At 37.7% G+C, this 72,089-nt stretch overlaps 1 protein-coding gene across 1 annotated transcript; it reads right to left on the bottom strand.

Annotated features, from left to right (window-relative positions):
* Positions 1–31,488: 31,488 nt before the first annotated feature.
* PI15 (peptidase inhibitor 15) lies at positions 31,489–67,513 on the bottom strand. The gene is made up of 6 exons (XM_061123514.1): positions 67,339–67,513; positions 66,474–66,786; positions 41,832–41,950; positions 40,686–40,818; positions 40,450–40,565; positions 31,489–37,638 (listed from the first exon to the last, which is right to left on the bottom strand). Exons 2-6 carry the CDS (start codon positions 66,744–66,746, stop codon positions 37,503–37,505), a joined length of 777 nt encoding a protein of 258 aa, XP_060979497.1. The 5' UTR covers positions 66,747–66,786; positions 67,339–67,513; the 3' UTR covers positions 31,489–37,502.
* Positions 67,514–72,089: the final 4,576 nt, after the last annotated feature.

Raw genomic sequence — 72,089 nt, 5'->3', positions numbered from 1 at the left:
GAGGTTATTCACATATAAGAAAAAATATGAGTCAGATAAAAAATCTTTGAAATCATGTAAAATTAGTTTTTTAAAACCACTCATGAGAAATTAAAACTAATGTATGTTAGGGTATCATTTTTCTCCTGTCAAATATGCAAATGCTGAAGACTGTTGATAAAAATATTTTGACCAGGATGTGGCTATGGATGTGAACTGGAGACAAATTAAGTATATTTATTAAAGTTTAATTGTACTTCCCCTTGACTGAATAATTTTATTGTCTATGTATTCAACCTATAGATATATGCACAGCATGCATTCATCATTAATTTTAGCATTTTTGCAGTAACAGAAATAAAAAAACAAATGAAACTGTCTACCAACAGGTTATTCTATGTGTATTCATATAAATGTGTACATGCTATATTCATTCAAAGCAATGAATCAGGTGTATGTTTACTGATTTGGAGTGACTTCCAAAGTATGTTGAATGAGAAAAGCAAGACACAGAATAGCATGCACACATCATCACTTGTGCCAGAAATGGACAATGGACATATATACGTATCGTCTACATTGAATGTTTGCAGGAGGATACACAAATAACTGTGGGGAACAGTTGCTGCTGAGGAATTACTTTGTATTGATTGTAATTTGTTTTTAACAGCTGCATAAATTATACGTTTCAACAAAGAAAGAAGGAAAAAAGAGAAAAGAAGGAAGGGTTGCAAAAAGGAAGGAAAAAGGGAGCAATTGGTGGAAGGTGATGAATTTAGTTTTAGACCAGTTAAATATTAGGGAAGCCTGGCGTGCTGCAGTCCATGTGGTCATGAAGAGTCAGACATGACTTGGTGACTGAACAACAACAAAACATTAAATATATGTATTCTGCAGGGCCTCCAGGGACAAATTTCAGTAAGCAGATAGAATTTCAGTCTAGAGGACGAGAAAGGGAGGAACTGGAGTTTAAATTGCTGTGATTCTTCAATGTATAACAGAATGTGGAGGAGTAAGATCATGTTGAGAGAGAGAGGAGAATTACTAAGACAGGAAACAAGAGAAACAATATTTAAAAAGCAGGCAGAGGAAGAGAGCCCAACAAATGTCAGATGAGTGGCCAGAGGAAGGGAAACAACAGAGCAAGCAAGGAAAAAGTTTCAAGAAAAAACACAGATTCTCCCACAGGTTTTAACACCACTGAAAAAGCTCATGATATCTTGGATGGACAATGACTCTAGAACAGAAATTTTGTGTTAAATAAGACAATTTAAAAATATATATATATATATTTAAAAAAGAAAAAAGTCTACAGTATACCTATGCTTATATTCTACAGATGTAAAATACTACATTTTGAATTGGTAAAGTAGACTGTATCCCTGCTTATGAAAATTATTATTAATATTTTTCTGTGAAGGGGACTAACATGGTCCTACAAAAACCTAGAGTTTAATCTCATGGATCAAAAGGAGAATACATATCTGATGTTTGCATATTATACAAAATCAGTAAGCAGCTGTTGAATAAATGTTGAACAAGTACAACATACAAAATGTTAATAGTTTAAAAAATATAATAGATTCTACAACCATAAATTAACCAAGCAGCTATGAAATTGAGAAGTAATCAGTTATGAGTGAGAAAGCTCTGTTTATAGCCTTTATTCTCCCTAATTATAAGCAATGGACTTAAGATTCATGTTAATTTCCCAGCTGTGGTGCAGAGAAGAAGAAAAGGAGGATGAGAGGAGTGAGGGGCTATTTAAACATCACTACCATTGTTACACACACTGTCACACACACACACACATACACAAATATAATTGTATAATTCACAAAGAACAAATAAGGCATAAAAATGAGCACTTTTCTAGTTACTATATTAAAGGTGACTTAAGATGACATTTGGGCTTCCCAGGTGGTGCTAATGGTAAAGAACCCATCTCCCATATATATGCATTAGTATACTGTATTGGTCTTTATCTTTCTGGCTTACTTCACTCTGTATAATGGACTCCAGTTTCATCCATCTCATTAGAACTGATTCAAATGAATTCTTTTTAACAGCTGAGTAATATTCCATGGTGTATATGTACCATAGCTTCCTTATCCATTCGTCTGCTGATGGGCATCTAGGTTGCTTCCATGTCCTGGCTATTATAAACAGTGCTGCGATGAACATTAGGGTGCACGTGTCTCTTTCAGATCTGGTTTCCTCAGTGTGTATGCCCAGGAGTGGGATTGCTGGGTCATATGGCAATTCTATTTCCAGTTTTTTAAGAAATCTCCACACTGTTCTCCATAGCGGCTGTACTAGTTTGCATTCCCACCAACAGTGTAAGAGGGTTCCCTTTTCTCCACACCCTCTCCAGCATTTATTGCTTGTAGACTTTTGGATAGCAGCCATCCTGACTGGCGTGTAACAGTACCTCGTTGTGGTTTTGATTTGCATTTCTCTGATAATGAGTGATGTTGAGCATCTTTTCATGTGTTTGTTAGCCATCTGTATGTCTTCTTTGGAGAAATGTCTGTTTAGTTCTTTGGCCCATTTTTTGATTGGGTCATTTATTTTTCTGGAATTGAGCTGCAGGAGCTGCTTGTATATTTTTTTTTCAATACAGTATACTAATGCATATATATGGAATTTAAAAAGATGGTAATGATAACCCTATATGCAAAACAGAAAAAGAGACACAGATGTACAGAAAGACTTTTAGACTCTGTGGGAGAAGGCGAGGGTGTAATGTTCAGAGAGAACAGCATTGAAACAAGTATACTATCAAGGGTGAAACAGATCACCAGCCCAGGTTGGATGCATGAGACAAGTGCTCAGGGCTGGTGCACTGGGAAGACCCAGAGGGATGGGATGAGGAGGGAGGTGGGAGGGGGGATTGGGATGGGTAACACATGTAAATCTATGGCTGATGCATGTCAATGTATGGCAAAAACCACTACAATAGTGTAAAGTAATTAGCCTCCAACTAATAAAAATAAATGAAAAAAAAAAAAAAAGAACCCATCTCCCATACAGGAGATATAAGAAACTAAGGTTCAACCCCAGGGTTGGGAAGATCCCCTGGAGGAGGGCATGGCAACGACTTCAGTATTCTTGCCTGGAGAATCCCATGGACAGAGGACGTGGTGGGCTACAGTCCATGGGGTCCCAAAGAGTCAGACATGACTAAAGCCACTTAGCATGTAGGCCCTCAAGATGACATTTAAATAATAAGTATCTATTACAAAGTAGAGAAGGCATTTTGAAAGACATTTTGGCTGTTTCTTACAAAAGTAAACACGCTCTGAGCATACAACCCAGTAATCACACTCCTAGATATTTGAAACTTATCCATGTAAGAAGCTACACACGAATGTTTATTTATAGCAGCTTTATTCATAGGTGCCAAAAGTTGGAAGCAAGTAAGAAATTTTTCACTAGGTAACTTTATACTTCTTCTGGCCATGCTGCGTAGTATGTGGGATCTTAATTCTCCAACCAGGGATTGAATTCATGCCCTCTGCATTGGAAGCACAGAGTCTTAACCACTGGACAGCCAAGGAAGTCTCCACTAGGTAACTAAGATGATGTTAACAAGGGCCTGAGAGGTATCTCTGATTATTAAAAAAGGTAGGCATCAAACCAGAATATGTTGAATACTTAGAACCTGACATTACTGTTGAGTCTCTAAGTGTGAAAAAACATATTTGATTTCTACACATTTTTAGGCATTTTAAAGAAATATTTTTTAATTTCTTTATCCATTAGTTTTTTTAAAGACCTTGGTTTTGACAGTTAAGATACCTTACAACTGACTATGTTTCAGGTAATGAAACTGAAAAAGTGAGTGTTAGTCGCTCAGTCGTGTCCAGCTCTTTGTGACCCCGTGGACTGTAGCCTCCAGGCTCTCTGTCCATGGAATTCTCCAGGCAAGAATACTGCAGTGGGTTAACATTCCCTTCTCCAGGGGATCTTCCTGACTCAGGGATCTAACCTGGTCTCCTGCATTGCTGGCAGATTCTTTACTGTCTGAGTCACCACATTTCTCGTGGATGTGTATGCAAATATCTTGTATGAAAATTCTGCTTTTATATACTTGAAAAATCAATGTTTTCATTACTTCATAACCAAAATACACTATGGGTTGCAGATTCAAACAAGGCTGTATGGTCCATTGATAGAGCCCTCCAACAATGCCACTATAAATTAGCCCAATAGTCTACTGGCTTTCTAATTTTAGAAGCCACCTTCTTTTTTTTTTTTTTTAACTGGAGGATAATCACTTTACAATGCTGTGGCAGTCTCTGCCATACATCAATGTGAATCAGTCATAATTGTATACATGTGCATATATATGTATATGTATGTATATATACACATCGTCTCCCACTTGAGCCTCCCACCCCCATCCCACCTCTCTAGGTCATCACAGAGGGCCAGCTGGGCCCCCTGTGTTGTATAGCAACTTCTCACTAGCTATCTATTTTACACATGATAGTGTATATGTGTCAGTTCTACTCTCTCAAATCACCCCACCCTCTCCATCCCCCTCTGTGTCCATAAGTCCTTTCTGTATGTCTGCATTTCTGTTTCTTCTCTGTAAATAGTATCTTCAGTACTGTGTTTCTAGATTCCATATATATGCATAAGTATGTGATATTTGTTTTTCTCTTTCTGACTTAACGTCACTCGGTATAATAGGCTCTAGGTTCATCCACCTCACTACAACTGACTCAAATGTGTTCCTTTTTATGTAGAAGCCACTTTAGCTTTGTTCAATGTTAGAAGAGATCTTGATCTTTGTTCCTTGGATGCAGTTACATGTCAGTAAAGCATGACTTCCTCAGAGGGAAAATGGCTTTTGGCCATAAGATAACTCTTACCAAAGTCTTGATGAGTTAAATGTAAACAAATCAGGAATGTATTATATTTCCCTTGAAATACACAGGGATTTAAAAATTAAGGGAAAAAATCTTGGCAAAATGTGTTAGGAGGATGTGCCAAACCCCAAACATTTGATATTCTCAGAATCCTAACTGCCACCAATAGTGCTGGTCCTTAAGTTTTACACAGTCTGACATTTAGTCATGGAATCTGGTAGAACAGTAGTGAAGATTTGGGGGGAAGTGGGTTACAAACTAATTGCCATTTAGTCTGTAAAACTGTGTTTTTTGTAATCAGCTATTTAACAAAATCTAAATCTACATTCGGAGCAACAGATTTTCATCCTGACCTGGGTTTGCATGCTGCTTCTTCCAGTTAGCAGCTGTTTGACCTTACCACAGAGTGACTTAACATCTCCGTGACTCAAATTTCTTACCTTTAAAATGAGCATAATTATACAATATTGTTGTTTAGTTGCTCAGTAGTGTCCAACTCTTGCAACCCCATGGGCTGTAATATGTTAGGCTCCTCTGTCCATGGGACTTCCCAGGCAGGAATACTGGAGTGAGTTGCCATTTCCTATTCCAGGGGATCTTTCCAACCCAGGTTTTGAACCCACGTCTCCTGCACTGGCAGGCAGATTCTTTACCAGTGAGCAACCAGGAAGCCTGTACAATTTTACCTACATATATAACATATTTAAGAGCCTTGAAACATAAGAAGTATTCAATAAATATTAACAATGATTAGACATCACAACTGCTTTGGTTATTGAAGACTAACCAATTAAAATAACCTTTCTTTCTTAATTCCAGGGTTTTCCCTGGTAGCTCAGATGGTAAAGAGCCTGTCTCCAATGCAGGAGACCTGGTTTCAATCCCTGGGTCAGGAAGATCCCTTGAAGAAGGGAATGGCAACCCACTCCAATATTCTTACCTGGTGAATTCCATGGGCAGAGGAGCCTGGCAGGCTATATACAGTCCATGGGGTCACAAAGAGTCAGATACAATTGAGAGACTAACACTTTTTCTTAATTTCTACTGAAATTGTAGAAATTAAACATCCAGACTTTAGTTATGTGTATGGCTTGAAGCCCTAACCCAGTTTTATTTCTAAATTCTCCAGTTCCTTATCTCCACTATATATTGACACTTTCCTGTGAGGTTGCTCTACCTTCTGTCTGCAGAGGAGGAGATGTAAGCAGTTGGAATCAGGCACTGTTCCTCTGCTGGGCCATCTCATGGTTTACACTATTGCAACAGCTCCATTCCTGGTTTCTTCTAGTATTCTTTCTGGGAGGAGGGGTACCATCACAAAACCCCCTCCTCTCCAATTCTTGACATCACCAATAGAAACATCAATACCAGAAAGAAAGTCAAAATCTCATCTTGAGGTGGTAGCTTTTCCCTGAGATGGTTCTCAAGACTGACCTTTTATCATTCATGCATTGAATCATCAAATATGTATTGAGGATGTAACAAATGGTTTGATCTATTTCAGAAATCACACTTTATGAAACACAGGTAAGTTATTGTATCATTGCCATTCAAAATGTGTGATCTAGTGAGGAGATGGCAAGTGGCAAGTGTTCCCTCAGTCATGTCTGATTCTTTGTGATCCTATGGATGGTAGCCGTCCAGGCTTCTCTGTCCACGGGGTTCTCCAGGCAAGAATACTGGATGGGTTGTCATGCCCTCCTCCAGGGGCTCTTCCTGATCAAGGGATTGAACCCATGTCTCCTGTGTCTCCTGCACTGGCAGGTGGGCTCTTTACCACTGAGCCACCTGGGAAGATGATGGACCCATAAATCTTGATGTCACAGTGCAGACTACCTTTAAAGGTGGACTGAGGAGAACAGACCATAGTGCTGGAGAAGAGGACAGTGGAGGTGAGAGCTTTTTGAAAACTGAAGGGGTCCAGAAAAGCCCTGGAAGACATGAGACTTGAAAGCTAAATCATGTCAAATCAGACAGGTATTAAATGGATTCAGGAAGAAGGCAAGGGCATTCTGAGAGTCCAGAAGGAGCAAGCTGAGAATAAAGTCAGGGAGTTTACATGTGACAGTAATAAGACATAGCTGGAAAGAGTACAGTAAGAAAGTGTACCTTAATGTTTTCTGAGGATGGTCTGCATATGGGGAATATCTATATGTATATATGTATATATATATATATGTGTGTGTGTGTGTGTGTGTGTGTGTATAGGGTTTTCTCAACTGCTCAAGCAGTAAAGAATCTGCCAGGAAAAGAGGAGACACAGGAAATGTGGGTTTGATCTCTGAGTTGGGAAGATCCTCTGGAGGAGGCAATGGCAACCCTCTCCAGTATTCTTGCCTGCAGAATCTCATGGACAGATGAGCTTGGCGGGCTACAATACATGGGGTCCCAAAGAACCAGACATGACTGAGCACACACACATACACACACATACAAAACTTCCTAGTGAAATTGAATGTTCAAGACTCTTAATTTTGATGCTCTGAGAGTCTGATCATTGACATCAACTGTTCAGACATTTGTCACCCAGGGTACAGGGGTATTGTGTACAAACAAAGTCCAAATGACCTACCCGACACACAGTAGTTCCCAAATTCAGCATATACTCCAAATACTGACTCCCTCCTGCTTCTTTCTTCTAAACTTCAAATACAGAGAATTTGCAAAAATGATCCTTGGCCCTTTCACAACTCTGGTCAATTCTTAAAGCCTATGAAGATGAATCTCTCGTTAACTATTTCTTGTAGTTTCTGAAAGTTTGCTGATTTGAGTTAAATTTTTACGGATCTCTTCTCATTAGGACACAATCAAGCCAGAAATTTTGCATTATATGCAATTAAATGAAAAGAGGGAGCAAATGAAAAAGGTGGCTCAGGTCAGTTGGATATTGCCAACATTTCTAGGAGAAAGAATCTACTTTTATTAAAGAAGAAGTGACATATATCAATTGATTAATAAAAATCAGTGACATCAGTTGATTAATAAAAATGCTCTTTAAAATTTTAGTGAGATAAATCAAAGTTGAAGAAATAATTGTTTTCTTAATTTAAACTTTTTTATTTTGTATTGGAGTATAGCCTATTAACAATGTTGTGCTAGTTCCAGATGAACAGCAAAGGGACTCAATGATACATACACATGTATCTATTCTCTCCTGAACTCCCCTTCCATCCTGGCTGCCACATAACATTGAGCCCAGAACCCTGTGCTATGTAGTATGACTTTGTTGATTAGTCATTTTAAATATAGCAGACAGTACATGTTGATCCCAAACTTCCTAATTATCTTTTCTTCCCATTCTTCCACCCTGGCAACCATAGGTTTGTGCTCTAGAAGAAATTTTAACAAAGATTTTTCAAAGGTTTGCAAAAGTCCAAGAAGAATTGTATCACTAATCAAAAGAATGTGTTCTGTTAACTTTGCAAATGCATTTGTACATGCTATTCCTTAGTTCTGGAATGTCCTTCCCTTTAACTGGTAAAGTTCTTATCATTTGCAATTCATTTTATTATCTACGTTTTCTTCTCTGATAGCATGCCTGTCTAGAATTCAGTACAATTCTATGTTCTTATAAAACACTGAGATTTCCTCTGTTAATGATGTTTTAAATCAGAAACATAACAACTGAACTCTGACTTTCTCTGCACCTCTGTTCTTCATCACTCACGGACAGTTTGTCTTGAATTCTGTATGTTTCTTAGCTATGTGATAAGGGAGTCTTATTAGGGCGTCACCAATGTTTCCAGGCAGATATGGAAGTTTTAGGATTGGAAATTATGACCACCATCTTTAGACTGAGATATAGGTTGAGATGCAATATGGTCTTTAAGTAGAGATCACACACTGATTATAAGAGCAATGAATCCGAGGGGAATAAATTGATTAATTCATACATGCATGCAATCAATCCTTCAGCCTTCACTTAGTTACCTATACATTGAGATGTGTCAATAATTAGAATTAAAAGTTATTATAATCACTTAAAAATTATCTAAACATATAATTTAGGAGAGTAGAATTGCCTGCCATTAAAGAATTTGAGAATTTTGGTCAGAATTCTCACGGAAAATCTGAGATCACTGAACAGAGATGAGGCATCTACAATGAAAACATAAAAATAATATTTTAATAATTTGCTCAAGATGAAAAAGAACATTGCTCTTTCAGGCTTCCAGTAGTTTTTCTCACTGGCAGGATTTTTACTAAGAATCTTATAAGTCAGGTTCAATACTTTCCCATAAAAAGAAAGAAACTGACATTTTTTAGTTTTCATTTATTCCCTTCTGAGATTTTTGGCTAAAGTTGAATCATAGAGTATTTAGTTGTTCTTACTATTACTTTTTAAGTAAGGTTATTAGACTATGAAGTCTTACTGAGACTTAAATAGTTAGATCTAAGACATTGAGGCGTTCACCCCATTGATTCAACTACTTAATATTATAATTCCTTTTCCTCCCTAATGATACTGACCATGTCAAATTGGTCCCTGACTAGTGGCTTTCTATCTGGTGTTGGTAGTGCAAACAGAATGAGACCTAGTTGAGTGAAGAAGCAAAAGAAAGCTTTACCCTTAAAAAAAAAAAAGAAAAAACACACTAATTTTTATTAGATACAGTTGCTTTACAGTATTGTTAGTTTCTACTGCACAGTAAAGTGAATCAGCTATATGTATACATGTATCCCCTTTATTTTGGATTTTCTTCCCATTTAGGGTCACCATAGAGCACTGAATGGAGTTGCCTGAGTTATACAGAAGATTCTCAATAGTTATCTGTTTTATGCATGTGTGCTAAGTCATTTCAGTCCTGTCTGACTCTTTGTGACCCTACAGACTATAGCCCACTAGGCTCCTCTGTCCGTGGGATTCTCCAGGCAAGAAAGCTGGGGTGGGTTGCCATGTCCTCCTCAGGGGATTTTCCCAGCCCAGGGATCAAATCTGCATCTTCTGTGGTTCCTGCACTGCAGGCGGATTCTTAACGCTGAGTCACCAAGGAAGCCCCATCTATTTCATCCGTGCTACCAGTCATGTATATCTGTTAATTTCAATCTTCCAATTCATCAAACCCTCCCTCTTTCCCCACTTGGTGTCTCTATGTTTGTTCTGTATATCTGTATCTCTGTTTTGCAAATAAGATCATCTATGTGGAATTCACAATGCTTTCTTCTTGGATTAAAGATTGAAGAAGTGTGACCTTATGTTCTTGAGCAGTAGCCCACAACCTTTTTGGCACCAAGGACCAGTTTCGTGAAAGATGATTGTTCCGCAGACCAGGGTTGTGATGCGGTTCGTTTCGTAATGATTCAAGTGCGCTACATCAATTGTGCACTTTATTTCTATTATTATTATTACATCAGGCTTCACTTGTGGCTCAGTTGGTAAAGAATTCACCTGCAATGTGGTGGGAGACCTGGGTTCACCCCCCCGGTTGGGAAGATTCCCTGAAGGCAATGGCAACCCACTCCAGTACTTTTGCCTGGAGAACGCCATGGACAGAGGAGCAGGACAGGCAGCAGTCCGTGAGATCGCAGAGTTGGACATGACTGTGCGATTAACTTTCTCTTTCACAGCTCCACCTCGGATCAAGTATTAGATCTCACAGGTTGGGGACCCCTGCTCTAGAGCACACACTTCTCGCTCTTCCTGGCGAGGCTGCTTTATACCGTGTCGTGTCATCCCGAGAGGGGACGGAGTTCTCGCGAGACTGGCGCGGCTGTGCTGCTCAAGGCTCCAGATCTCAGTGCTGGTCACATTGCCTCTGCACGTGACCCGCCACTGCTATCTTGAATTGAGTGCCGTGTACAGCGCTTCTGCACACAGCCCGCAAAGCTGAGGTGTTGACGCGGCCATTTCCAACCAGCAGTGCCGGTCTGAAGTGCCGGATTCAAGGCCTCTGCATATGACTCCCAGTGAGCAAGTGACATTCAACTGAGCACAAAGAAAGAAAAAAAAAAAAAGGTTAGACCTTATTTTATTACCCAAATTCTGTTTTTACTCCCAGGGAATTGTTAACAGGCTTTGCTGCTGACACTAACTTTGAAAAATTACTAGAATCTTTTATTTTTTCAAAATTAATTGAGTTTACTAGACTAATTATAAGGTCTACTCTTGATAAAGCAGGCTTCCCAGGTAGCTCAAACGGTAAAGAATCTGCCTGCAGCGTAAGAGAACTGGGTTTGATCCCTGGTTTGGAAGGTCCCCTGAAGGAGGGCATGGCAACCCTCTCCAGTATTCTTGCCTGGAGAATTCCATGGATAGAGGAGCCTGGCGGGCTACAGTCCATAGGGTTGCAGAGTCAGACAAGACTGAGCAACTAACACTTTCACTTCCACTTCCACTTGGCCATTAGCTAGTTTATGTATAATTGATATACATAAGGTTTTGCTAGTGACACTGACTTTGCAAGATTATTAGAAATTTTAATTTTTTTCAAAATTAATTGACAGTTTACTAAACTAATTATAAGGTCTTCTTTTGATAAAACATGAACGTAAATAGTACCATAAACTCTCTTGATTGAAAAACTACTGAAAATATATTCTTTTCTTGTTTGGCTTTTTTTTCTCAGCATAATTATTTTGAAATTCATCCTTGTTATGAATATCATGTATAGCATATAATTTATTTACATAAAACTCTACCAAAATACACACAGAAAGCCAATTATACGTTGCCTGGGAACAAGAAGTTTAGAGGAACCCAGGATAGAGGAGCAGAGGGAACTTTTGGAGCGATGGATGCAGTTGTTCCTTATCTTGATCATGCTGAGTATTTTATAGATGTTGTTGTTCAGTCACTAAGTCATATCTGACTCATTGCAACCCCATGGACTGCAGCACACCAGGCTTGCCTGTCCTTCAGTATCTTGTGAAGTTTGCTCAAATTCATGTCCATCGATTTGGTGATGCCGTCCATCCATCTCATCCTCTGTTGTCCCTTCTCCTTTTGCCTTCAGTCTTTCCCAGCATCAGGGTCTTTTCCAAGGATTGGCTCATAGCATCAAGTGGGCAAAGTATTAGAGCTTCAGTTCCAGCATCAGTCCTTCCAATAAATATTCAGGGTTGATTTCCTTTAAGTGTATTCATATGCTAACTCTTATCTGCCATGTAATTTAAATATATGGTTTATTGTGTGCTAATTACAGCACAAAAAAGCTATTAGAATACTGTTTAAAACATGAAAAAAGTTGTCACACTTTTTTAAGATAAATCGCACCAATACTTCTTACAGTTCAAGTTCACTAAATTCATTAATGGTGATCTTGTTTTTAAAAATTTTGCCTCCTAGAACCTATAAAAACAATAAAATGCAATCGTCAAAATTTTCACTATTATATATGAGCAAACATGCATCCAGATGACAAAACCTCAGTCCAATTTATGGCTCATTTTTGAGCCATACCTACCATCTGAACCAATATGGAAGCCATTGCTAATTGTAGCAATACTTTGGAAAACATTTTTCAAGAACAAGATTTAAATGTTGAATGAAATAATCTAAGTTAAAAAAAAAAATGTGTCCGGTGGCTCTATGTAAAGTAACTATGTCATAATGGTAGTTAAGTACTATTTTTCACTGTTCCTTCTCAGCTGTGATAATGGAATTATCATAGCATATTTAGTATATATTTTAGTTATCTTTTTGGTGTATGTAAACTGGCTCAAACAGTAAAAAATCCGCCTGCAGTGCAGGAGACCCAGGTTTGATCCCTGGGTTGGGAAGATCCCTTGGAGAGGGGAGTGGCAACCCACTCCAGTATTCTTGCCTGGAGAATTCCGTGGACAGAGACGCCTCACAGGTTACAGTCCATGGAGTTGCAAAGAGCTGGACAAGAGTGTGCGACTACTGACACTGCTAAACTTCTATTAGATTCTATCCTTGTAAAGTGCAGGGCGTGGGCGCTCAGTCACTTCATTGTGTCCCATTCTGTGCGACCTGATGTACTGTAGTCTACCAGGCTCCACTGTTCATGGGATTCTCCAGGCAAGAATACTGGAGTGGATTGCTGTTTCCTTCTCCTTTGGATCTTCCCAGCCCAGGGATTGAACCTGCATTTTCTGCAGCTCTTGCATTGCAGAATTCTTAACCACTGAACCATCAAGCAAGTCCCTTATGCTTGCTGTGCGTGTGTGCAGAATTGCTTCAGTCTTGTTCGACTCTTTGCGACCCATGGACCGCAGCCTGCAAGGCTCCTCTGTCCATGGGATTTTCCAAGCAAGAATACTGAAGTGGGTAGCCTTTTCCTTCTCCATGGAAGCTCCCCAATGAGATGAGTGTAGAAACGAGGTGCATTTCCACACTTAGGGAAGAATTTGCATTAATTATAGTCTGACACCATTGATCCCAATTTTTCCTGGGTCAGGAGTAGAAGTTCATTTGACAGTGGATCATATTCTACGTAGTGACTTAGGTCCACTGCAATGTGACATTGAATTTAAGTTCAAGCTGAAGTGTAACAAAGAATTTGAATTTCAAAAAATCAACAAGATCATCAAATATTGAATCAATATAGAGCTATTTGAGAAAAGGCAGATTAAACAGTGTTCTGAGGTTTTTCTGAATGTCTACATTTCTCCAATTTCCCTCAAAGAAGCAAGTATAACATGGATGTTTCTGTTTGAAATTTCTGATGGTCTTGCAGTATTTCAATCTTCACTCAATATATATCAGTATCTATCTGTCTGAAACTTAGTGTCCATTCTCATTAAATTTGCTATCCTGGGGAGGAAATAGACAAAAAAAAAGTTAACTAACAAATTACTAAAATAGTAGTAAATTGTGCTGTGAGGGAAAAATAAGAGCAAATATAGAAAGTAGGCAAAAACAGCTTTAGAAAGCATGGCCAAGAAAGGTCTAGTTGACGAGGTGCTGTTTAAGTGGGGTTCTGAACGATAAATGGTAATTCATGCAAAAGTCTGGGAAAAGAGTTCCAAGCTGAGGAGAATAGGTAAAGAGTTGAGGATGGAAAGTCCTGAAAAAACTTTTTGGACTATTGTTAGTTTAGGGTGTGATATGAGATGGGCAGATCTACCCAAGAAACAGCCAAAACCTCTTGAGAGATTTCTATGGGTCAGACACTTCTTGAAGTCCTTTGTGCATAACATTCTTAATCATCCCAGCAATTCTATGAGGTTGTTATTACCCTCATTTTATAGATAAGGAAACTGAGACACAATGAGGACAAATAGCTTCCCAAAGTCTCAAAGTTAGGTTCAAGGAAGGCTTTTGTCTTTAGAGTCCATGCTGCATACTGTGTGCTAACTTGCTTTAGTCATGTCTGACTCTTGGTGACCGAATGGACTGTAGCCCACCAGGCTCCTCTGTCCATGGGATTCACCAGGCAAGAACACTGGAGTGGGCTGCCATGCACTCCTCCAGGGGATCTTCCGAACCCAGGGATCAAACCTGCATCTCTTATGTCTTCTTTATTGGCTGTGAGGTTCTTTAACCACTAGCACCACTTGGGAGCGCTTTAGGCTATTTTGCATCCTCTATGGTCTGGGGCTTTCAGAAAGCTAATATGAAAATATCATAATCAAGTTTGTTTGGACAGTAATGGGATAGGTCAGAAGAGGATGTGATGGGAAGAACTAAATTCCATAGATGCCTCTCTCTCATATACCTCCCTCCCTTACTTAACTCCCTTCAGGACTGAGAGTAAAAATAATTGGAGCATCAGGGTTAGTCCATTAGTTCACTTGATACAAATACAAAGGGAGATATAAAGCCAGCATACCAATTAAAAGAGAAATACACAGGTATATACAGAAACTGTGAATAAGGCATTTCACATTCTGGTGCTTAGAAGTCCGTCTATTTATTAGTGGTTGCTTGAGCCAAAAAGAGTACAGAATCAACCTGAGAGTTCAATTTTGACTGTATGTATGTGGTTTCACATATTTTTTTCCAATTGATGATAGCTATAGTCATAAAATGGCTAGAGTTCAGAGATGGGACATTTTTCAGAGGGAGAATTAGAAGAACCAATCAGGAACCCAGTCAAAGGGGACCTAAGAGCAAAGGGACAACCCATGAGAATAGATGAGCTCAGATACTAGAGAACTGGACTGCCAAGGTCCTAGACTAATCAGTAGTATTATGGAAGTTAACAGGCTTAAGTTTCTTTATTGTCTTCTTGCCTAGGTAGAAGACCTCAGACTTTGAGTATTAGTCTGTGTGTTAACTGACCAAATCTGAGAATCATGAAGTTTTTAAAGACTAAAGAGCAGTTAACAGTCAGTATAGGGTACCAATGAAGAGGTTAGTCAATGTGTAAACATATTTTGAGACCCACCATGTGCCAGGTAATGGATTACTTCCTTTGTGGGTATCTCCTCAGATAAGCCAGTGGAGGGACAAAGGTATCCTTTAGACTCTTCTTGACTATTCCCCCCACCCCCCACCCCAAACTGGGCTCTTATAAATAGGAAGATAAGTAGGCACAGAAAATACTTTACTTGCAAATAAACTACAACATTGTACACAACCTGTGCTTTCTGTTAGTTAGATACTCCTGAATGGATCTAAGCCAAAATTTTCAGAGTATAGAACAGTGAAAGAACCAAGATACATAAGAGCATTTGATATTGCCAGAACAAGAGCTCATCACGATGTCTCATACATCTTTCTCTTAACTCATCTCAACTCATATTCCAGAAATCTCCAGTCTGTTCTGCTATCACCTTGTCCTGCCGTAGGGGTTGAATCTATGTGGAAAAAAGGACAATACATTCAAGAAGACAGCTTTTCCCACTTATTCTCATAGAGAAAATAAGTGTGGCTGACCCCTCTGGAAACACTGCCCTGATTCTTCTCTATCCACAACATCCAAAGAGGCTATGTTTTGTGCTGTTATAAGCTAAAATTGCCGAAAGTGCCACAAAGATGTCCCTGAGATAGTTGAATGTGCAAAAAGACAGACTATGAGGACAGGATATTATTTGTAGTGTGTGGAAAATCTCATGTATGTACTCCTTAGGAACAATTTGCCAAGACTGACAATAACACCAAATGAAAAATGGAGATTGGGATAATCAAAACAATACTCCACTAAGGGCCTGAGCTTCACTTCAGCATCACATTTAAGCTTGGAAACAGAGCAAATCATTTATGCACTGAAACCCTTTTCCAGTCACTGTTTCAATAAAGTAAATGTCTCCTTAAAGAATACGAAGAGCTCATGGAATTTTAGAGAGTAAATTTTGTCCAGTTTTCCATTGACTGATACAGAAAGTGAGGAAAAGGGGGCTAATATATTAAAATCAAGTGAGCCCACAGACATAGTTGCCATGGGAGGCTGAGGGAAAGTCCCTTGCTCTTTATGTTCTCAAATAATTAAGGGACTACCAATTTGAATGCAGACAAGCATTATATGCGGGGAAAAGAAAGTGCAAACTTTCCCTCTCTAAGCTAGAAGCTGGTTTTCTACCTTTTGAAAAATTACTGAGTATGAACAGGCACTAAGACCTCTGCTCAGGAACCAGCCAAACTGCCGGCCGTGGTTAGTAGAAATGCGTATTTGTTCTGGGAAGCAAAACTAGTGGGAGGAAAAAAGGCAACTTTTAAACAAAATACTAAAAAGAAACAGATCTGAGGAATCTGGTAAAACTGAAAGTTTAAGTCCAAAAAAGATAATAATGACTGAATGGAAAATAATCTTCATACTATCATATTTTAATTTCAAACATTGGAAATTCTTTTATGGTCTAAGATTGCTGCCATTGTAGTGTATAATTGTGTTCCATAGACAGTTGTTTCTTGGGGTTTTTTCTTCTCTTAACCTCAGTTTAACTGATCGCAGCAAAAGAATTAGTTGAGGGAATTTACTTCAAAGATCATTGTTTCGAATGAGAGGCTGTCAATTCATAATGGTCTCCTTTTGGCTTCCAGTGGCAGAAGATCCTGTTATAAAGTAAGGAAGAAAGCTAAGCATAGGCATGAAGTGTCAGTTGCTCAGTTGTGTCCGACTCTTTGCAGCCCCGTGGACTGTAGCCTGCCAGGCTCCTCTGTCCATGGAATTCTTCAGGCAATAATATCAGAGTGGGTGTCATTCCCTTCTTCAGAAGATCTTCCTGGCTGAGGGCTTGAACTCAGGTCTCCCTCATTGCAGACAGATTAACTGTCTCTGCCACCAGGGAAGTCCAAGCACAGGTAGGGCTACTTTCTAATATCAGCAGCTGAGCCCTGCTCACGAGCGTCTGTCTCAGCTACTGATGGGGTCTTACTAATGAACACACTGGCTACGTTTTAGGGGAAATATCAGTGTAAATATGTGTCCACTCATAATCCATGTCCAAAAGTGCCATGTTGTTCTCGTTTTGGAAAATCCAGGTGGGAAAAAGATATATACTATGAATTAAAACTAAAAAGATAGACTTTGTAGCCTGTTGCTCATACCTGATGGTGATTCCTTGGTTGGATGTTTTAAAACACCACGATGTGGTTATATATGTTAAGCATGAATTTTAATTTTTATCTAAAGCTCTCTCAATCCTCTATAGAAACCTCACAGACATTTTTTTTTTGTCAAAGTGAAAACCATAGTTGAAAGCATAATTAAAATTATATCCACATTTTAAAGTGAATTAATGTTTTATAACTTGAAGTAATGGCAATAAGGGCTTCCCTGGTAAAGAATCTGCCTGCAGTGTAGGAGACCCAGGTTCAATCCAAGGGTCTGGAAGATCCGCTGGAAAAGAGAATGGCTACCCACTCCAGTATTCTTGCTAATAGTAATAAAGGTATCTTGTGTGATTTCCTTTCATTGTTTCACGAACTATTTGCTTTATCAAAGTATTTATTTGATATTCATCAATATAAAATGTAATATCTCTAGTGCCTGTGCGCCTGTGCGCCGTGTGTCTTACACTTTGCAATCCTATGGACTGTAGCACACCAGGCTCCTCTGCTCATGGGATTTTCCAGGCAAGAACACTGGACAGGGTTGCCAGTTACTTCTCCATGGAATCTTTCCCACCCAGGGAACGCACCAGAATCTCCTGCATCTCCTGATTGGCGGGTGGAGTGTCTCTAAGGCAAGCCTCAAATTCAACTCTTTCTTTAAGAAAGGGTGAGTCTGAGATAACCGGTAGAAAAATTATATTTCATCATGAAACAACAACAATAAGGTATTCTAGAAAGAATGTTAACCCATTTGGTAGAATGGGAGTAATTATAATAGCTTTTTATTATAAAAATCTTACCTTACACATTTTTTGACTTTAATATTCCCCAACTTTGTCTACCCTTTGCCCAACAGCAGACGTCCAGTTAGTCTTTTGGAATATCAATATAGCATTTAGCCAAAAAAACCTAAAGCCACCTAAATTTTATGCTGTTGTACTTAAATTAGGTATTATTTCCATTTCTATGTTCTTATTGAAATTTGGTTAGTTTCAGCATTTACAGTTGTAGATTGGGCAACTGTTTCTACTCTCAGAATTTTAGAATCAAAAAATATGTTCAAAAGAACTGAAACCAAATTTTAGTTATGTGCTAAAGGTTTTTAAACTGACACAGATGCACTTTAATTATCATATTAAAGTATTGTGTATTGGGATTTTTTTCTCTACCATCAGTCCATGAAAGCTCAAATTACTGGAACATATAGTACTCTTTTAACCAGTGGAGAAAATCTCTCCTTGACAAGACTATTAAAAATTTGATGAGCTCTCTAAAAGGGAAAAGTGTGAACAGTAGAATTACCTACCAATATTGAAATGGAGAATGTAGGCAAGTTTTGGTAATTTCATAAATGTTTTACAAAATTCAAATTGTAAAAATGGAAAATTTAGTTTGACTTAGGAGGAGGAAAGTCAAAATGTAAAAGACATTTTATTCTACAAATAAAATGAGTATGTAAGAAGTTAAATTATACCCAGTGCCTAGTTTCAGGGAAGGATCAAAAACATATCAATGCGTAAGTATTTGATGATTTACTGTCAGATGGTGGATCCAAAAGCAAGATCATTTCTCTTGATGCAGTTTTGGGTGAACACATGCAAAATCCATCTAAGACATAGTTCCTTGGTTTTCTTCACGTGCTTTCACATCTATAATCACTTGCATGTTTTTACTTATGATAATTATTGCTATTATTTATAGCCAGTTATTTGATCTTTATTAGGAATAATGCCATTGTTCAATATTTATCAACTTTCTACTAATTCATTAGTAACCATGTCAAGAAATCTATATACAAAATTGAGTAGTGGTTGAGAACAAGTCTGGAGTTAACTTGTCTGGGGGTTCAAATCCTGGCTTTGCCACTTACTGGCTGAAGATCCCCTTGCTCATGTTGTGTAACTATTGGTTCAAACCCTATTCAGATTATGCAAAGTTACAACTCTGTTTCTAATAGTGTGGTAAAAGACATGCTTTGAAAACCCCTCATACTTGAAATTATTAAAATCCTGCATAGAATATTTATTTGTCTTAATTCATTACTGAGCTGACACAAAAGGAAAAAATATGAGGAATGTTATAATAAAAGAGGAAGCAGGTTGTTTCATAGGGGACTCCACATAAAGCTGGACCCCATAGGTCGGTGTAAGAAAGAAGTGAGAAATGAACCCACCACACAGGAGGGGACAGCTGAAAAACTTGCCTGACTTGATCTTGGCACTAGGTGGTAAGAAAATAAAATCCTCCTTGAGAATTTGTAACCACAACCTAGCCCTTACATGACAAATGTTTCTAGTCCAAATCCACTCTGTCTTTGTGGTCTGAAAAATCTGAATCAAGGAACTTCATTTAAAGTAGTTTCAGATTGGTAGTATCCCTGTGGGACTAACTGGAGTAAAGAAACTCATCTTAGTGGGACTGGGCTTCAGCCCAGGCGTCAATAATCTACAGATAACCTTCCTGGTTGTGTGAGGTGGGGGGAAGGGAAAGAGAGCTTTGGCAACATCACTGCAAAAACAAACCAGTAAGAAATTCAGATATTCGAATGAGCAGGTATAGAGTCTAAGATAACTATATTTAATTTCTTTAAGAAATAAAAGCCTATAAATATATAAATGTAATAAAATGTTATAAACAGTGACTAAGCAATTTTGAATAAAAACCAATTACGTCTTGAAAAACAAAAATACAAAATATATCATCATTTTTTAGTATTATGTCTGTCTTTTTCTAATTGATTTCTGGATATAAAAACTTTCAGAAGTGCATTATAGATTGTTTCTTCCAGTTCATGCTTTGCCTTTTCTTTTTTTAATAATTGAAGTTGATTTACAATATTATATTAGTTTCAGGTATAAAACATAGTGGTTCAATATTTTAGATTATACTCCATTTAAAGTTTTTACAATATAATAGCTGTATTTCCCTATGCTATACAATATATCCCCATAAGTTATATATTTGATACCTAGTAGTTTGTACCCCTAAATCCCCAATAGCTATTTTGCCCCTCCCTCATTTCCTGTCTCCACTGGTAATCACTAGTTGTTCTCCATAAGTCTCTTTCTGTTTTGTTATATATGTGTGTGTTAGTCACTCAGTCATGTCTGACTCTTTGTGACCCCATGGACTGTAGCCCATCGGGCTCCTCTGTCCATGGAATTCTCCAGGCAAGAATACCTGAGTGGGTTGCCATTTCCTTCTCCAGGGGATCTTTCCAATCTAGGGATGGAAGCCCTGTCTCCTGCATTGCCGACAGATTCTTTACCATCTGAGCCATCTTGTTTTGTCTCTATCTATCTATCTATATATGTTTGTTTTATTTTTTAGTTCCCACATATAAATGATAACGTACCATATTTGTCTTCCTTTGTCTGACATTTCACTAAGCATAGTATCTTCCAGGTCCTTCTGTGCTGTTTGTTGCAAGTGGGAAAGTTTCATTCTTTTTTACGGTTGAGTGTTATTCCATATTAAATACATACATATATATTGAATAATAAGATATAATAATTGAATAATAACTGAATAATATGTTATATATTTTTAATATATATTCAATTCTTTATTCATTCATTTATTGATGGACCCTTGGCTTGTTTCCATATCTTGGCTATTATAAATAATGCATTAGGGTGCATGTATCTTTTCAAAGTAGTGTTTTTGCTTTTTTGAGATGTATACCCGGGGTGGAATCACTGGATCATACAGTAGTTCTATTTTTAGCTTTTTGAGGAACTTCCATGGTGGATTCACCAATTTGTTGTACATTGCCATCAATAGTGTACAAAGGTTCCCATTCTCTACATCCTTCCCAACATTTGTTATTTGTAGACTTCTTGCTGATAGCCATCCTGACAGCTGTGAAATGGTATCGCATGGCTTTGATTTTCAGGCCTCTAATCGTTAGTCATGTCGAGCATCTTTTCATGTGCTTTTAGCCATCTGTATGTCTTCCTTGGAAAAGATGTCTATCCAAGCCTTTTGTCCATTTTTTAGTTGGATTGCTTGGTTTTTGATATTGAATTGTATGAGCTATTTATATATTTTTGGTTTTAAACTTTTGATATCATTTGTAAATATTTTCTCCCATTTCATAGGTTGACTTTTCATCTTGTCGGTGATTCCATTGTGATGCAAAATATTTTAAGTTTAATTATGTCCCACTTGTTTAACTTTTATTTCTTTTGCTTTACAAGACAGATCCCAAAAAAATCTGACTGTGGTTTATGTCAGAGTGTTCTGCATATGTTCTCCTCTAGGAGCTTGATAGTTTCAGTCCTTACATTTAGGTCTTTAATCCATTTTGAATTTATTTTCTATGTGGTATGAGGAAATGTTCTAATGCCATTCTTTCATGTGTAGCTGTCCACCTTTTCCAGCACAATTTATAGAAGAGACTGTCTTCGTGTTTTGCCTTTTCATTCTCTTGATGTCATCTTTTGATAAGTAGGTCTTACTTTTAATGAAATTCAGTTTATTAATCTATCATTTTAGGTTTAACATTTATTGTGCCATGTTTAAGAAATGTTTGTCTACCCCAAAGTCGTGAGGGATACTGTCTTAGATTTCCTTCTAGAAAGTTTATTGTTATACTTTCCGCTTATGTATCTGTGAATCTATCTCAAATTAATTTTTGTATAATGTGTAAGGTAGGGTTTAGTATGTTTTCAAATGGATTTCAGTTTGACAAGGAGCCACTTATAGAAAATATCAACCTTTCCCTAGTGAACTACAGTGGTGCCTATGTCATAAATCAGGAACCATACATGTAGGAATTTATTTCTGGACACTCCATTCATTTTGATTTGTGTATCCTTATGCCAAAATCACTCTGACTTTAGAGTAGTTGTAAAATTAGTCCTGAGATTTGGTAACGTATTTCCTCCATGTCATTGCTCTTGCATGCATTCAAGATTTTCTTGAGTATTCTTGATTTTTTTCTTTTTCATATAAATTTTCAATTCAGCTGATAGACTTTCACAGAAAAACACACTGGAACTTTAATAGGGATTGCATTGAATTTGTAGATAAATTTGGAGGGTATCGGCATCTTTAAAACATTAAGTTTTCCAATACATGAAAAAGATATGTACATTTCAATCAATGATTGAATCAAACTTTGTTCAGCATTTGTTTTTTGTATTTTTTTTTTTTTTACAGTAAAGGCCTTACACATGTTTCATTAAATATATAGCTACATACTAGTATTTTGGTACAATTATAAGTAACTTTTTAAAATTGCATTTAGTTTTTGTTGCTAATAAGAAATTCTCACTGGCATTAATATATATTATAATATGTTACATTATACTATAATGGTATTTAATGGTATGTTGTTGTTGTTGTCCTCAATGGTATTTAAATACTACAGTTGAATAGGATCTAGTTGTTTACATTATGAAGTTATATTTTGCCAAAAATCATTAAATTTACTTAAGGGGACCAACTCTTACATTACAATCAATTTCTAAATTTTTACTAAATAAAAATAAACCTGTAGCTGATTCAGCTTTAAAAATACCTCTTAGTAAACATAAAGTATAGCAGGGATCACATATGGTTGTAAGAGCTGAACATTAAGAAGGCAGAATGCCAGGGAATTGATGCCTTTGAACTGTGATACTGGAGAAGATCCCTGAGAGCCCCTTGGACAGCAAGGAGATCAAACCAGTCAATCCTAAGGGAAATCAACCTTGAATACTCAATGGAACGACTGATGCTGTAGCTGAAGCTCCAGTATTTTGGTCATCTGATGTGAACAGATGGCTCATTGGAAAAGTTCCTGATGCTGGGGAAGATTGAGGGCAGAAGGAGAAGAGGGCGTCAGAGGATGAGATGGCTGGATGGCATCACTGATGCAATGGACATGACCTTTGGCAAACTTCGGGAGATGGTGAGGGACAGGGAGGCCCGGTGTGCTGCCGTCCATGGGGTCGCAAAGAGTCAGACATGACTGGGTGACTGAACAACAACACAGCATTGAACCATTTTTAATATTCTCAATTCTATGTCAGTTATTCAAACTCTTAGTGTTTCTCTTCAGCCTTATTCTGAAATATCTTTCAGAAAATTGCCACCCACTTGCCAGTACACCTGAAGAATGAATTAATTGCATTACTTTCTCAAAGATTGGGAAATCGAAAATCATTCACATAGTCTCTGTAACATGCGCTGACTATCACTTCTGTATTTAATATAAGTAATGCAAAGGAAACACTAATTGTTCCTCTGATATAAGTCTTCTAAGTTCCTCTAAGTTCTCAACAGAAGTGTGCTGCTACAGATAGTTACGAGAGTGGCCTCTGTTGGTCACTCATGTACCTGCGGATCTGTGACTACAGCAGAAATCCTGTGGCAGTTGACTTGACCACAGCCTTGCCTAAAAGCATTGACTACTGCATGAGTGAATGCAGAGGTGACCCTAGCATAGACCTTGGAGTAAAATGAAAAGGTTTTTAGAAGGTTTATAAATATACAGCAAGGGAGGGTAGGAGGTAAATGCAACAATAGAAATACAGATCAAGTGCTATTGGTGCTCAATAGAGACAGTACAGGTTTCAACTGTGGGAAACCAAAGATCTCCAAACGAGGTAAAATTAAAGCCATGTGAGAAGAGTTTGTGTTATGAAGGACACACATATAACACATATGCATACACATCCAGACAATGTAAACCACCTAAGACCAGAAAGAAATGTTGGCAAGTGTTGGTTAGGGTATGAGTGATGTCCGTCAGAAAAGTCGTGTAAAACATAGCAGGAGAAAACTGTAAATATAAGCCTTCTCCTCTGCATAAGAGAAGTTAAATGAAGGAAATGTTGTTTGCATTTATTTGATAATAGGCAAGATGCAAAGGAAAGTATTCTAACAAGGGAGTTACATGTCAAGGCTGGCCTCAGAAAGACTCATTTAGTAATAAATGTAATTTTATAAACTCAGTTAAGAACTTCATTATTTCTCAACTGAACCATTGAACATCCCATTCTGTACTCTCCTTGGCCATTCTGTACTTCTCTTCTGGCCTCAGAACCCAAGGATAAGAGTTTTAAAAAATGGAATGAATTATTGTTTTGGATGCAGCAGAAAGGTTGAAGAAAATAAATGCTAGCTATTTTTCAATAACTGTATCACAGAAATCTTCCCCAGGCAGTTTTGTCTGATGAAGAACAACAAACATCATTATTGTATTTCCTCACATTTCACCTCCTCAGTGAGATCTTTCCTGACCATCATATCTAAAGACACCTCCATCCTCTCCCTCCTTCCTCTGTTTATTTTTCTTCATAATAATTATCTCCACTGGGATTTTAATTATGTATTTAGTGGTTTGTTTGTTTTTCCCCTTGTCACTGCAGTGTAAGGTTCTGGTGGGTGGTACTTAGTCTGAAATTTATTTTAATAGTACCTGACATGTAAAATGTGCCTGATAAATATTTGTGGACTAAATGTATTAAAAGACCTCAAGGATTAAGTCTAGGCTTTTCCTGGTGACTCAGATGGTAAAAGAATCTGCCTGCAATGCAGGAGACTTGGGTTCGATCCCTGGGTTGGGAAGGTCCCATGGAGAAGGGACTGACTACTTACTCCAGTATTCTTGCCTGAAGAATTCCATGGACAGAGGAGCCTGGTGGGCTACAATACATGGGGTTGCAAAGAGTTGAACACGACTGCCGTGTGTGTCCTTTCAAGGATTAAGTGGATAACCAGGATCTGAAGTCAGTGAATATAAATGGCAAATTTATGATTCTGAGTAGTGAGGGTCTAAAAAGTGATAAGACAGTGACTATCTGTTGTGTTATCCTGGGCTTGGAAGAAGGACAAAAATACAAGAGAAAGAAAGGATGAATGACAGAACTGGGTCTTAATGAAAATGGTCTCTCTGACTCTGTATGGCCTATTCAAACATAGTAGCCAGAGAAGTCCTTCTGAATGTATCAGATTATAACACTGTCAATGACTTTCCATTTCATTCAGAATAAAAACTAAAGCCCTTGCAATGGTCTGGCCCACCTAACCAGGGATTCCATGACCTCTTTGCCCTCCTTCCAATACTGCTTTCTTTCCTCACTCCACTGAGTCTGTGGACACAGCAGGCCTCAGGGCTCCCTTCTTCTTCTGCCTGGAAACTTTTTACCCAGAGGTCCACATGGTATGTGCCCAGGAATAGATTCCACATGGCTATCTCCCTCAAATCTTTCACATCTTTGCTTAAATGTTACCATAGTTGGGCCTTTCCAGACCCCATATGTGAAACTGAGTCCCCTCCCTTCCCACAGTTTCCATGCCTCATCCTGCCTGCTCTTTTCTCCATAGCATCTATTAACCTCTGATAACATTCCATGTCTTATGTATTTGCTCATTATTGATCTTCCTCTCCAAAATGTAAACTCCGTGAGGCATGAATTTTTATCTTTTGTTCGGTGCATAGCTCCCAAAGAGTATGATACATAGTTGAAAATAAAATATACCATGAAGAAAATGTGTGACTGTGCATAATTACAACAATATACAAGAATGAGCAGCCTATATGGGAGTTTGATGCATCAGTCAGACTTGTATGGGAGTTTGATGCATCAGTCAGACTTGTTTGGTTTTGATTTTCCACTCATGAATGTCTCTATCAATGATTCTTACTTAGTGGTATTACTCCACCCTTACGCCTCCAGGAAGGTGCTTAAGAATGTATACAGGTAATTTGCTTGTCACATTTTGTGGAAACTGGAGAAGATTCTATAAGGCATTTTGTGTTTTGAGGATTCAGGCATGATAAATACCTATTGGGAATGGGAGTCCAGCACAACAAAATATTTTCCCACCCAAATGTCAACATCATTCCTATTGAGAAGCACTACTGAAAAATCATGTTTCCTTATCCATAAAGATAACAAAGGTCTACCTGTTACTATTATGAGGCTGCTTATTAATAACTAGAAAAATATTAAAAATACATAGACATTATATTTTATTTTAGGAATTATTTATAATTTACCTGACAGCATTAATATAAATATTATTTATATCATAATTATACTATATAATATGATTTGTCATTTTGTTTTCTATCTCCAAAAAGGTATCTCATGTTCTTAGACTTTTTTTTCTATGTGTTTAAATTGGTTTACTGTCTTAAGTTCATGAATCCAGTTGAAATAGAATTCTTACTTCCTCTGTGTTATGTGTTCAGCACCTCACTAAAGCTACAGGGAAAAGACCCAGATTTCAACCATAGCAATCAATTCTATTATTTCCTGATTTGATTCAAATGGAATCAGTGAGCAAATGCAGCCCTTCACATACTTCTCAGTTGTTCTTTTTTCCCCCTCTGGCCTATTCTCATTCTTCAGCACAAATGGTGGAGGAAAGGCTGAAGAACTCCTTGCTCTTCTCTCAAAACCTGCATAATTTGCCTCATTCTTCTTCAAATAAAAATGAAGTCTTATCTATTTCTGCAGTGTAGTGGTTGCCACATTCATTTGACATATGAGGGTGAAATCAGGGGCCAACATAAAAATGTCTCTTCAAGCAGTCCATATCTTCAGTTCAGTTCAGTTCAGTTGCTCAGTCATGTCTGACTCTTTGCGACCCCATGAATCGCAGCACACCAGGCCTCCCTATGCCTCACCAACTCCCGGAGATTACTCAAACTCATGTCCATTGAGTGGGTGATGCCATCCAGCCATCTCATCCGCTGTCGTCCCCTTCTCATCTTGCCTCCAATCCCTCCCAGCATCAGGGTCTTTTCCAATGAGTGAACTCTTCTCATGAGGTGGCCAAAGTATTGGAATTTCAGCTTCAGCATCAGTCCTTCCAGTGACACCCAGGACTGATCTCCTTTAGGATGGATGGACTGGTTGGATCTCCTTACAGTCCAAGGGACTCTCAAGAGTCTTCTCCAACACCACAGTTCCAAAGCATCAATTTTTCAGTACTCAACTTTCTTCACAGTCCAACTCTCACATCCATACATGACCACTGGAAAAACCATAGCCTTGACCAGACGTACCTTTGTTGACAAAGTAAAATGTCTCTGCTATTTAATGTGCTGTCTAGCTTGGTCGTAACTTTCCTTCCAAGGAGTAAGCGTCTTTTAATTTCTTGGCTGCAATCACCATCTGCAGGGATGTTGGAGCCCCCCAAAATAAAACCTGACACTGTTTCCACTGTTTCCCCATCTATTTCCCATGAAGTGATGGGACCAGATGCCATGATCTTACTTTTCTGAATGTTGAGCTTTAAGCCAACTTTTTCACTCTCCTCTTTCACTTTCATCAAGAGGCTCTTTAGTCCCTCTTCACTTTCTGTCATAAGGGTGGTGTCATCTGCATACCTGAGGTTATTGATATTTCTCCCAGCAATCTTGATTCCAGCTTCTTCCAGCCCAGTGTTTCTCATGCTGTACTCTGCATAGAAGTTAAATAAGCAGGGTGACAATATACAGCCTTGACGTACTCCTTTTCCTATTTGGAACCAGTCTGTTGTTCCATGTCCAGTTCTAACTGTTGCTTCCTGACATGCATACAGGTTTCTCAAGAGGCAGGTCAGGTGGTCTGGTATTCCCATCTCTTTCAGAATTTTCCACAGTTTATTGTGATCCATACAGTCAAAGGCTTTGGCATAGTCAATGAAGCAGAAACATGTTTTTCTGGAACTCTCTTAGTTTTTCGATGATCCAGAAGATGTTGGCAATTTGATCTCTGGTTCCTCTGCCTTTTCTAAAACCAGCTTGAACATCTGGAAGTTCATGGTTCACATAGTGTTGAAGCCTGGCTTGGAGAATTTTGAGCATTACTTTACTAGCATGTGAGATGAGTGCAATTGTGCGGTAGTTTGAGCATTCTTTGGGATTGCCTTTCTTTGGGATTGGAATGAAAACTGACCTTTTCTAGTCCTGTGGCAACTGACGAGTTTTCCAAATTTGCTGGCATATTGAGTGCAGCACTTTCACAGCATCATCTTTCAGAATTTGAAATAGCTCAACTGGAATTCCATCACCTCCACTAGCTTTGTTCATAGTGATGCTTTCTAAGGCCCACTTGACTTCACATTCCAGGATTGCCAAATTCAGACTTAAATTGAAGAAAGTAGGGAAAACCATTAGACCATTCAGGTATGACCTAAATCAAATCCCTTATGACTATACGGTGGACGTGAGAAATAGATTTAAGGGGCTAGATCTGATAGACAGAGTGCCTGATGAACTATGGATGGGGTTCATGACATTGTACAGGAGACAGGGTTCAAGACCATTCCCATGGAAAAGAAATGCAAAAAGGCAAGATGGTTGTCTGAGGAGGCCTTACAAATAGCTGTGAAAAGAAGAGAAGCAAAAAGCAAAGGAGAAGAGGAAAGATATTTCCATTTGAATTCAGAGTTCCAAAGAATAGCAAGGAGAGATAAGAAAGCCTTCCTCAGCGATCAATGCAAAGAAATAGAGGAAAACAACAGAATGGGAAAGACTAGAGATCTCTTCAAGAAAACTAGAGATACCAAGGGAACATTTCATGCAAAGATGGGCACAAATAAGGACAGAAATGGTATGGACCTAACAGAAGCAGAAGATATTAAGAAGAGGTGGCAAGAATACACAGAAGAACTGTACAAAAAAGATCCATATCTTAAGTTAACCGTTTAGACTGCATGGATCTGTTCCCCAAAAGACATTAATTTAATTCTGATTTTAGCTTCAGATTTTTTTAAGTCATTTAAGAGATAAAATATATTGCTTTTCTGAGACAATGGGGTTGGTTAATTGCTTTTGTGGTAAACTAATAATGTTAGCACATACTTACTAGGGATAGAGAACCCATAGATATTTTGTCATGTTTAAGAACACCATGAAAAAATTATAGTGATGGTTAAAATAATGATTTTTTTTGTTTATTCCTTATCAGGAAGAGTGTGCATGCAGTTCTTTACATAATTACTTCATTTAACCTTTACAACTGCGTTCATTCATTGGTCTGCCTAACAAATATTTATTGGACACTTCCCTAGGGTCTGGACATACATCAATAAATATAGCAATAAACAAGCAAGTTTCCTTCCTTCAAGAGGCTTACATTCTGTTGGGAGAGATATGGAGGGCAAAAAAGTGTCAACTGGGAGGGGCCCCATATTGACGTGAGAGAGAAAGAAACCCTTGTGACTGTCTGGGAGAATAATGTCCCAGTCTGTTGGTAGAACAAGAGAAGAGTCTGAGGTGGGGATGAACTTGGCAAAAGGGAAGAAGAGAAGTCGGTGCAGAGTGAGCTGCAGGGAGAATAGGAGAGAAGGATGTTGGAGAATGAGGTAGAAGCCAGCCAAGTCAGAAGTGGTGATAAAGCACTGTGTTTTATTAAATGCCTGGGATGTCTTTGGAAGGTGTTGTGTAGGAAAGTCATTAGATGTTCTTTATTTTCAAAAAGAGCAATGCAGATGCCACATTGTGGTGGGCTGTCAGAGAGAAAGGTAGAAGCAGAGAAACATACTGGGAAGCTGCCAGCCTTTAGACCTGGTTCCTCCAAACTGTTTGGTTGTGCACCCTTATTTGTAGAAAGTTCTGGATCTTGCACTCGCACTATATACAATATAAATATACCACATGCTAATAGATACTAGACAGTTTTCTATGCACTAGTATGTGTGCACTATGAAATAGAGATAAGTAAAATATTTAACAAATGTAGGGACCAGAAATCAAATTGCCAACATTCACTGTATCATGGAGAAAGCAAAGGAATTCCAGAAAAACATCTACTTCTGCTTTGTTGACTACACTAAAGCCTTTGACTGTGCGGATCACAACAAACTGTGGAAAATTCTTAAAGAGAATGGGAATGCCTGATCACCTTACCTGTCTCCTGAGAAACTTATATGTGGATCAAGAAGCAACAGAACTGAACATGGAACAACTGGTTCAAAATTGGGAAAGAGTACAACAAGGTTGTATACTGTCACCCTGCTTATTTATTAATAACTTATATGCAGAGTACATCATGTAAAATGCTGGGCTGGATGAATCATGAACCACAAGCTGCAATTAAGATTGCTGGGAGGAATAACCACCTCAGATATGCAGATTGTACCACTCTAATGGCAGAAAGTGAAGAGGACCTAAAGAGCCTCTTCATGAGGGTGAAAGAGGGAAGTGAAAAACCTGGCTTAAAATTCATCATTCAAAAAACTAAGATCATGGCATCTGGTCCCACCACTTCAAAGCAGATAGAAGGGGAAAAAGTGGAAGCAGTGACAGATTTTATTTTCTTAGACTCTGAAATCTCTGTGGATGTTGACTGTGACCATAAAATTAACACACTTGCTCCTTGGAAGGAAAGCTAGGACAAACCTAGAGAGCATACTAAAAAGCAGAAATATCACTTTGCTGACAGAGGTCCAAATAGTCAAAGCTATGGTTTTCCCAGTAGTCATATATGGATGTGAGTGTTGGACCATAAAGAAGGTTGAGCGCTGAAAAATTGATGCCTTCAAACTGTGGTGCTGGAGAAGACTCCTGAGAGTCCCTTGGACTGCAAGGAGATCAAACCAGTCAATCCTAAAGGAAATCAACCTGAATAATCATTGAAAGGACTGATGCTGAAACCTAAGCTCAAATATTTTGACCACCTGATGAGAAGAGCCAACTCATTGGAAAGAGTCTGATGCTGGGAAAGATTGAGGGCAAGAGGAGAAGGGGGCGGCAGAGGATGAGATGAGTAGATAGCATCACTGACTTGATGAACCTGAGTTAGAGCAAACTCCGGGAGATAGTGAAGGGCAGGGAAGCCTGGCATGCTACAGTTGAGGCTGCAGACTTAGCAACTGAACATCAGTGGTGAACTGGCCTGGGAGCTCTCCCGTCTCACCAGAGGGAAAATTTGCCTGCTGCAAGGCAGAACCATCTGTAAAACACTAGCCTTCTTGGTCGACTAGTGACCAAACATGGTGCATCCCCCCGCAGGAATGCCTATGGTTTCTCTTCTTGCCCTCAGTATGAAACATGGAAATATTTATGTTCAACTACTGCAGTTTTTCTCAGCCAGAACTTCTTAACATAGTGTTGTTCTCCTCTTTCTCCATGAAAATGTCTTTTACATTGGGATCTCAAAATATTTTGTGGAATTAAATACAAAAAGAATGGAAGAAGGAAGGAAGGAGGCAGGGAAGGCAAGGAAGTTTACTATTGTAAAACTATTGAAAATCAGGAAATAATTAAATTCGTCATTATTAGTTGAAATCTTAAACACAAAACAATTAATTATAATATTTTATTGAAGGAAAAATAATATAGTGGGGCTCAAAAAGCTACACTTGTTATGCTTTATAAAGTCAGAGGTTTACACAGGCTTTATGTATGTACATATTCATGACATTATATCACAACATCAAAGGCACCTTCTACTGCCACAGTATTAGGTAATGAATAAAAAATATGAAATTAATCTTTTAAAAAATCTAAAATGATACAGTCTATTTTAGGATTATGTACATATTTGAAACATTCAGATATTTTTAAACACGTTCTATGTGCATCACAATTATCTCTAATTCTCAAAATATTATGGTACCAAAATTCTGTTTGTCAAATAACAAAGCACAAGATACTGTAATCTATAACCAAGCACCAGTTAAAATCAGTGTTAATGCTCCATCAATTAGTTTGACTTCTAACACATGCAAAGTGAAGTGAGTGATTAATAATTTAGATAACCATTGCAAAACTTTTAGGGTCTCCATTTTTTTGTCTTTAATTAGTTGATTTCTTTTGAGAAAATGGGGAGAACTGGATGACTTTCATCAATGTTTTCCTAGTGGTTTTATGGAATCCTAGGGCTCTTAGAAGAAACTTCCAAGGCACTGGAGAAGGTTTAGTCCATGTTATGCATGTTATATATCGGAGCTTTGTATAGGATTGAGATCATACAAAGGGTTTATTGCTTTAATATAAATTTGAAAATACTAATATGGGAAACTGCTTTAAAGTATATTTCATTTGGTTATGCTAACACAGTTTAAGAAATATCTTTGTCGAAACAAATTATCACACTTAGTCAACTGCACAACTCAAGTGAAAAGTTATCTAAAAATGTTACCTTCATTAGTTAACAGGGGATATAATCCTAAGTTTTTAGGTATATTTTTAAGTCCAGAAGGAATTTGAATGGAACAATAAAATGTAATCATTAGCTCAACAGTATGACCAAAGAGCATTATCAAATTATAGATCAACAAGTAAAAGTGGAGAGAGAATCTTTTGATATATGAAATTGTTTTAATATATAAAAATAAATGATCACTTCTGAAAGTGAAACACAGAGTTCTGTTCACTAGTTTTACCTATTATCGTATTTATGATGTAAACACAATTAAAAATATATTTTATTAATACCTAGTTTAAAAAAAGAACACTGTAATAAGCACCTCAGGACTAGAATGCCATAAAAAATTATTATTATTTAGGAAAATGGATGTCAATATATATGTATTACTCTCCTAGAAAATTATGTAAATAGAATCAAGCATCTTTAATGCCATCAGAGTTACAGAGTATCCAAGAATTTAATATTAGGCAACTTAAATTTTAATTGAACTGAAGAAATGGTTTTATTGGCAGGCCAAGTTGCCATCAAGAATTTGTTCTTATGACCACCAGAGGGCGCCAGTGCCTGAAGCACGCTTGGTGTGGGTGTAATCTAACCTTTAGTTGATAACTTGAATTTTACATTCCAAGGTTAAAAATGCTTTTTAAAAAGATGGATAACTTCTAAGAAATATATTTACATTCTTTAATACCCAAATAATGTTGGATTATTATATAAAAACAGAGCGCACTGGCTTATTTTGTTTAAGATTCATTTAACAGGACGTTATTAATATTTCTAAATCAGGAATTGAAAGGACAACATTTGTAACTATGAATAAAAAGAAACTTCTTAACCTACTACCACTAACAATTCATTTAGCACCACATATATAGCACCAGAGTAGATACTGATAGTTCACACTTATTAAAAACTTGAATTGCAAAGAAACTTCAAAATTAAAGCAAGTATATGGTGGTTGTAATGACTTTTCAGCACCATTAACCAGTGAACTGTGTAACTTTCTAAGTTGTTGACTGACCTCTCATAAGTCAAAGTTGGAAGATGAAATAATTTTTAAAAATCATTTTGCATGTGTTTAAATGTCTTCCCTCACACATATAACAATACAAAAATATGCAAGTATAAAACAAAGATATTAGACGTTGATAGAAATCTAATTTTACTCTTCCTAAACACTTCCGTGGGAAACAGCTTCCTCCCATGCAAGATTGGCGTCCTATGCTCCTGTAGAACATTGGGAATGTTGTTATACAAGGGGAGAAAACAGACCCCGGTGTAAGCATGACTGTTCCTTCCTGAACACACTCAGATCATCTGTTTAACTTATGTGTTCACTTAATAAGCAGGATGTGAACACAGAACACTTGAACTGGCCTAAATATGTTTTCGATTGCTTATGTAGATGTTATAAGTTGATCTAACACAAGCATATACTAATGAGAAAAATATATATTGCTTCAATTCAAATATTCTGAGTAAATTATAATGATTGAATTTTCCCTACTGTTTGGTCAGCTCTGTGCTAAAACTTCATGGAACTTTCAAATGAGTATTTCCACAAAAGTTTCAGATGAACTGCCAAGTGAACTTGGTAGGGAAGTCCTAACGGACTGCGGAAGTGATGCTTCTTAGACTACTGGACAGGAAAAAAAAACAACAAAACATGATAACAATGAAAATTGTTTCTGCCACATTTTAAAAGCAAACTTACCTACCATAACCAGGAACATTAAGAGTGTGCCTACACAACTCAAATACAATTCTGTAAAGGAATCCATCAGTTTAACAGCTCAACTCGTAATTTTTCCAGTCTTTTGATGACATGGAAGCCAAAAAAAACTGATGTTATGACAGATTTTTTTTAAATTTTTCTACTGAATAAAGGATGTAATGAAAAATCCATACCAAAAATAAAAATCAATGCTGTAGAATATGTATGCCAATCGCCATTTCGAATGAAACCTATTGAAATGAAAACCTCCATACTATTTAAAGCTGCTCTTATGAAATAGCTTATGCCCAGACCCTTTTTCCCTCTGGGAGTTACAGTGAGAAATAGCTATCCTAGCACCATTGTTGCATGCTGTGAAAAGTATGACACTCTGGGTTGATTCAAGCAAATGTTCATTTGCTTTAGCCTAGCAAATAAAACATTTCACATGGCCACTTTATATTACTAACTTTAAGAAGCACAGATAGAATAACAAATATACCCGTTACATTTTCAGCTGAGTTGTTAAGTTATAAATAAACTTATATTTGGAAAGGACTGTTGTGTACAAGTTTATGAGTATGTGGTTCCTAGTCTTAATCTGTTATATTTGGTGCTTTATCTGGATTGTTGATGCACTCAAAGCTTTGTATCTAAGACATTTTTGTCTTAATGAAACATGGAAAGGTGAGGTTCTTCTAATTCTTGCAATACTAGACTGTTGTGTTAATTCTAAAAACCCATTCATATAAAAACTTATTACACTATAGCCATTATATAAGAAGCTGGTATAAGCACACAAAGATAAGACAGAATTTCTGCCAAAGAGGAGCTCATGAAAGACTTAATTTTATCGCAAATAAAAGCTTCACAATATTAATGATAATTTTAATATTCATGATTTTCTATTAATATGGTAATTTTACCTTCAAATGAACTTCTGTGAATCAAGTGGCAAATATCATCATTCTTTTTCAGACCTGAGAAATCAAGCCACACAGGTAAACCAGCAATCGGATGGAACTGATCATAACCTTTTTTGGTTTAATAGTTATTTTACTACTTCTGTAGAACTAGTTTAGGAAACTCAAGAAATACTATCTAGATAAAGCAAACAAATATCCCACTAATGAGCTTTCTCTCCAGTTGCCTGTATATATTAGCTAAAAGTTGATTTGAGACCTGACTCTTCCTGTTGTTTCTGTTCTTCACATTAGTCTCCAAAAATACTTATTTTTAATAAAATCTATATATGTTACCACAAAAGCAAAGTCGTTTGATAGGAAAACATTTGGTCAGATTCAGTGTGTGAAAGAAATCTGGCCAATTATTTGTCATCATGAAAACCTGAACTCCAGATGCTGGATAATCCACCATTGGATTTAATTAATTATCTGTCATCTTTCAATGAATCTACACTAAGCAACTGCAAATGTGTATGGAATTTTAAACAAGTAGCTTCCTTCTGTTATTTGTACTCTGGAACTAACTGTGTTTACTGATTCTGTAATTCTACTGCAGCATTATATAACTTGAAACACACACACACACACGCACATGTACATGCATGCACATGTAAAATGTAATGTGTTAAGTGTCTTGATCCATGTGTTGAATTTCTCCTCTCTGAAAGTGATTTGGAAATAAGCATTCCCAAAATCACATGAGTGAAATTTTCACAGTGACTTTGACTTGCTTTCCACCATGCTTCACTTTTGGGGCTTCCCAGGTGGTTCAATGGTAAAGAATCCACCTGCCAATGCAGGAGACACAGGAGATGCAGGTTCAATCCCTAAGTCAGGAAGATCCCCTGAAGAAGGAAATGGCAGCCCACTCCAGTATTCTTGCCTGGATTATCCTATGGACAGAGGAGGCCAGTGGGCTACAGTCCATAGGGTTGCAAAGAGTCAGACACTGCTGAAGCGACTGAGCATCCACACATGCAAACTTAATGGAGAACTGAAAAATATTCTTCTACTTAGATATGGTAATAAAATTTGGTAATTAGTGCTTAGAAAATCATCTGAAGAGGCCCCTTTCACAAAATCATAGCTGTTTGTGGTGTGTACATGAGATTTTCCACATGATGCTCCAGGACCACCATGCTGAATAGACTGTTTCTCATCAAATGAGGACAAGCAGAACGATGGAGACCAGGAGATATCCTTGGAACCTGCACTGTTTCTTTCTGGTATCCCTCACCTCCTGCTCACAGGCTTCAAGGTATATTAATCCTTTAGGATATGCCTTTCTGAGGCTCTCCGTGTGTGTTTGTGTGTGTGTGTGCGCGCGCGCGCGCACGCGTGTGTGGTAACACTATTTCCGTGGTTTTGCATGCCTGTCTCCTGAATCTTACTTCTCTTGGACCTTGTCAGTTCACTTAGGTCTTGCTTTCCACCTCCCAAAACAACTATTTACACTCACAGGTGTTCATTCTTCCCTGCCTCATTTAGTTCCAAGCACTATAGCTACATTTCATGCTAACCAGGAGAACCTACATATTACATGGCATGGCCTATCACCTATTCCGCCTACATGTGAACATCGTTGGGTTCCCTTCCTCAAATTTACATGAAAAATCAATTTGTTAACAAATAACATTTTTACAGCAAGATATTGAGTTGGCCAAAGAGTTCACTTGTTTCCCCGTAACATCACAGAAAAACCCAAACAAACTTTTTGGACAACCCAATAATTAGGCTGCATTATTTCCTGAATATTTTTGTGAGCTTCTTGAAGACAGAAATTTTGTCTTATTATCCTTGCATGATCAGAACATAACCAGCAGAGTTCCTTGCCCATCATAACCACTCCACACATGATTACTGGTTCAAGAAAAGAGGTTAAGCAAAATAAATGCATTCAACCTTACAAAAATTGAGAATATCTTTTGGTGGACCCAAATAAAACAAAATATTTCCAGAATGAAATCTGTGGTTCTTAATTACATTGTTATATCTAGGTATCGTGGAGTTTTATTAGTAGTTTGCAAATGATCAGTTTGGGTTATTAAAGAAATGGGTGCAGGAGATGTCCTACCACCTAACGTATTGTTTAGGATTTTAAAAAAATTCCTCCAAGATAATTACAAAATCATATTATCTATGTATTACATCATCTATGTATGTGTATTTATAGGCCAAATATATGTTCTATTTGTTAGAAATGTAACATAATTTCTTTGGAAAACAAGCTTTGGAATTGGATGCATCAACTATGGCAATACTACATACACAGTATTTTAATTTAGACTTAGAGGTCAGAAAATAGACATGGATGTTTGATTACCTCAAAGGATTAAACAAACATACAAGATAAACACTAATCTTTACAATGAATAATAAAAGGAAAACAAGATTATGATAAAATATGTATAATATGTGCAAAACTCAATATATATATATGCCTATGATTCCCAGAAACCATTGTACTTCCTGGAGGAAAAGATAAGCTTATTTAAACCAATACAGGTAGTTTGACGTTACACCTGGAAAGCAGAGATTGTCAGTACAAGACCCTCCGTAACTTGGAGGGCAAGCTGAACATGGTACTCCTACTTTATATGGTGCTTCTCCGATCCAGTTGCCCCTAGGAAAAAAAGAAGACAGCATAAGTGTTACTTGCTCATTTTTTAAAGTTTGATTGTCCTTAAGCACATGATCACACATTGACGTGTGATGACATTTTCAGAAGTGTGTCATTTTTAGAAAAGCACTGAAAGTTACATCCATTTCTTATTTCTAAAGCAATTTATTCTATATATCTTACTTTTAAATTCTTTCTTTCTGAGTAAGTTACTATCATGTTAATTTACAATAATTTACAAAGCATGGTGACATTATTTGTCAACACACATCTGACTTGATGCTCTATCCATCACCACTGCTGCCTCTTTCCTACTGCAGCCTTCCAGAACACATACGCTGTGTCCTCCTAAATGTACTTTTTAAAAAGTCATGCTAGTACTATTATAAAGATGGTAAAATATATACAAATACATACATATATACACACATATATAAGTGTGTATGTGCTCAGTCGCTCAGTTGTGTCCAGTTCTTTAGGACCCTGTGGACTGTAGCCCACTAGGCTCCTTAGTCCATGAGATTTTCCAGGTAAGAAAACTGGAATAGGTTGTCATTTCCTTCTCCAGGGGACCGTCCCGGTCCAGGGATCAAACCCTCCTCTCTTATGTCTCTTGCATTGGCAGGTGGGTTCTTTACCACTAGTGCCACCTGGGAAGCCCATGTACGGTATATATACAATTTGGGGAGGCTTAGAAATGGTGACATGAGCAAGAAGTTGTCAGCACAAAAAACAGGTTCTAAGTGTTCAAAGGATTTCTTTCTAAAGTTGAATAGATTCTCAATATTCATAAAATGAGACACAGAAAACTCGGTAAGAGAATAATGGCTTACAGAAGCAACCATTAAAGATGATTCCAAAACATTTTCCCATATGTAAACTCACAGTTATAACTTTTAGCAATACTGTTAATTTTTAAAAATAATGCTAAACACAGTTAACTGAATGTTGTCAGTATTTTCCTTCATCTTGATGGCCATAATGATACACCAAATTTAGCATTTAGGATTAAAACAGTCACAATGTCTTACTGTTACTAAACTCTTTTAGCTATGACAGAGGAAGCAATGAATTTATTTTCCATAGCATGGTGACTAGTAACTACAGTGCTAACAGATAACCACAGAGCCATAAGTGTGAAGGAAACTGAATGGAGAAAATGCGGTGTGTTGATAGTAAAAAGTCAGGGTTGAAGATAAAACAACAGTGGAAAAGCTAAAATACTGAGCCATTGGGGAAGCCCCATATTCAATAGTAAATCAGTCAATGGATAAACATATTATTCGTCCTTTTAATTTTTATCCTTTCAGGCTAATTCATTTTCATTCTCTCATTTCTCTCTCTTTCCCTCCATCACCTCCCCCCACCCCTCCACCACCCAACCCTGTGTTTCATTTTTCCCTGAAAAACAGGGAGGCTTGAGATAACTTCATGCTGGTATTCAACTAACAGTCAGAATTTTTAAACTTTCTCCACTGCCTGTTTCAAAAAATGGTTCTCTGTTACAGCAAATACACCATACTAACACAATATCTTAATCTCTTAGACATAAAACAATCAGACATCTCATCAATAATATTGCAAAAATCCCATCATTGGCCAAAAACAGAACAGCCAAATGAATGTAATAAAAGCCTCTTTCACTATTTGAGTACTGCCTGGCCTATTTATGTCAAAAAGGAGAGTTAGAGTCTTAATAGGAAAATATAAGGTGCATAACTGAAAATATCAAACAAATGCACAGTTTTAATGCTTTTCATGATGCAGTCACATTTTACTTTCCAAATATTACTATTCTAATAACTGTGGAGAGGGGACCATTGGGAAAATCGCTATTTTTCTAACTTTGCAAAAACACTGCCCCTGGCATACGACCATATGAATGAGTAATGCAGTTATTTGTGAAACGTTTTCTCATTCCCTCCCCATACTGGCAAAGCTGGAGAAAAATCTTTGTTTGGGACTTACTTTGGAAGACACCAGGCGTGTCATAAATCCTTTGCACATTTTAGTATTTACTCCAAAAGGGAAAAGACTCATGTATAAATAATGGAACACTTTATCCAAAGAGTCATTGTTATCAAAAAGGCATTTTATCAAATGTTAACAAATGTTTGTTTATCCTCATAATTTAAAGAATGCTCACAAATATAAAATACAACTATACTGTATAATATTTGATCAATTTTCACAATATGAAATATATAATTTTATGTGTGCCACAGGATGAAATTACTGAATTTTTTTGTACTGAAGTTTAGATCATGGCACAGCTTTCATTAAAAAGATGTCATTGCATTTAAATTTTCCCTTCTGATTCTCTATGCCTCCTTAACCACCTATGGAAAAAAAAAAATTGTGATTTTAATTCTATCCTTAAAAGAAAGAAGAAGGGCTTGTTTTCTTTTCCTAGTGAAAAAGTTAAGCCAACATTCTAGGAATGATTGATGAGAATACTGTAGTGTTGATAAATTCCCTAGAAGATCCTTGCCTGAGACTTTTATATAAGCTATCAAAAGCCTGGAAGTACATGTTTATTTTATAATTACCAGGTCTAAAGAAAGATGAGGAGGAGAATTTAGTGAATCTCCAAATCACAAATTGTCTTGCCCAAAATTTTAATCTAGAATCCTTGTGAAAAGAAATCTTTCAGCTTTTAACTTTTCAGATAACACGAGAAGACGGAAGATTTGAGGATCTGAGCTTGTTAGTTAAGTCTTACTCATATTATTTACCTGTCAAAAGTATCTATCAGACTGAAGATATTTAACATCATTAAAGATTCCAGGAAGTAGAAGCCAACCATATACTCACTTTGGGGCATAGTTGCATACCAAATAAACTGCACGGCGCCATACAGCTCCCCAGACATTCATGTTTTGACAGGTATGAATTGCACATCCTATTCGATTGGAGGTGGCCCAAACCATCTGAGAAAGTAAACCGATATACCATTATTAGAATCAGGAGTTAAGAAAACGCAGGTTCACCAAAATAGAAAGAGCATTTTTTTAAAAAGAATGAATCAGAACTGAACAAGACAAAATAACCTGTGTATAATGTGTGCACATGGGGCCGAAACATCTCATAGGACACCGGGGATTGCAATCCTGGGGATATGGAAAGGCATAGTCTTTCACTTCATCATACCATGGCTTGACCAACTGGAGAATAGAGCGGTATCTAAATATCAAGAAACACAGTGAGAACTCACAGCACAGCAGTGGCAATGTATGGGGGACTCACATTAAATTACAAGTTAATTGTTCTTTTGCAGTCTGTTGATGGCAAATCAAGAGCATATCCACTCCCTCGTAATTACCATCACCACCCAGCAGAATCCTCTATTCCTCCCAGTAGAGCCAAGCATGAAAACGTTCAGGCCTGGAGCAACTGATCCTGTATTTGTTAGTATGAGTCTGGTTGTTTCAAAAAGAGAAATGCAAATCTTTCAGGAAGTATCATCTTCACCTTGTTTTACCAATGTCAGAAATGTCTTCCATTGGAATCTTATATGTAATTAAAAATTAGATATTAAAAAAAACCCTGTGATACTAGACTCAGAGTGTTTTTTCCCCTTAAAGTTGTATCATTTTAATTTAATAAGAATACACCTGATTTTTCTCCCCTATATGGAAGGGAATGAGTCTTTGAATGTTGGATGATGACCTCTCACAGTGTAGAAAAATTATCCTGTTATTGGAAGCAGCTTCATTCACAGTTGTATATACTTATATGCATATATACATATGCATATAAATATATGTGCATATGTATATATACATAATGTGTAAATACATTGAATTTGTATAACACATATATAGGAATATGCAAACATGGGAAAGCTGCATACACAATAATGGCTTCTGCCACTATCAAGGGATTTTTCTGAGCTCGAAGAGATAGGATAAGGATACAACCTGATTCTTTCAAAGATTCTGTGAGATTAGTGTAGAATAGATTAAGGGATGGTGTTCCAAGGGTGAAAGAGAAAACGGAGTTTTTTGGCTCTTTTAAAAATTTAAATAATTTTTGAAGACATCTAAAACAGTCATAGGCCAGTTATCAGTGGCTGACATATAGTGAGTTCTCAGTAAATACTTGTAGATATTACTTGAAATTGGTGCTACTAACACTTGGAGTCCACAGGCAATAAAGTTATCTGGATAAATGGTATCAGCGAAACTATCTCTTACCTTCCAGTTCGTACAGATAGATTTTGACCCAAAAATCTCAATAAGTAAGAAGGTCCATGGTCCCAAATGCAGGTAGCTGCCCAAGCCTCTGCAGACTTTGCAAGATTTTCATCCCAAACCTGTATAAGCGGAAAAAACCCTTCAGCTCACTGGGTTTGCTAGTAACAAACAAAAAGAGGCAAGAAAGGATGCTACCATTTCCTAAAATTCTTTCTCTTCTACTTCCTGACTAAAAGAAAGCAAGATTAGGTCATTGTTATTTAAAGTTCTACAATACAGTATGGTTATTCCTCAAAATCTTTATTGTTTTAACAGTGTCATCTAGACCCAAAGTCCAGACATCAATTTTAGTAAAGGATAGGTTAACCAAAATAGTGTATCTAGATGTAACTTGGAGACACCTCCTACTGACAACTAAAGTTTGAGTCTCCCAGAGTCAAACGATTTCCCTGGAGTTTATTCAGAGCTATTAATATATCTCAAAATAAATATGATCAAATTTATTCAAATAATGAACCAAAACTGACAATGTATAATATAACTTTTATTGAGATATAATTGATATGTAACAATTATTAGTTTCAAGTGTACAACTTAATGATTTTTATATATGTATATATTGTGAAATTATCATCACAAGAAGTCTAATTAACATTCATCACCACACACAGTTCAAATTTTTATTCTTGTGAAGAGAGCTTTTAAATTCTATTTTTTAGCAACACTCAAATATATAATACAATACTATAACTATAGTCACCATACTGTATATTACATCCCCAGGAATTATTTTATAACTGAAAGTTTGTACCTTCCACCCACACCCAACCTCATCTCTGGCAACCATCTATCTGTTCTCTAGATCTATGAATTCAGTGTTGTTTTTGTTGTTGCTGTTTTAAGATTTCATATATATGTGATATCATGTGTTGTCTTTTTCTGATTTATTTCACTTAGGATAATGCCTTTAAGTTCCATCGATGCTGTCACAATGGCAAGATTTCCTTGTTTCTTATAGCTGAATAATATTCCATTTATCTACTTGTCTGTTGATGATAATTTAGGCTACTTCCATATCTTGGCTATTGTAAACAGTGCCACTGTGAACATTGAGGTGAATGTATCTTTTTGAGTTAGTATTTTAGTTTCCTTCAGATGAGTACCTAGAAGAAGAATTACTATATCATACAGTAGTTCTATTTTTATTTTTGGGGAGGCATTCTATACTGTTTTCTACAGTGTTGGCACCAATTTCCATTTCCATCTACAGTGCACAAGATTCCCTTTCTCCATATCCTCTCCAACATTTTTTATTTCTTGAGTCTTTGACAATAGCCATCCTAACAGATATAAGATGACATCTCATTGTAGTTTGGATTTGCATTTATGCCAACTTTTAAAGGTCAAACTACATCTAAGTATAATATGATATAATTTGATATGTTGTGTCATTTGAATATTTTATAGTAATAATAATATTAGAATTGCCATGAACTGGAAACATAGAAGTATTTAATATAACAATGTATTTAACTGAAAGGAAATTAATTTAGTGACTTTGAAATAAAACAGGAAAAAAAAATAACTGATGAACCCTTCAAGAGACACTTTCATCCTAGGAAACCATGGCACCCACCTTCAAAAAAGATTTGTTAGTTGTTCAAAAATTGTCTTAAATTAGAAAAATGAAGTTATGTTACATAAATCTATCTAAAATTATACTAAAATATATTCACTCACAAAGTTACATAAATCAGAACTATCGAGAAAGGATCTGGAGTAATTCTATGGTGACAGTGGCCAAATCTGCACTGTCTATGTAGAAAGAAAGATCATTCAGGAAGAACTTTCTTTTAATTATCTAGAATATAATCTGCCCATTTGAGGATTAAGTTAAATATGGCAGGATATCACATAATACCCTTTTAATACTTTGGCCACCTGATGGGAAGAGCCAACTTATTGGAAAAGATGCTGATGCTGGGAAAGATGGCGGGCAGGAGGAGAGGGGGGCAACAAAGGATGACATGATTGGATGGCATCATCGACTCAATGGACATGAGTTTGAGCAAACTCTGAGAGATAAAGAAGGACAGGGAATCTTGGTGTGCTGCCATTCATTGGGTGGCAAAGAGTCAGACATGACTTAGTGACTGAAAAACAACCTTTTAATAGATGAGTAAGCAATGTCACAGAGTACCTGATAAACTATGGATGGAGGTTCATGACATTGTACTGAAGGCAGTGATCAAGACCATCCCCAAGAAAAAGAAGTGGAAAAAGCCAAAATAGATGCCTGAGAAGGCCTTACAAATAAGTGTGAAAAGAAGAGAAGCAAAAAACAAAGGAGAAAAAGAAAGATATACCTATTTGAATGCAGAGTTCCAATGAACAGCAAGGAGAGATAAGAAAGCCTTCCTCAGTAATGAGTGCAAAGAAATAGAGGAAAACAACAGAATGGGAAAGACCAGAAATCACTTCAAGAAAATTAGAGATACTAAGGGAACATTTTATGCAAAGATGGGCTCAATAAAGGACAGAAATGGTATGGACCTAACAGAAGCAAAAGATACTAAGAAGTGGCAAGAATACACAGAAGAACTGTACAAAAATGATCTTCATGACCCAGATAATCACAATGGTGTGATCACTCACCCGGAGTCAGATATCCTGGAATGTGAAGTCAAGTGGGCCTTAGGAAGCATCACTAAGGACAAAGCTAGTGGAGGTGATGGAATTCCAATTGAGCTATTTCAAATCCTAAAAGATGATGCTGTGAAAGTGCTGCACTCAATATGTCAGCAAATTTGGAAAACTCACCAGTGGCCACAGAACTGGAAAAGGTCAGTTTTCATTCCAATCCCAAAGAAAGGTAGTGCCAAAGAATGCTCAAACTACCGCACAATTGCACTCATCTCACACACTAGTAAAGTAATGCTCAAAATTCTCCAAGCCAGGCTTCAGGAACCGTGAACTTCCTGATGCTCAAGCTGGATTTAGAAAAAGCAGAGAAACCAAAGATCAAATTGCCAACATCAGCTGGATCATCAAAAAAGCAAGAGTTCCAGAAAAACATCTATTTCTGCTTTATTGACTATGCCAGAGCCTTTGACTATGTGGATCACAGCAAACTGTGGAAAATTCTGAAAGAGATGGGAATACCGGACCACCTGACCTGCCTCTTGAGAAACCTATATGCAGATCAGGAAGCAACAGTTAGAAATGGACATGGAACAACAGACTGGTTCCAGTTGGGAAAGGAGTACGTCAAGGCTGTATATTGTCACCCTACTTATTTAACTTATATGCAGAGTACATCATGAGAAACGCTGGGCTCGAAGAAGCACAATCTGGAATCAAGATTGCTAAGAGAAATATCAATAACATCAGATATACAGATGACACCACCCTTATGGAGGAAAGTGAAGAAGAACTAAAGAGCCTCTTGATGAAAGTGAAAGAGGAGAGTGAAAAAGTTGGCTTACAGCTCAACATTCAGAAAACTAGAATAATGGCATCCGGTCCCATCACTTCATGGCAAATAGATGGGGAAACAGTGGAAGCAGTGTCAGCCTTTATTTTTTTGGGCTCCAAAATCACTGCATATGGTGACTGCAGCCATGAAATTAAAAGATGTTTACTCCTTGGAAGGAAAGTTATGACGAGCCTAGACAGTGTATTAAAAAGCAAAGCCATTACTTTGTCAACAAAGGTCTGTCTAGTCAAGGCTATGGTTTTTCCAGGAGTCATGTATGGATGTGAGAGTTGGACTATAAAGAAAGCTGAGGGCAGAAGAATTGTTGCTTTCAAACTGTAGTGCTGGACAAGACTCTTGAGAGTCCCTTGGACTGCAAGGAGTTCCAACCATTCCATCCTAAAGGAGATCAGTCCTGAGTGTTCATTGGAAGGACTGATGTTGAAGCTGAAACTCCAGTACTTTGGCCACCTGATACAAAGAACTGACTAATTTGAAAAGACCCTTTTGCTGGGAAAGATTGAAGGCAGGAAGAGATGGGGATGACAGAGGATGAGATGGTTGGATGGCATCACTGACTCAATGGACATGAGTTTGGGTAGACTCCGGGAGCTGGTGATGAACGGGGAGCCCTCGCATGCTGTAGTCCATCGGGTCACAAAGAGCCAGACATAACTGAGTGACTGAACTGAACTGAATCAATGTTAAAGGCTCCCTAGGTGGTTTGGTGCTAAAGAATATGTCTGCCAATGCTGGAGATGCAGGTTCAATCCCTGGGTCCGGAAGATGCCCTGGAAAAGTAAATGCCAACCCAATCCCGCATTCTTGCCTGGGAAATCCTAAGGACAGAGGAGTCTGACAGGCTATAGTCCATGGGGTTGCAAAAGAATTGAACACAATTTAGTGACTAAACACATACATACAATCAGTGTTAAATATGGTATATTAAATGGAACACATTCATTCTATAATATTTTAATAAAAAGTTAGTGTCTGTTTCTTTATGTACTTGGTTTTTCTTTGAATTGATATAACAGTCTTTTACAATTACAAAAAAACATTTTGTATTATGTTTTTCACAGTTATTTAGCTCTGTAAAATATTATAAGGACCCTGATGCTGGGAAAGATTGAAGGCAGGAGAAGGGGACGACAGAGGATGAGATGGTTGGATGGCATCACCGATGCAATGGACATGAGTTTGAGTAGGCTTCAGGAATTGGTGATGGACAGGGAAGCCTGGTGTGCTGCAGTCCATGGGGTCGCAAAGAGTCGGACGTGACTGAGCAACTGAACTGAATTGAACTGAACTGATAAATTATTACTTCAAACTTCTTTGTTTTATCTGCAAAAATCTGCACAAAAATATCAATAATATAAAATAAATTTATATTGGATATCATAGTATTCTAGGACTGAAATTAACTTTTAACAGTATTTTGTTTCTCTAATAAAGGATTTGAGTATTCCTCTGATATTTTTAATGAAATATGAATTTATAAAGTATGGATTACAGTTCATCAAAACAGCACACATGCAAAACAGCACAATTACCTCATAAATGAATTTTAAATGGAATAGCATCAACAAATTATGTCCCTTGAACTAATTATAATCACTTTGGGGGAAAAAGAAACACATCTAAGTATTATTTACATGTTGAAGTATAGTGCACTCAGAATAATAACTGCCAAAAACACAATTTTTCTGTTTTTATACAGTCATTTGAGAAATAATCTTTCTTACAGTCTTTCTTTTTAAAGACTTTTTTTTCATGTGGACAAATTTTTTAGTCTTTATTGAATTTATTGTAATATTGCTTCTGCTTTATGTTGGAATTTTTTTGGGCCTTGAGTTATGTGGAAGCTTAATTCCCTGAGCAGAGATTGAACCCATGCCCACTATAGTGTGGAAGGTGAAGTCTTAACCACTGGACTGCCAGGGAAGTCCCTTTCTTATAGTCTTGTTCTGCATAGCACAAATAATACTGAAAAAGAAAATAGCCTGCATTCTAACTTTTAAGTCTACTGTTAGGACCATCTGCAACGGAGGACATATCAGTTATTCTGTCTCCCAGTTAACTCATCTATAAATAAGGAGATTAAATGAAGCCATCTCTACAGTCTCTTTCCTCTTCAGCATCTTATGATTTAAATACCTGAGTAGCCCCAGCATCAGGACCAAGAAGATCTATTATATTGGGCTATGAATTGTTCAGTTCTAGCCTTTTCCACACCACAGAGAGAATAAAGCTAGATTCTTCACAAAATATTAAAATATTTAAGGTAGTTAACAAACAAATTTAATTTAGCATATAATAATTCTATGTGCTAACTCACATACTTAAAATGTATTGTGTATATCAAAGAGATAAACCAAAGAGTTCATGCTTCAAAAATATCATATATGAGCACCATTTTAAAATTATTATAAAGGATTTTAATAGGAAGACTGTGTATTTGGCATTATTGATGCCTACATTTTTACATGTTTCTATGTACAGATACCATAATTAAAATTTTTGAGATTATAGTTGTGAGGGAAGAGGGATAACCATGTTTTTTCATGTTTGCTTTTAGGGAACTGACGGGAGGGATTTCTATCTGACCCTAAAGGAAGTTGCTGGGAAGCCTCGCAGACTGGCCAGGTCCCACGCATAAAATGAGGTCACTTTGCCTTCCCATGGCAGATCAATCATCTTTCTGAGGCCCACTGGAGAGATGCCCACCTCTCAGACTCATCCTGTAGAGAAATGAAGATCCAGGTCTTCAACTTAGGAACTACATATCTACTGTATTTTGTTGTCTCTTTGTCCATTGGTTACAACTCCCAGGAGAATATGGGTAAGCAATGTATCCCTTCAATCTACATTGGCACTTAAATTTATTAATATGATGAGAGGTCTTTGAGTTTTGAAAACATATTACTCAGCCATTAAAAAGAATTCATTTGAACCAGTCCTAATGAGATGGATGAAGCTGGAGCCCCTTATACAGAGTGAAGTAAGCCAGAAAGATAAAGAACATTACAGCATACTGACACATGTATATGGAATTTAGAAAGGTGATAACGATAACCCTATATGCAGAACAGAAAAAGAGACACAGAAATACAGAACAGACTTTTGAACTTTGTGGGAGAATGTGAGGGTGGGATATTTCAAAAGAACAGCATGTATGCTATCTATGGTGAAACAGATCACCAGCCCAGGTGGGATGCACGAGACAAGTGCTCCGGCCAGGTGCACTGGGAAGACCCAGAGGAATCGGGTGGAGAGGGAGGTGGGAGCGGGGATCGGAATTGGGAATACATGTAAATCCATGGCTGATTCATATCAATGTATGACAAAACCCACTGGAAAAAAAAAAAAAAAGATAGCCTCTTTCCTATCCAGAAGCTCTAAACTGCGATTAATGTTGTCGGTTTAATCATGTGAAAGAATTCTAACAACTTATACAAGTTTCAGGAATGAAGTTGTAATCACCTAAGCATTTGAGTAATATGTACATTTCTGGATGCTAAATGGGTAATCAATCTGCTGAATTTCATTAAGCATCTGTGATATTTATTTGAAATAATTTTAGTATCATACCCTACAAATGTTGCAAAAGAAAAAAAAGTCACAAGTGTGCACTTTTTTAACATTCTGTGAAATAACTAGCAAATATGCAACATGTGATATTCAGGTGTTAAACTAAACACCTGATATTTATTTAGCTTTTATGGAGCCAGCCTCAAATTCTGTATTTCTAGGTCTTGTCCCTCTGAAAGTGAATGTGTCAGTCTCTTGGCATTGTCTGACTCTTTGTGACCCATGGACTGTAGACCACCAGGCTCCTCTGTCCATGGAATTCTCCAGGCAAGAATACTGAAGTGGGTTGCCATGCCCTCCTCTGGGGGATCTTCCTGACCCAGGGATTAAACTTGGGTCTCCCACATTGCAGGCATTTTCTTTCCCATCTGTGCCACCAGGGGAGCCCTTTGTCCCTCTTAATGGATAAAATAATGTCATAGATAACTGAGTTGCCAACAATTAAAATCTTATCTTGCCTTCTAAAAATGAGGCAAAAATTGAGAAAATTATACATGGAGACACAAAAACATTTACAGGAGCTAGTAGAAGTTAGATATTATGATTAAATAGTTCACAAAGTAAAGATGGTTTAAAACGGTGTCAGAGCATGCATAAGCCTATATATACAGGCACTACTGCCCTGCGTGGTTTTCTTCCACTCTTTGTGTTACAAGCCATTTAGTTGGTCAGCTTGTAAATTGATTGATATAACTTTGAACTAAAATGTTTACCATAAGCTACTGTGCTTATAAGTAAATTTAGCACCTTGTCTGTGGAAACCACATAGTCTGATTAAGCCATGAGAGACATCCAGAATTCAAATTGATGTTATTTAATTGCTAGAAGAGTGTGGCTCCAAGAGATAGGAGGGACATGAAAAAAATGCAGATCCTCATTAGTCCAGGGGTCTTCAGAGCTTGGGTCAAAGAAATACAAAATTGAGTCAAAGAATGTCTCAGCATGAGACACTGACTTTCATAAATAGAAGAATTAGAGAATGATGTGATCCAGCCCAAAGATGGGGTTGTTTTATAAGCCATTTCCTAAAGTTTTGGTACTCATGACGCAGTGGCCACCAGGACATCCAAAGCTCCCTCCTCAAACCCCAGTCACTATTGCTGGACGATAAGAAATGTAGACCAACTGAAAGACAACCCTAAAAACTACTTCAGAATGTACACCCAACACTGTTGGAGATGACATACTGGTTTTTTTTTTTCAAGTGGGTAACATATTTTAATTCCAAGCATAAGAACTAAATGTAGAAGCATTTGAAAGAATTAAATATAAGTTGCTAAAAAGAATAAATATTTCTGGGTAAGGAACCTATACATATTTGATATTATTTATAGTGGTTAAAAGAATGTGGCAACAGGTTATTAAAGCAACTAGTTAGCCTTGTAATTGCAATATAAAATGTGTTTATGAATAATTATTTATATTTGTGGTTTTAAGTTAAAAATTGTAAGAATATCTTGATATAATTTTTAAACAGTATTTCAAAAGACCCAGAGGAATCCGGTGGAGAGGGAGGTGGGAGGGGCGATCGGGATTGGGAATACGTGTAAATCTATGGCTGATTCATATCAATGTATGACAAAACCCACTGAAATGTTGTGAAGTAATTAGCCTCCAACTAATAAAAAAAAAAAAAAAATTTAGAACTTAAAAGTCACTGAATGTCCTAGCCTCTTAAGACTTTTAAATATATGGAAATGATTTTCAGTAAACCAAGTGAAATACTAAAGGTCAAATATGTTAAATCTATAAATGTAGCTTAAAATTTAAATTAATTAGATTTGTAAATAGTAACAGACACTAAACAAGTGTGATTGCCAAAACTTGCTAGATTTATGCATAGAACAAAAATATGTATAAGTGAAGCTAAAGTAGAAAACCACAAATATTACATTTTAAAATGACCTCTTAAAAAAATCTGTTCTGCACATGGAAACCATCTTCAAAGACATAAAATACTAAAAATAAAAATATCACACTGAATTTTTGAAGACATATTTCTAAATCGGTTATTGTCAAGGATACTGTGATAGCAACAACACTGGAAATAATATGGCATGTCCTACAGATACTTGTTTTCTTGGACTTTTAAGCAGTCATTTCTCATATATTTAGATAAAACATAAAGGCAGTTTAGATAGACAAGCTTTTGGTGTTTAAAAATAATTCAGCTGAGGTTCTTTGTTCTTTTCCTGGGTTAGATTGGGAAAGGAGAGGTGACTTACAGAAGTGAGGAAGAGCCATTGAAAAGATATTAAGTGATGAAAAAATTATTTCCCCTGAGGGTGGCCAAAAGTTTTTAAAAAACACTTCCTCGGCATGATTGTGGTTCTGTTTTGAATTGATGGGTTTATTCCCCTTAGGTGGAAATGCTTGTGAGGTGGCCAAAAGGAAACTGAGACCCATTGTTAAGAATGAGCCCTGGTAAACCCGGAGCGGGTGGAGGGGCAGAAGAAGAGAAAAGGCTTTCACATGGGGAATTTTTGGCACTAGTCAGATTAATTAAATGCTATTAAACTGATTGAACTTTAAAAGAGAAGTAGTTAAAGGAGCTTGATTAAAAAAAATTCCCTCAAGCCTCAAAAATGAACACAGATAGGGGATGGTATCATAACACAAAATATCAAAGTGGGGTCCTGAGTGTTTTTTAAGTGTTTAAACAAGGATAACAAGGACTTTCCTCAGGTAAAATGAGTGCTACCTTTCACATAGGTTGGGAAGGTAAATTTTTATAAAGAGATGATGTAAAAGTATACTTTTTTAGAAGAACTCAGAGGCGATCATTGGCAGCAGCATAAATTTCTTAAAAACTAACAAAAAAGGCCTTTTCTTGACCCCTCTTCATCTTCATATTCCAATGTATCATTCCTCTTCTTCCTCTTACAATGAAATTTCTTGAGTGTTGTCTTAACAGAGAATCCTCGATTTTTGCTCTTCCACACTCAAGCCCACACCTGCAGGCAGGTTTCCCTCTATGTCCACTCTACTCAAACTGATCTCATCAATATCATCAATGGTCATTTCCCAGTCACCATCTTACTTGGTTAATCAGCAGCTTTTAGACTCTCTAACCACCTGCTCCTTCTGGACTCACTTCCATTCCTTGGTTTCATGACCCCACACTTGCCTCGTTTTTCTTTGACTGCTGTGTCTCCATATCTTTGCTGCTTCTCCCTCATCTCCCTAACCTGTACATGCTGAAGGATTCCCAGGGCTCAAGCCATGTCTCTGTCTGTCTCTCTGTCTGTCTCTGTCTCTCTCCACAACTCTTCCCTGTTTCATCTATATTCACTGCTTAGCGAATCACATCCAGTCTCATGCATTTAAATACTATTTATAAGCTAGTAGTATTATTCCAAATTATATCGTTATACGTCTCCACTGAATTCCAAACTAATCTATCCATCTACCCACTTTAAATCTTTACTTAACAAGTCCAAAATTGAGTTTCAATATTCTCAGTCCTACCCCTACTCCCTACTCCCTAACCAGCCCAGGCAGTCCTCCTCCCATCAGTGAATGGTGTAACCCTATTTCTTCCAGTTCAGGGGTCACCAAATCTGAACCATTGCTTGCTTATATATTATCTATGCTGTTTTTGTGTTACAGTGGCAGCATAGACCGCAAGGCCTACAAAGCTAAACATATTTATCATCCAGTCCTTTACAGAAAAAGTTTACCAACTGCTCTTGTAGTTGCTCAGGCCAAAAAATCCATAGTTGTCTTTACTCTTTGTTTGCTTAATAATCTTTATATGCTCTGTCAGCACATCTTATTGATCTTACCATCAAGATCCTGTCTATCCAGATTATACCCACGGATCATCACCATTATTGGCACCACCTTGAGTGAAGCCACCATCATTTTGTTATCTGAACTATTGAAAAAGACTCCTAGCTCAGAAAATGTTTCATACACATAAAGCCTTAATATATAAATTAATGAAGGCATGGATAAAATAAAAATATTCAGAATTTGAAGTAAGACTACTTAAACAGGATTGGTGATTAGGAAATAAAGGAAAGAATTTTTCAGTGCTTTAATTTATGCATGGCTCAATCTATACTTCAGTCAAGTGCTTTTGAAAATGCCTAAGTATTATTTAAATGTAATCAACCTCAATGATTGGTTTCAGGGTTGTTCTAGTAATGAAAATGAGTAAAGAAATATTGGGTATAAGATGAAAAAGTACAACTGTTGCTTGACATCTGGACAATTATTTGAAAGAGAGAAAGACTTGGAAATGAGTGAATTTTCCTATACCCAAAGATGCTATTCTTTTTAACCGATTGCTGACACGTAGAGAGAGGGCACGTCTGTAAATGTTGCAGCTTTCCAGGATAATGTAGAAATCCTGATGTGTATGTGAAATGTACCCACCTCTGTGCTGCACTTAGTCACTAAGTTGTGTCCAACTCTGGGATCCCATGGACTGTTGCCCAACAGACTCCTCTGTCCATGGGGATTTTCCAGGCAAGAATAATGGAGTGGGTTGCCATGCCCTCCTCCAGGTGATCTTCCCACCCAGGGATTGAACCCAGGCCTCCCACGTTGCAGGTGGATTCTTGTTGCCAAATAGCTTTTTTAAATGCAAAATTCTCTGCAGTTCAACACTTGCAGAGCAAGTTAAACATGACTACTAATTGGAATGGTTGATGGGCCTATAGTTTGTGAACTCCAGTGGGAGTTATCATTGTTACCAACACACTTCTGTAGATAAGTGATCTTAGTACACATGAATGGTGGCAAGAAACAATGACCTTGGAGACACCTTGGCCCCAAACCTCCTTATACCAAACTTCCCAGATGGGGATGCTGTTTTTTATCAACAGTGGAAAATGTAAGAAATGCAAATTTCCAGATCAACCAATAGTATTGGTTGCTCAGTCATGTCCAACTTTTTGCAACTTCATGGACTGTAGTCCACTAGGCTCCTCTGTCCATGGGATTTCCCAGGCAAGAATACTGGAGTGGGTTGCCATTTCCTTCTCCAGGGAATCTTCCCGACCCAGGAAATGAAACCAGATCTTCCACATTGCAGACAGATGCTGTACCGTCTGAGGCAAAATTCATTAATCTAGGCAGCCGGTAATTGAGTATTTATTGGGAGGCACTGGGTATTGTGAATTCAACAGTCAGCAAGACTGATACAGACTCTGCCTTATAGTTTAGGAAAGAGATAGGCAAGTTAAAGAATTACTTGTTGTTTAGTTTCTAAGTTGTGTCCAACTCTTTGCAACCCCATGGACTGTAGCCTGCCAGGCTCCTCTGTCCATGGAATTCTCCAGGCAAGAATACTAGAGTGGGTTGCCATTTCGTATTCCAGGGGATCTTCCCGACCCAGAGATTGAATCTGCATCTCCTGCGTCTCGTGCATTGGCAGACAGATTCTTTACCACTAAGCCACCTGGGAAGCCCTACCAAACAAATAAGTGAAAAATCATAAATTACAATACATTATATAAATTAATTAGTATGTAATATAATACATTACCCATTATGCATATACAATGTATGTTATAAAGCCACTTCCAAAAAATGTGCTACTTAGAAGTCTGCTTCTTTAGAAGCATCCTTAGTCAATCATGTATATTCCCAATTAAGTGTCATTCCACACTGCAGACTTGTAGCTCACCCACAATGACCATAGGATGCCTTGTGAAAATGAGTACTGAGTGACTATTCAAGTGACATTTTGTGATAATATAGAAATTATCACTGGAATAATTCTTTCAGTTTAACATGTTCATTCTTCCAGTATATAGTCTCTTAATAAATAAATGGATATTTGAGCCACAAAATCTTTTTCTCAGCTCAGTTTTATGTCCTAAATCATGATCTCAGATACTTTCTCTCACCTGGGAAATCACTCCAGGGTCTCCAATGGAAACTTTTTGAGAAAGCAGATGCCCAGCCCAATCCTGGACCCAGTGAATCAACATTTCTGAGTTGGAGACCTTGAATGTGTGCTTACAAAGTTGTCTGTGTTCTTCCAATTAGAAATAATAGTTTAAAGCTTATTCAGTGGAGTGTCATTCTGATTGCAGAGGACTTTGGGCCTCCTCTTTTCTATCCCACTCCTACTCACCACACCCTGCTCCTGCACCCCCATACTCACACCACAGAAGAGGTTTGAGAAAAAGGGGGCATTTCTAGAAGTTGGTTTTCACTTAAAAGGACTTAGAACAGTGTCCTTTCTCTCTTTGAAACCCCATGAAACTATACAGTCCATGGAATTCTCCAGGCCACAGTACTAGAATGGATAGCCTTTCCCTTCTCTGGGGGATCTTCCCAACCCAGGGATCGAACCCAGGTCTCCCACGTTGCAGGTGGATTCTTTACCAACTGAGCCACAAGGGAAGCCCAAGAATGCTGGAGTGAGTAGCCTATCCCTTCTCTAGCGGATCTTCCTCGCCCTGGAATCGAACTGGGGTCTCTTGCATTGCAGGTGGATTCTTTACCAACTGGACTATGAGGGAGGCCCTCCTTCCTCTCAGCTCTTATACATTATTGATCCAAGATTTGATAAAAAATAAACATAGCCTTTCATCAGGAAAATGACTGGTTGTCACTGATACTGACTGCTAAGCTCTGTGAGGTGGTTTGCTCTGTACCTTCATGAAAGGCAGAATTACGAATGAGAGAGGTAATGAAACCATCCTGTTTGCTGAATAAGACAACATCATTCATTCTGAGCGTGACCGTTCCAGGAGGAGGGAACACATAGTCCATGGTGACACAGATATGAACAAAGAGAACAGATGAGGCTCATGGGGCTTATTCAGAAATCAAAGGGAACTCTAACTGCCTTTATTAAATGATATATCAGAAGTGACACACACATAACATTCTGAGAATTAGAGAAATCTTAGAGAAAGAACAGATAAAAATTTTTTAAAGTAAGGCAATCCTTTTCCGTGATAATAATGTTGACTCTGTATTTAAAATGCACATTTGATCTACAAGCAGCTTGGTTCATGAGAATATGAGATGACTCAGCAGGAGCATGTTCTACCTCATCTGCCAGCCTAACGTAAAAGGATGCAGCCACAGAAGTAGAATGAATGAAGACTAACTTGTCATCGCTCCTCTGTGCAGGTCGGGTCATGTCACTTATATGCATCTCACTGCCAGAAGGGCACACAACATTGTAAAGCAACTATACTCCAATAAAAACTAATTTAAAGATAAGTAAACAAAAAGAAAGTCGGCCGTCATGAAAAAGGCCATCTATTTATTTAGACATGTTTATTATGCAAATAGATACATCTCTTACAGAAAAAATAGAGAACACACATGTTGGAACCCAACCAAGGACAACAGCCTAGTAAAAGGCATTCCTTGCTCAGAGCCAAGCTGCTTGCAGACCCCAAGATGATCTAACTGGCAGCATTCCTGTGTGTATGTGTAACATAAGGGGTGGAGGGGAGCGGGGGAGACTTGATTTTCCATTTCCTTAATGGTACAACTTCTTACCTTTTCCAGGATTTTCAGAAGGCAAATATCTTTATGCCATCTTCCCTATGCTGGCCATACTCTGCGTAAAAGAGGTAGTATGTATAGGTATTAGCACAAAAAGGCTGGAGCGTTAGAAAGAGCTGGGTGATTGGGGGTCAAGGTCTAATGCATGAATGCTCATAGCCTTCAAAAACTTGAAACACTATCATAATACAGAGTTTTCCTATGTGGCTGCCAAGGTTAGGAAGAGTACAGGAAGCAAGATTTGAATCCACATGAAGAAATACTTTCTAATATTCAGTGATGTCCTCAGATAAAATGCATGTGGAGACATTCCCGAGCCAGTGGGCTCAAGAGCAGGAGATGAACACATGGAGGGGAGTGTGTACTGTAGAGTCTCTTAAAGCATGGGCTTTGCTGTCAGACAGAACTGCGCTCTCATTTTGATTTACTTGCTCTGTGACCTTGGGGAAGCTACTTATGCTCTCCAAACTTCAAATTTCCTGTCTCTAAATAAAGAAAATTGTTCCCATTTCACATGACTGCTGTGAAGGTTAGGCGAGATAGTGACTAAAAAGAATTTAGCACAGTTTTAGCAGGGCAGGTTGTACAGAACAGTAAATATTATTATCGGAAGACCAGACACTGGAAGAGCTGTGGTCTGTGAGCTAGAAAGCTGCCTAAAATGGGAGATAATGTGAGGTGCATTTTCAATCACAATATCTGGCAGCCTAAAGTTTAAGAGACATCAAACTTTAAGTTTAGCAAGCAATCAGATAAGGTGAAAACAGATAAACCCTGAAGCAACTAACTAATCAGAAACAGAATTGTGTATAGATAATAAGGACCTTGCTTCCAGGAAAATAACATCAAACAGTGGAAGATAAAAATTAGAGAATGTTTCAGAGTTTTAAAATGTAATAACTCCCTTCCTTAAATCCCTCTTCAACATATGATTTATCTTTAAATTTTAAGACCACTTACTGATGGATTCTAGCAATGGTCCTCCTTTTGCAGGAAGTTAATACCTACCAGATATCATTTAATACTATACTTATATGCCAGGAAGACATTTTCATGTGTGGTTAATTTTTTTTTCTACCAACTCAGTGTTATAATCATCTAAAACCTGACTTCTTCATTGTTCAACTATCTTATGATACTCACGTAAACCCTGTATCTTGTTGTTGTCCACTTAGTCAGAAGAATTCAAATGCCTTTCCGCCTACCTACTGCTTGCTGAAAACATGCTCTCCCTGGAATGCAGAGGCAGATTGAGTAGAACGCTCATATTTAATGAAATTATGAAATGTGAATTTGATGCATTTTGTAGGGTAAAAAAAAGATTGTGCCCTTAAGCAACATTTCTGGACTGTTTCAGTTGGGAGTATGTGATGTGAAATTTTAAGAGTCATGAAAAGTCTAGTCTAAACACACAACTTTGGGGGCATTCTTCCATATTTGTGTCAAAAAATATGCTTTTGGATGCTAAAATCTATCTGATTTTAGACACTGTGGATAACATGGACTGGAAACATTCAAATCATATCCCTCCAAACCTCAGTCCATGATGTATTTTATGCCAAACATTTCTCTTGACCACTTTAAACTGTTAGTCTTTATCTTCCCTGACTTCCTCCTAACCATTCTTTAGAAATTCTCATAGACAATTAAACATCTCGAGTCCATAACTATTTAATGGTCGTTGACGAACTATTAAATCGTTTTTAGATACATGAAATTCAGCACACCAGACCAGCCAGACTAGTCAACTTCTATTTTTCTGAAGTCCTTTGATTAATTTTCCCCCCAAACCTTATGCTGAGTAGGTCAGAAAGACTAGAGGCACCTGGCGCTATCTAGCCCTCTGAAACAGATTTGGATTCATGTTAATTTAAGTCTCAGCACTGATTCTAAAAAATAAAATAAATAAATAAATAAAGATACATGAAACTTTCTTGCAAAAATTCTTGAGTAGATTCCCAGACATAAAATCATCCATCCATGCTGTCTCCATGACACTACCCTACCCCCATTATGTAAAGTGGTCCATTCTGATTACCAAAGCATAATTCCCATCCCAAATTCTTTGTATTGAAAGAATGTTCCCTCCCACACACTAGCTACTATTTTCAACCTCTCTAGATGTGCACCCTGGATGACAAACCTTCAGCTACCTAATGACTACCAGAAACCTGCACTTTATTTTGTTTTCTCCAATTCAGGGAAATTTAATTGTCTTAGTCAAAAACAGAGGCATCCTCCGTGGCTGCCCCCCAATATAAATCCTCATGCCACTTCTTCATATAAATCCCTCACCTCTACTGATTCAAGGCCCAAATTCATTTTGTCCCTATGACCTTAAGCGTCACTAAGGCCAATTCTCTCTCACCCAGGTGATTATAATGGTCTCTTGACTATGCTGTTACTTCTGCCTCTCTCTGGTCCCTCTCTCAACCTAAAACAAGAATGACCCTTCTGAAAGGCAAATTAATTTCATAACTTAAAACCCTCAACCATTTGCCTTGATCTTAGAATAAAATTCAAATTTCTGATTACCTTCCCAGCCCCATCAAATATCACTTTTTCTTTTATCCTCTACATCCAAGCCACACTGAATTTTATCCTTCAATATATGTGTACCTTCTCAGAACACCCTTCCTCACCTACCACCCACTCCTTTTTTCCAACTCCTGCCTGCACAACTTTTATTTATTTTCATATTTAATATTTGAAATCATTTCCTCTTGGAAGTCTTCCCTGCCTCTCTAGCCCAGTCCAAGTTTGGGTTAGGTATGTGCCTTGTGATCCCAAAGTATCCTTTATTTACTCTACTTTAGCACTCAGTTCGCTGCTTTGCCCACTTGCTTGTCTGTTTTCACAGTACTTCCTATAAAAATGTGTCTTTTTGCTCCCCATTGAATCCCTCAGCATGTCAGGCACATAAATAAATACTGTGGGATGAGGGACTGAGTACTGAGCGCCTCCTGCCCTGCAGAGTGGAGTGCCGTACTTACACGCTGTTTACATGGGTTGCCCAGCAAGACTTAGATGTCATTTAGTTGTTCCACAGGTTCTGACTGAGTGTCCTCTGTGGGACAGAAATGATTCTAGGTTCTACAAACAGTCAAAAGGCAAAAGGAGAAGGGAGCGGCAGAGGATGAGGTGGTTAGATAGAATCACCGACTCAATGGACATGAACCTGAGCAAACCCCAGGAGGTAGTGAAGGGCAGAGGAGACTGGCATGGGGTTGCAAAGAGTCAGACACAACTTAGCAACTGAACAACAATAACAAATAGCAGAAATATAATAAAATTATTTCCTATACCATGGCATGTAGTCAAATATTATTTGCCACCAGAAAAAGCAATGTTGAGTACTAGGAAATATGGTCCACACATATGTAGCCTATCTGTGATTCAAAGCTCTTCTACCAAGCACAGTGAGGCTCTGAATCACATCATGATAACGTTTTCACATTTGGCACTTCTTGGCACTTCTTGGAGCCTGTATTCAAAACAATCACAAACAAAAATGTCCTTGCCTTCAGCTGGCTACACAAGTGGAGAGCTGAACATTCATATATAAGCAGTACTAACTTAGAAATGCTATGCAACATGCACCTGGGGAGAAAATTCCTATAAAATGTGCCTGGTCTCCATTTGAAGCCAAGACACTTAAAAGGTTCTACATGTAGGAGAACAGGAATGTGGAGTTTCAAATGTGCTGGAGAAATGCCTTCCTGTCAGCAGTCTTTCTCACTTTCCTGTTGGCCGGCAACATTCTCAGGAGGCTTTCTAGTGGTCAGAAAAGCATTCATTGAAAAAAAAAAAATTGGTTAGACACATCAAGTTACTCATGTTTATAAAAGGGAAATTGAGTTATCCTTCCCAAATAAGAGGAAATGTGCCATCTAGTACAGTATATGATTTCATTTAAAAAAAAAAAAGATAAGGATAGACATCGCAGATGTTTAGTCAACTGTTGAATAAAGGGAAAAAAGTCATTTATATTATCTACATTCTCTTCCACACAAAGCCCAAATAAACAAAACTTGAGTTTTTCCTTATTCTCAAGACATAAATTACTGTAGGCCAATACTTTATTGTGCTGTTTCTGAGGACAGATTAATCTCTTCTCCATTCACTTGTTTGAGTCATGCTTTCTGTAACTTTACCACCTGCTGTGACTTGGAAACTAGTATTTTTCTCTTCTCCAGAAAAATATAGGAAGACTTATTCCCTTAGCTCTGCAAGTAATATCTGCAGGCACCTAACAAACAAAATTGGCCATATTATCAATGGAGCGACCTTGGGTTCTTGAAATTACTTTATGCTTTTTTAGTTTTAAGGTTTTTAGCTCATATCCATCATTATCTTCACGCTGTCCCCTACCTGTCTTTCCACCATTCTCTACCATCTATTTAGACTGCTATCACATGAGTCTATGAACTACTCCCATTAGCTGTTCATACCTGTCAAAGCGTGTAGGTGTAGGTGTCTGGCTTCTCCTTTGCTGTTGTTTTAGTCACTAAGTGATGTAGGATTCTTTTGCAACCCCATGGACTGTAGTCTGCCAGGCTCTTCTGTCCATGGGATTTCCCAAGCAAGAAGAATACTGGAGTGGGCTACCATCTTCTTCTCCAGGGGGTTTTCCTGACCCAGGGATCGAACCTGTGTATTCTGCCTTAGCAGGTGAATTCTTTACCACTGAGCCACCAGGGAAGCCCAGCTGCTCCTTACCTTTGCTAGAAGAATGGCCCCACTGATTCAATGGTTGCTAATTCTTGGCTAATCTTCACAGCCAATCTAGACTCCCTCAATTGCCAGGTGCCACCCTTCTCTGCACCTTTGATCCAGCTATAAGGCCTCCATGGCCTCTCTTATTGCTCTTATATTAAGTGATCCTCAATCTGTTCTCAAAATCCTTGACAACATGGATAATGTGCTATGCTTTTTCTCTCCTGGTGATTTTGTTCATGCATTGATTTACTTACTATAACAGTCAATCCTGCCCCTTCCTGAGCATCTATTTCAAATACCCTTCCTCCAAAGAGTCTTTCATGATTTTTCCAACTATAGATTACTTCTTTCTGTGACTTCTCCATGGTATTTTGGTATTGGTCTGTACTGTTTTATTACATCAATCTTACACAGCAGTGTCTTACGCTGTGTTATATTGCATCTTACAGTGTGCTTAGGGTTTTCTTTTTTTTTCTCCCTGCTTGTTTTTCCTGTTTTGTTTACACTTTAAATACAAAGATTTCTGTTATCTTTGGCTCTTATCCTCTCACAAAAGTACTTCACATTCAACTGACTTAAATTCAAGAAATATCTTACAAATTTTACTCCATGTGTGAGTCTTGTAATGTTATTCCTTTAAGGATGATTCGTATTCTGAGAAACTAGTGTGGTTTGTGGTTTAGAGTCACAGTTTAAGTTGCCCTTATGAAGAATGAAAAACAGCTGGTGTCCAAGAAGCTCTGGAAATTTGTCAAGAAACCAATTGTAGAATAGAAGCCAAGAGTTTGACTTGCATATCTTAAACTCTATCTATTATTTTTTGACAGGATACAGTGTTTGGAAAACTAAATATTTCTAAGTATGTGTTTTTCACTAAAATCATGACCAATATACCCAAAGAAAATATTATACATTATAGTATGAATGTCACCAGTCTCATGTTCAAATTGTGTCCACTTAATTGAATCAAGCATATATGAACATAATCAAGTACTTGAAGAAGATAAAATCAGTTAATTTTAAGGGGATTTCTTTTTTCAAATTTTGAAAAACTTTTGTATTTTAGATGCACAAGATAAAATATTATTATAAATGATGAGTGAACTTTAATTATAAATAATAATATCAAAATTGATCCAAGTTATAAACATATAACAATTCATAGGGATTTCAAATAAATTCACCAAATAATGCTTGATTTTTGTCTGTACACAAGAAATTTCCCAAGAAAAGAGATATACAAAGGTGAATAAACAAACTTAGCCACTCTGAAAGCTTAAAATTAGGAAGTTTGCAGGAAATATACAAATAACTATAAATTGGATCTAATTTTGATGAGAGCAGTATGATAGACATAATAGGTTACAGTGACTCGAAGGAGAGATCAAATATGACTGTGAATATAGGAAGTGTCAATAAAGAACAAAACATTCTTAAAGAACACAGGAGATTTGGGTTTGATTCCTGGGTCAGGAAGATCCCCTGAAGAAGGAAATGGCAACCCACTCCATTATTCTTGCCTGGAAAATCCCATTGACAGAGGAGCCTGGTAAGCTACAGTGTATGGGGTCACAAAGAGAAGGACACGGCTGAGCACGCACACACAAGTTAAGGAGAAGACAGTAGAAGGTGAGGAAATAGCATGGGAAAAGTCTTAGAAAAGTTGTGAAAGAAGGTGATTTCAGGTCAGGCTGTTGCAATTAGAAAAGAGCCTTGAGCTGCAGAACATCCTCTGTGAGGGTCCCACACTGCTATCACCCACTGAGGGGGACAGTTTGAACACAGAGCTGGGAGCAACAGTGAGATAAGTATCCTCAGTTTCTGAGGCCTATATTTGAGGTTAGGAATGGAACTTACTTTCAAATTGTTCACAATCCAAAGCAATGTTAAATGAATTAAAAGTAGCTGTGTTCAACTGAGATTTGTATTTTTCACCTGACCTGGGGGTTAAAGTCGCTTACATTCCTGCTCTGACCTCAAAGTTGTACTTCCCTCAAAGTTTCTCTGAGTCTGCATGAGGGATCCCATGAATTATTTCAGCTGGGTCAATTTACTCCTAGAGACTTTTGTTGTTATTTAGTTGCTAAGTCATGTCTGATTCTTTTGCAACTCCATGGACTGTAGCCCACCAGGCTCCTCTGCTCATGGGATTTTCCAGGCAAGAATACTAAGTGGGCTGCCATTTCCTTCTCCAGGGGATCTTCCCAACCCAAGGATCAAGCCCATGTCTCCTGTGTTGGCAGTGGATTCTTTAACACTGAGCCACCTGGGAAGCCCCACAGAGATTTAGGAGTTCACTAAACTGACCATGTTTTCTAACTGAACTAATCTGCTCCCCTCCCCCCAACCTTAGGGGCTTTCCTCAGGTTCTTCTCTCTGTCTGGAAGAGTCTTCCCTCATCTATCCATGTGTCTCCCTCCCTCCCCTTACTCCAGGACATTCTAAGGGAGCCCTTCACTGATTACACTATGAAATATGCAAACTTCAACCTGCTTTATTTTTCTTCATAAACTTATCACTTTCTGACATACTATTTAATTTGTTGATCTTGTTTATTGTCTGAATCCTCACCCAGGGGACCAAGGATTATCTATTTTATTCACAAATTTATCCTGGATGTTTAGAATAGTGTCTCACATATAGTAAATGCTCAATAAACAGTAAGTGAATAAATATATGTGTGATGAACTATATGGAGTATTTACATGACAATTTGAGACAGTTACTTTACTTTATAGTATAGTACTATACTACTGTTTTTCATTCTTTACTAAGTGAAGAGGAAGTGGAAGTGTTAGTCTTTCAGTTGTGTCTGACTCTTTGTACCCCTTCGGTAGACTATAGCCCACCAGGTTCCTCTGTCCATGGAATTCTTCAGGCAAGAATACTGGAGTGGGTTGCCATTCCCTTCTCCAGAGGATCTTCCCAGTCCAGGGATCGAACCTGGGTCCCCTGCATTGCAGGCAGATTCTTTACCATCTGAGGCACCAGGGGCGCCCTTACTAAGTGGAGGAAGATTTATAAAGCATTTACCATACAACTAGCATTGTATCTGGTTCTTACAAAATAAATCATATATAGTGGCTCCCATAGTTCAAAAGCAAATAATAAGAAAGGGATGTCAAACAGAATATGAAAACTATATGATTTCAGCTGGCATCATTAAGGAGGAAACAGATATTCTAGCATCTCCAGCAGTTCCCCCAATGTAGTATTTGCTCAATCTAACAAATGGAGAGATGCCCCCCAATACAAGCATAGGCTTTGAAATTGCACAGACCTAAATTATAATTCCGGTGATACTATTCATTATCCAAACCACCTTTGCCTAGTCATTAACTTCTCTGGGCCTAAGTGATCTCATTTGTAAAATAAGGATCATAATCTTAACCTCATAGGGAGACTGTGAGCTATCAAATGAGATCATCTATGGAAACAATTAACCAAATCTTTGGCTTATAGAAGCAATTTAATAATTGCATGTGGAATCAATTTGTCATCAGTGGGGAAAAACATAACTGGAAAAATATGGCTTTTTAAAATGCATTTCCACTGTGTTGTGATATTATTCATGATCATCCCTCTTCCCTCCATATTATTGAAATAATAAATTACACTACATACTGATTGGCTATTGTATAAATTGTTGTTCCCATTTTACAGAGAAGGAAGTTCAGTCTTATGTATATTAAGCAACTTGCACAAGGCCACAAAACAGGCAGCACAGTTAGGATTTCAACCAAGATGAGTTTCTCTCCAAAGCCAGTTCACTTGTCTTGATCCTCACCTTAGTCTGCATAGTGATGTAATCACCATCAAGTAGTACTCCCTAAACCTGTAGTCTGAAGAGCGTACCTTTTTGAGCTTGCACAGAATCTTATGTATCATAAAATGTATGATTCTTGAAAACACGTTTATTCCTCTCCTTTCTATATCTGGACATCACTTCTAGAAACACCTGTTCAATGTGAGTAACTGCTCCTATTTTTAGATCTTGAACAGGTTTTCACTGGGCACTTTTCTCAGTAAGTTCTCAGGTACCCATAAAAACTAATGTTTCTTGAACATTGTTTTTCTGTAGGATCTAGTCTAATTGTTCTACCCCTCAGCTATTCATTCCCCATAATAACCCCTTGCAGCAGATAATACTTTTATCCTCACGTTAGAGATGATGAAAATAAAACAGAATTAGGTAATGAACTCATTCAACTTATAATTCCAGGACTGAGGTTTGAACCCAAGCATTTAGATTCCAGGCTCCACAGTCTTAATTGTGAGACTATATTGCCCCTCACACACAAGGAATGATATCTTCTTTTCCACTTTCATTAAGAAATCCTAGAAAAATGCCTTTGAGTCTGAAATCGTACTTCTGTGAACCATGACTCTCTTACATTTGGCAAGTCTTTATTTTTCTTGTGACAGTGATATCTACAATTAAAAAGCTTAATTAAATAAAAGAAAGAAATTTAAAAACTGACAGAAATCCCTAAATTTAGGTCAGCACTTATAAAAAGTTGGTAGTGATACCACCTCCCCCACCCCAGCTTAGAAATACCATATTGGTGGTCTTCATTGCCTTAAACAGGCTCCAAGCTGTGCTCTTGGGAGGTGCTGGAAGTTTAACCATAACCTTGTATAAATTCAAAACCAAATATTAAGAAACTTTAAAAAGACATCTACTCTTTTAATATCAACTTAAAAAAAAACTTTCTAAGTAAAACAATTTAAACACAGCCTGTTTTTTGTTTTGTTTTGTTTTTTTAAGAGAGAGCAAAGAATGTGTTCAAGGCAAGTTGGAACAGTGCACAAATGTGCTGGCTTCACTGTTATCTGAACGACAAAGCATTAAATCACAGGGAGGAAAAAGTCAGCATGTTCTCTGAGAATACAAATAGATTAGTGTCAGAAGCAGCTTTGTCCAAGAAAGGGAAGAGACACCTACCCAGAGAATAAATCATGTACACAAAACCTATAATTTAAAAAAAAAATTATTTTCAAGAAATATTTTAGTTGATAAATATGACTATTAGACAAACAAAGCACAGAAAAAGTTCCCTGTGACTTTTTTTTTTTTTTTAGGAGGAACTTTCAAATGTGATCAGTCATCATACCCCACTCTTTATCTCTTTCTCATATAAGACCTGTTTCATCAAGGGTTATGGAACTCACACAAAAATATTAGATACTTTCCCTCCCTTTTAATTCTATGATAGAACAGTCTTTAATTTACCAGGCACTTCAGAACCTTCCCTAAGATAGAAGGTGCAAAAAGCTTCATATCCTTTAACACACAAACTCTTTAAAGCCTCTCAATGTACACTTTAAAATAAAGTGTCCTCCCTCAGAATACAAAGAAAACACATTTCTCTTACCATATATTCCATGTTTGCTGCTGGTGGGAACACTTTGCCCCGAACTTGGTTATGATAATCAAGAATGGCGATCATGTCATTCTGCGAAATGTAGCGCTTCCGCCTGGTTTTGGGGATATCCGCAGAGTCTAGTTGTGCTTCCAGGGCTGCTTCAATATCAGTGAAATTATTGGTTGGCGGGGATGAGTCAGTGGAATTGAGTAAGACGACGGCACTGGCTTCACAGAGAAGGGAGAACAGGAGTGCACTGCTGACTGCAGAGATTGCTATCATTTTGAGAGGTGGAGAGGAAGAGGCCACCAGTTTACTTTGCCTTAAAGCAGAAAAGTAGAGTTAGGGTCTATGAAAGGGAAAAACAAAACAAAACAACAATAGGGCCAGAGGGTATGAATTTACAAAATCAGTGCTTGATTTGACTGTCTTCAAAAAATCCAAACAAATGTTGAAATCAAGCCTAGGAGACAAACTGTAGTGGTCTCTATACATTTTACTTGGTGTTATGAGGCAAACCCCTAAGAGGAACTTCCTATAGCTAGAGAAAAATAAACAGCATGACTACTCACCCTAAACTGAATGTGAGCCATTTACCCCAAATGCCTGAGTCACAGAATGCATTACTGCATATTTATTTTCAGAGGGAAAACTTAAGGAATTGAAACTCATCTTGAGAGTGAAAGGAAAACTGCATCACAGGTAATAACAGAGAATGTGCTGATAATGTCCCCCAAACATATATGGACACCAAGTAATAGAATAGATACAAAAAAAAGTTATAATAACCCAATCTCACTTCTAAAAAAGTAAAAATGTGAGCTACTTTAAAAGCAATGCATGCAAAATAAACTTGTTGAGCTAAATAGCTTACCTCTGCACAAAGCCAAAATGAATATAGTATTCTTCCAAAAATGTAAAGTTCTTTGCTAGGTTGTAGCATGAACTCTTGTGAGAGGAGTGTGTCTTATTACAAATCTCAGAGCAAAACTCTACAAGGTTTGAGTGCTGCTGGCTACAGGAGCAGCTAACAGCTTTTATATGTCACAGTCTGCAGCGGTCCAGAAAGGGCAGTCTTTCTTAGGGTCTCTCCTAGCCAAAATCAAAGGGGAGGGGTTTTGGATAGAAAAAACAGTGATTGGGTGGCAACCTTTTTATGTGGGTGGTGAGGAAATTGAGTCACACCCACAGCTTACCAAGTACAAACCATAAAAGACAAGCCTTTTTTTCTCTGGGCTTCCACCTTTTCTGAGTGGTTAATTTTCCTCATTTAATGCTTTCTAGTTCCTGGTTCCCATACAAAAAGGAGAAAAAAAAGGGGACTGTGAGTTCTTGAAAACACAGAAGGTTGAGTAACAAGCAGTACATTTCTTTTAGAAACAGTAAATGACATGGGAGCTGAAAAGAGCAAGCTGATATTAAATCAAAAGAACAGCTCACAGAGTTAATCTGGGTGGCCACAAATATGATTCAAAAGAGATGCCAGGCAAATCGGTAGTAGCCAAACTATAGCATATGATATTAGGATAATAGATGTTCAAGTGGTTGTACTTTTCTGTCTCCATGTGGCTTTATTCCTCTAATTTATATATTTAGTCTCTCTCTATCTCTTTCTCTTGTTTCACTCTCTCTCCCTTTTTTTCCTTTCTCTACAGAGTGAGGCAACAAATTACCTGCCTTTTATCTATCTTGTATATAATACAAAAAGAGACGCTCATGACAAATGACAGCAGCCAAGATAACATCTGTTTCAGGTTTAGAAGCATATAGTTGAAATTTTAAGCTAAGAGTAGCTTAGCTTCTCAGGAAACATATTGGAGGGCACAGCTTAGAGGCCATGAAGAATTTAAAAGCAGCAGTAGCTGCTGCCAACAGTCAGTAGTGCCTTCTTAGAAAGATGCCATTGGAGCAAAATCTGTCTGGCAAGACAAGAGCCAAAAATGTGACTATTAAGGCAATTTGTTTTAAAAAGACCCTCACAAATACCCTGTGTCATGATAACATTAACAAAATGTGGACCATTCTGTCCATGGCAACAGGAATCTTGTAAACCACACATTATTCAGTCAAGAAATTTGCTTAACATACACTGACCAGTCTACTTTGCCAACGTGTGTTGTCTCCAGCATGTTTCAGCAGGAGGAGTACTACATGAATTTATATTTGTCAGAAATGATGGTCATGTGGTAAGAAGCACATAAGACTGTGAGCCAAGTTTCCTGGGCTGTACTCCCAGTTGGGTCTCTAACAGTATATGTGGCCTGATGCACATAGTTTAACTCTTCATGGGTGCATCTAAAAATGGGAGAGAAAAGGTGTGCATCCAGTGGTGAGATGAACTTCATCACATTCCTTATGAGAGCAGTACAGTGTTAGAAGCTGGAAGTGCTTCTGAAGTTCAAAATTCAGTGGTGAGATACAGTCTTTGATGTTAATAGCATGAGTCAAAGTTCAGGTTTTGCTCTATTTTGGTATTAAGTTCCTAACTAAATTTGAGTAATTTGAGAAGACTTTAAGGTGCAGTACTAAAAGCAGTAAATAAGAATTAATATGGCAAAATTGAAAGGACAAGAACATCTAAAACGAGCACAGAAGGTGAGAGCGGGAATAGTATGATGCATCAGAGCAGCTTCAGGAAATGCTCATGACTGCTCCCAGCTGCAAGTTTAACAAGTGGAGCTGTCCAGCTAGGTTCTCACCCCTACAGAAAATACTCGTGGCACCTTGACTGAATCTCAAAGATGCCGTGTTAAGGATTCCTAAATCAAATAGGAGGTTGAGCAACATATTCTCTGTGGGCCATCCAACTCAAAGATTTCCAAGAACTTTTGAGAAATTAGTACCACCACTGATTAGCCTATCCTTTTCAACATATCTCTTATAGCTATCTGGCAAAGAGGAGGATAAAGGACTTAGAATGCCTAAGTCCCCCGATGGCTCAGTGATAACCAATCCGCCTGCAGTGCAGGGGATACAGGAGTCATGGGTTCAGTTCCTCAGTGGAGAAGACCCTGGAGGAGGAAATGGCAGCCCACTCCAGTATTCTTGCCTGGAAAATCCCACGGACAGAGGAGCCTGATGGGCTACAGACCACAGGGTCACAAAGAGTCAGACATGACTGAGCATGTGTGCACCCACACAATGCCTAAGTAGCAGACAGGAGACTTTCTTTCTCCAGGGTGACTGAGTTCTTGCTTAGAATCTCATAAAAATCAATCATTGCTTTCAAGGTTACTTCTCTGTCATGTATACAAAGAGCTATTGTTCATCCATTGAAGTTTGACTTGAGGTACTTCTGCAGGGATAAAAATGTGTACTTTGAAAAACTTGTCTGAACCATGAATGGGTTTCCTATAAGAGAAAGCGAAAGGAGAAAGAGAAAGAAGGAATTTCTAAGATGGACCTAAGCATGCCCAATTACATGAGGACAGAGCTGATAGTTGCTTAATGCTGAGACCCTGAGGCATGTCAATGATTTCAGATGTCTTTCAACACTCATGAATTATATTGTGGAATTCAGACTATTAAGAGAACCCACAAGGCTATGGAATCATAAAAGAAGAGACCTGTGGGAGGAGAGTTAGAATTCTGCTTCCAAGCAGATGTTATTGCCAGAAGAAGTATTTGAAATGCTTTGGAAGTAATTTTAATTTTAAAATACTTGCAAAATTAAGAGGCATACGTCCAAGTTGTCAGTAAAAGAACTGCTAATGAACAACTAACAATGAGGTGGGTCTTTATGGAGCTCTTCTTGAAAAAAGATCATTGATGTGTTTAGAAACCTTTAGGGGAATGCTTGCCAACACAGACAGAAATGGAATGCAGTTATATTACTGAGAATAAACACATAGACAATTGGCAGCAACTATTGTCTACCTTGAAACCTGTGCAAAAATGGTTGCTGTTTTAAAATTGAAATCAGATATATAATGTGTCCCCAAATGGCACAACTGCTTAAGCACTTTGAGTGAGTATGTGGGGGTACAGATACACATATGGCTTTAGTCTAAAACATTTCTAATCAAAATGTATTCCATGGACTAGTAGCATTGACATCACAGGGAGCTTGTTAGAAATGCAGGATTTTGGACTCAGTTCAGGACCTGTTGAGTTGGAATCTGCACTTTATCAGGATCCTCAGATGACTCATAAACTCGAAGTCTCAGAAGTACTATCTAAATTGCTTTTTTTTCAGACACACAGAGGCTCAACCCACTATACACATGCCCACTGAATAAACTGTTTTAAAAATCCATTTATGTATAATAGTAACGTGGGAGAATCAAAGATAGATATAGACAAATATGTTTAAAAAGGTGAACACAAGTCAACTTCTAGTTTATCAGGAGAAAAAGTTGACTGGGAAAAACTAAGTAGAGTGTCTTCACAAAGAAATGATTTAGTAGTGGTCAGGGTCTTTTTAACATTCCTATACTAACCCTATTTGTTATTTAATACATATAATTTATCACAAGGTAGTTGAAATAACTGACTGCAGTGGACATGAGTTTTTTTAATTGTGACATGCCATGTAAATAGAAATTATAGCTTTATTCTGTCATCCCCAGGACAGAACCCCAGATCATCCTTTCCTTATTCATTCTCACCTTGCATTGTACATCCACTAGCTTTACAAAGCATGTGGATTTTTTATCCCTGAAAGGTCTTGCCGATATACTCCCCTTTTATCATTATTATGTCTGCTTGAAGTTAATTCCACAGTCTGTCCCTAGTATTACTCTAGTGTCACTCCTGTTGTTCATTATCAACTTTGCCTTCTTAAAAAGTGAACTGAATCATTTCACCCATTTGCGTGCAACTCTCTCTTTGTTCTTATTGCCCATAGAATCAAGTTCAAGTGACTTGGTCTGCCTCACCAGTATCTTGAGAATATAAATCAGTTTACGTTTTAAGCTTTATTTTCTTCAGCCAATGGTTTCAATTTCTGTACCCTGCCCACACTTTATGTCCCAACTACACTTAACCACTGTTTTTTTTTTTTTTTTTTTTTCCTGTTGGCTTCAGTAAGTTAATGCTGTGTGACTATGCTATGAATAATTACTTATACATAATATGGACAACGAATAGTGTTATCAAACGGAGGAAGAAAGAAGTGTGAATTTGTATGTTTACAGGGAAGGAGGTTGGGGCTTGAAGGAGAGCTAAACACTCACTTTCTATTACAGTAAATATATAACATCAGCTACTGCAAAACAAGTTATTCCAAAGCTTAGATATTAAAACAACAGTAAATATTTATGGTCTCATACAATTTCTGTGGGTCAGGAATTTGAGAGTAGCTTAGTTATTGTTCTAGCTCAGGGTTTCTCATAAAGTTTTAGTCAAAATGTTGGGACCAAATGTAGTCATATGTGGCTGGAAGACTTAAATGGGGCTGGAGGATTAACATCCAAAGGGGCTCATTCACTTGGCTGGCAGGTTGATGCTGTCGGCGGGAGGCCAGCATATATGGACCTCACCACAGGGACCACTGCACAGAGCTGCCTGAATGTCCTCACAGCATTGAAGCTGGTTTCCGAATAGTGAGTGATCCCTGAGTGAGCAAGGTAGAAGATCCAGTGTGTTTTACAACCTATCTGTGGCACTCCCACACCAACATTTCCA

This window comes from Dama dama, chromosome 21 (genome assembly GCF_033118175.1).
Source record: "Dama dama isolate Ldn47 chromosome 21, ASM3311817v1, whole genome shotgun sequence".
NCBI lineage: Eukaryota > Metazoa > Chordata > Mammalia > Artiodactyla > Cervidae > Dama > Dama dama.
The sequence above is the reverse complement of the archived record's forward strand: the minus strand, read 5'-3'. Positions and strand labels throughout refer to the sequence as shown.

What these genes read in the sequence shown, in the direction of transcription:
- PI15 (XM_061123514.1), bottom strand. Translation starts at nt 66,746, where the DNA reads ATGATAGCAATCTCTGCAGTCAGCAGTGCACTCCTGTTCTCCCTTCTC. An exon ending in TGTGCACACATTATACACAG is followed by an intron (nt 40,566 to 40,685) that starts GTTATTTTGTCT and finishes TTACTTTCTCAG; the next exon opens with ATGGTTTGGGCCACCTCCAA. An exon ending in GTATGCAACTATGCCCCAAA is followed by an intron (nt 37,639 to 40,449) that starts GTGAGTATATGG and finishes TTTTTTTCCTAG; the next exon opens with GGGCAACTGGATCGGAGAAG.